This window comes from Aquila chrysaetos, chromosome 8, assembly GCF_900496995.4.
Source record: "Aquila chrysaetos chrysaetos chromosome 8, bAquChr1.4, whole genome shotgun sequence".
NCBI classification, from domain to species: domain Eukaryota; kingdom Metazoa; phylum Chordata; class Aves; order Accipitriformes; family Accipitridae; genus Aquila; species Aquila chrysaetos.
This window is the reverse complement of record NC_044011.1, coordinates 7006574-7067521: the sequence shown is the minus strand read 5'-3', so window position 1 is coordinate 7067521 and position 60948 is coordinate 7006574. Positions and strand designations below refer to the sequence as shown.

The 60948-nt window shown below is 42.7% G+C and overlaps 2 protein-coding genes and 1 pseudogene across 6 annotated transcripts; 1 reads left to right on the top strand and 2 right to left on the bottom strand.

Moving 5' to 3' along the window:
* Window positions 1-1207: 1207 nt before the first annotated feature.
* On the bottom strand, window positions 1208-7273 carry LOC115344799 (olfactory receptor 14I1-like). The gene is made up of 2 exons (XM_030022729.1): window positions 6378-7273; window positions 1208-1265 (listed from the first exon to the last, which is right to left on the bottom strand). Exons 1-2 carry the CDS (start codon window positions 7271-7273, stop codon window positions 1208-1210), a joined length of 954 nt encoding a protein of 317 aa, XP_029878589.1.
* A 9323-nt stretch (window positions 7274-16596) lies between these two features.
* On the bottom strand, window positions 16597-47819 carry PLA2G4C (phospholipase A2 group IVC). Of its 5 annotated transcripts, none has more exons than XM_041125612.1 (16): window positions 47613-47818; window positions 38640-38680; window positions 37499-37615; window positions 36161-36303; window positions 34409-34607; window positions 34019-34136; window positions 32383-32523; window positions 31278-31331; window positions 27526-27591; window positions 25107-25229; window positions 24859-24987; window positions 24632-24694; window positions 22960-23055; window positions 21825-21979; window positions 17489-17657; window positions 16597-16851 (listed from the first exon to the last, which is right to left on the bottom strand). In XM_041125612.1, the coding sequence occupies exons 2-16, from the start codon at window positions 38649-38651 to the stop codon at window positions 16682-16684; spliced, it is 1755 nt and encodes a 584-aa protein (XP_040981546.1). In that variant the 5' UTR covers window positions 38652-38680; window positions 47613-47818; the 3' UTR covers window positions 16597-16681. The 5 variants fall into 5 exon arrangements, with proteins under 5 accessions (XP_040981546.1, XP_040981544.1, XP_029877063.1 ...); XM_041125610.1 differs by lacking the exon at window positions 16597-16851 and adding an exon at window positions 39639-39731 and having other exon boundaries at window positions 16952-17657; window positions 47613-47819; XM_030021203.2 differs by lacking the exon at window positions 16597-16851 and having other exon boundaries at window positions 16952-17657; window positions 47613-47819.
* Window positions 47820-52542: 4723 nt separating this feature from the next.
* Window positions 52543-53936, top strand: LOC115344798 (annotated as a pseudogene).
* Window positions 53937-60948: the final 7012 nt, after the last annotated feature.

Genomic DNA, 60948 nt, shown 5'->3' with positions numbered 1-60948 from the left:
ATGGATGTCTAGTGCCATTTATGATCTTATAGGACTTTCAAGTGTATTGGGTTTACATGGCAAGGTTTTGGTAGTGGGGATGCTGCAGGGGTGACCTCTGTGGGAGAAGATTGCCCCATGCCAGTTATAGATGGTTCCAAAACAGACCCTCTGCTGGCCAAAGCTGAGCCAATCAGCAAAGCTGGTGCCGTCCCTGTAGAAACAAATTTAACAAAAGGTAAAAAATGCCACACAGGCAGAGCAGGAGGGAAAAAAAGAGTGAGAACAGCAGTGCAAACACCAAGGTAAGAGGGGGAGGAGGAGGTATTTCCCTGCAGCCCATGGTAGAGCAGATATTCATGCTGCAGCCCATGGAGAGGACCCATGCTGGAGCATAAGAAAAGGGTGAGGAAGAAGGAGTGCCAGAGAGAAACTGTTATGTACTGATCATAGCCCCCTATCTTCCATCGCCCCTGTACAGATGGTGGGGGCGGGGTATAGAGGAAGAGTCAGGAGTGATGGAGTGAAGTTGAATCTGGGAATAAGGGGACGGCGGGGGGGGGGGGGTGTTTTAGTTTTTGTCTTTGTTTCTTGCCATCCTACTCTATTTAAAATTGTCAATAAATTATATCAATCTTCCCCAAGCCGAGCCTGTTTTGCCTGTGATGGTAACTGCTAAGCAATCTCCCTGTCTTTTTCTTAACCCATGAGCTCTTTCATTTATTTTTCTCCCCCTGTTGCATTGAGGAAGAGGAGTGAGAGAGCAGCTGTGTGGGTATCTGTCAGCTAGCCAAGGTCAAACCCTAAGAAAAATTCATCATATTTTAACAGTGGTTGCTTTTCTACATCTACAGTTTTTATGGTGATTTTTGGGGCAGTTGAATCTCACACAAGATTAGATCAAATTTACCCCATATGCAAGGATGGTTACAGCATCCAGAAGTTCCCCATAATATTAACACAGAGTTGATTTTCTACCCCAGAACCTCTTAATGGCTTCCTGGACCTCCTTGTTGCCCAAGCTGTATATGAGGGGATTTACCATTGGGATCACAATTGTATAGCGGGTGGAGAACACTTTATTCCAATTTAGGGAATTACTGGCAGGTGGTAGTACATACATGATAGCAAGGATCCCATAGAAAGTAGTGATCACAATGAGTGGAGCTGAACGAGTAGAAATGGCTTTCTGGAGCCGCATTGGGGCCACTGAAAGTCAAATTCAGCGTCAATACAATGGGGAACAAGGTGACTGCAAAGCCAGTAATTCAGAAAAGAGCTGCCAGCTCTGGAAGAATATTCTGGTTCATTATAGCTGTATAATGAAGAGGATTACAGACAGCTAAATAGAGATCTCGTGGCATCACGGCTAGTAGAAGATGTTCAGTTCCTCCCAAGGAGCCAAACATACAACTGTGCAGTACAGTCCCTGAAAGAGAGAATTTTCTCTGTGAGGAAATTGGTTAGCATCCTAGGACCCACATGGGTTGCATAGCAGACCTCAAGGAAGGAAACATTGGCCAAGAAAAAACAAATGGGGGTGTGGAAGCTTCCGTCCGCACATATGGTAAGAAGGAGAAGAGTGTTCCCAGAAACCACAAGATAAAAGAGCCTATCGAGCCACAGTTCAGTACTCTCAGAGGACTGTGGTTGAGGCAGGGAACCAAACTGCACCTGAGGACACCATGGTTGAGATAGAGACCCAAACAACAACAACTACAGTAATTGCCCCAGTAGTGAAAAAGAAACAGTGGACAAGGAGATCAATGGGTCCATATCATCAATTAGTAAGGGAGGAGGAGGAAGAAGAGGAAAGGTTTGATGAAGAAGCCAGTCCTTCGACAAAGAAATTGGAGGAAGGAGTGAGAGAACTCGGACAGGAAGAGGGAAACTACCCGGTCCCTGACCTCATCAGAACTTTGATACATGTGGAAGGATTACAGCCACCAGCCAGGTGAGTGGATTGCTGCCTGGCTGCTCCAATGCTGGGGTAATGGGGCTGACAGTCAGCAATTGGAAGGTAAGGAAGCCCAACAGCTGGGATCCCTTGCTAGAAACCAGGGAACTGAGAGGGAAATTGGAAAAGACGCAGCAGCTTGCAGTCTCTGGAGACAGTTCCTCTCAAGTGTGAGGGCCAGATATCCATTCAAGGAAGATCTGGTGAACTCCCCAGGAAAGTCGACTGCAGATGAAGGCATCTGGTACCTGAGAGAATTAGTGGTGCTGGCAGTCATCTACAGTGATCTAGACGATGATGAGGTCTCCAGAGATCCAGAGGATGGCCTGTGCACACAGGCCATGTGGAGGAAGGTGATTCAAAGTGCCCCAGCATCATATTCTAAAAGCTTGGCAGCGATGTATTGCCAAGATATGGATACACCAACTGTGGAGAGAGTGTCTTCTTGGTTCCAGAACTTTGAATAAAATCTCTGTATCTCCTCACCCCTACGGGACAGTGCCTTGGCTGCTAGGGGCGCCCCAAGAAATCAATCCTCTCCTGCCCCAGTCAGAGGGAAAGGGAGCCCCAAGCGTATGCCGTGTGGTGCACTCTGGTTCGTCCTGTGTGACCAAGGGGAGGACGTGAGGAAGTGGGATGGTGAACCCACCTTTAAGCTGGAAGCCCATGTACGCAAACTGAGAGGGAAGACAGCTGTTAAGAGGGGGGTCATCCAAGAAGGCTGTCAGTATAGTTGCTGTAGAGAGACAAGGTGGCAATCAGTGATCTCCCAGACATAGAAGAACTGAAATCATCTCCCTTGATTCAGGTGAGGAGAATTCTGGTCTGGCACTGCAAGGGTCAGACAGTGAAAACTCTGATGAGGAACAGCAATAGAGGGTGCCTGCCTTTGGCCAGGAGGAGGAAAGGGATGACCGGGTATACTGGACTGTGTGGATTTGATTGCCTGGCACATCAGACCCACAGAAGTGTAAGGCTTTGGTAGACGGGTGTGCAATGTACGTTGGTGCCATCAGGGTATAGGGGCACAGAGCCCATCTGGATCTCTGGAGTGACAGGGGGATGCCAAGAATTGTCTGTATTGGAGGCTGAGGTGAGCTTAACAGGGGACAAGTGGGAAAAGCACCCCATTGTGACCGTCCCAGAGGGCCCTTGTGTCCTCAGTAAGGACTACCTCAGGAGAGGGTACTTCAAGGATACAAAGGGGTACTGATGGGCTTTTGGTGTAGCCACTGTGGACACAGAGAAGATCAAACAGCTGTCTACGCTGCCTGGCCTCTCAGAAGATCTCTTCATTGTGGGATTGCTGCAAGTTGAAGAACAGCAAGTGCCAACTGCTACCAGGATGGCACACGTGCCCACAGAATAAAGACCCTCTTACTGTAAAATAGTTGAAGGTGGATTTTATGAAGGAAATAAGACAGGCTGCAGTGATCAGGGGCAGGGCTTAATCAGACAAATGTACCAAGCAAGCAGCCCCTGCTTGCCTGTGAATGGACCCTTTTATTCCCTTATGCATCTATTTCCCATACTTGTTGCTCCCCAAGTCACTAAATCCCTCCCTTTTCCCACCTTTGGTTCCTCCCCTAAACATCCCACAATAAATCCTGTCTAATCCCCAAATGCTCTTCCCATGTTGGGGGGGGGGGGAGTGCCCTTCCCCCATAATGTGTTCCACACCCCTATGCTTCAACCCCCCTTAGTCACAGAGGTGATCTGGAGAGCTCCTCCTGGTGACCCATCTTGATGGGTTTCATGCCTGGACAATGGGGTTGATGACTCTTCTGGGACAGGCCTGGGAGGAACCTGGACAAGGTGTTTAATTCTCAGGAGTCTGTTTGAGTTCCCCTGCCTGCCAGTGCTCTTTTGGGTTTGTGGAGACGGGCCCTTGATGGGCTGGTGGCTCTCTTGTAATGGGCCTGGGAGCAGTCAGGGCAGGTTATTAATCAAATTACTCCTCCTGACACTGTTTTTCTGTGCCTTCTTTGTGTGTGCAGATGAGCTGCTTATCACTTAACTTAGACATCAGCTTCTGAGACAGAATCCTGAAATTACTTTCTTTGTTCAAGGAAAGCAGTAGGCATTTGAGAGGGAAACACATCTCACTCACCTTTCATATCTGAAATGGAATGATATGCGCTGCACTCTGGAAATTCCTGTTTCCTTCTGTTGATTGTAAAGTAGACCTAGGGAACAGCCTTTAGAAATGCATATCTAAGTACAGTTCATTTCGGCTAACTTCAGTCTTCTGCAAGGTAGACGTTTGCACCTGAACTTGTCATAGAATTGTAGAATTATTGAATATCCTGAGCTGGAAGGGAGCCACGAGGACCATCGAGTCCAACTGCTGACTCCACACAGGGCAACCTAAAAGTTATGCCATGTATCCAAGAGCATTGTCCAAGTGCTTCTTGAACACTGACAGGCTTGGGGCCATGACCACTTCCCTGGGGAGCTTGTCTCAGTGCTTGGACACCCCCTCAGTGAAGAACTTTTTTCTAATACCCAATTCGAACTTCCCCTGATGCATCTTTAAGCCATTCCCTCATGTCCAGCACCACCCTCTCCAGTCCTCCTCATGAGGAAGTTGTAGACAGCAATGAGGTCACCCCTCAGTCACCTCTTCTCTAAGCTGAACAAACCTAGTATCCTCAGCATCTCCTTGTAAGTCCTGCCCTCTAGTCATTTCACCATCTTTGTTTCCCTCCTTTGGACATATTCTAACATATTTATATCCTTCATATATTGTGGAGCCCAAAACTGCACATAGTACTTGAGTTTCTTCTAACAGAAATAGTGTCAGCAACAGGACCAGGGAAGTGATTGTCCCCCTGTACTCGGCACTGGTGACACGACAACTCGAATACTGTGTTCAGTTTGGGTCCCTCACTACAAGAAAGATATTGAGGTGCTGGAGCATGTCCAAAGAAGAGCAACAAAGCTGGTGAAGGGTCTAGAGAACAAGTCTTATGAGGAGCAGCTGAGGGAACTGGGTTTGTTTAGTCTGGAGAAGAGGAGGCTGAGGGGAGACCTTATCACTCTCTACAACTACCTGAAAGGAGGTTGTGGTCAGGTGGGTACTGGTCTCTTCTATCAAGTAACTAGTGATAGGACGAGAGGAAATGGCCTCAAGTTGCGGCAGGGGAGGTTTCGATTGGATATTAGGAAAAATTTCTTCACTGAAAGGGTTGTCAAGCATTGGAACAGACTGCCCAGGGAAGTGGTTGAAGCACCATCCCTGGAGGTACTTAAAGGACCTGTAGATGTGGCACTTAGGGACATGGTTTAGGGGTGGACTTGGCAGTGCTAGGTTAACGGTTGGACTCAATGATCTTAGAGGTCTTTTCCAACCTAAACAATTCTATGATTTTATGAGGTGAGGCTTCCCCAAATGAGCTGAGTAGAGTCAAGTCACTCCTGCACCTGTGAGGGACTAGAACATAACAGAAAGCCAACGAGAGCCACACTCTTCAGAAATAGCAACTGCAAGCCTAGTACGGCACCCTGCAGAGTCTAAAACATAGCTGTTTTAGTCACTTGAATCATTCCTCCACACTCCCTGCATAGTCAAAGATGATAAAAAGGTATTTCTTCTCATGGGGTTATCTGACCTGAAGCAAAAATATGATTCAGTGTTTAGAAACACACACAAAACTTTGGGGATTTCCAACAAATGAAAATGATGATTCAGCTGCTCAAAATTAGGCTACAGTGATTCCATTCTGTGAGGGTTTGGGGGTGAGGGTGGGAGGAGATGGAAGGGAGTGATAATTTACTTTGAGAAAGGAAGATGTGCAATTATACAGGCAGTTTAGATGAGTTACAGAGCAGATCTTGTGAACAGTCATTTATTTAGATTTAAAGTGATGATAAAAAAGATGCACATCTTGCACTCTAGTCACAATAGTACTTGATGTACCTGACACAATAAAGAAACAACAAACATTCCAGTGGTGACATAACCAAATGGACACCACCAAAAACACCTCTCTGGGTTTCTCATCATGTTTGCAAGTAAATGCCCTGACCTCTTGGGCAGTCTCTCTCACACACACACTTAGATGGATCCTTTTTCCACAACAGCCTGATTATAAACTCCATAAGCATATATTAAAAAAAAAAAAGCAGAGGGCAGGTGAGATATAGACATAGGCAAGCAGGCATACATGAAGTGTTTGCGAGCATTACCCTAGATTTATTCCATTACTGAGATATCATTCTGCAAAAGTTGCTGCCATCAGCAAGTCAAAATTACATGTATAATGAAAACTTAAAAAAAATCTTCCTGAAAAAAAAGGTCAATATTTTCCTCTGATCCCAGTGATATAAACCGTCTGTTACCGGAAAATGAAGTGCTCATTACCAAGAACACAGAGGGAGTCTAATGAAGAAAGACGGATTATTTATTCTGCGTAATAATCTATGGTCAGTTAATTTTCGCATGGCAGCTTTGATGTCATTGTTCCTCATGGTGTAGATGACTGGATTTATCACTGGTGGCAACACAGAGTAGAGAAGAGAAGCTGTGAGATCCAGAGCTGATGAGGAGCTGGAGACAGGCTTAAGATAGGCGAAAGAACCAGTGCTGACAAACATGGAGACCACAATGAGATGAGGGATGCAGGTGGAAAAAGCTTTACGCTGTTTTTCCTTGACAGGAGTTCTCAAGACCACAGTGAAAATCTGAATATAGGACATACTTATAAAAGCAAAACAGATGATGACTAAAAGGAAACTAAATGTAAGAACCCCAACTTCACTAAAGTGTGAATCAGAGCAGGAAAGCTTGAGAAGCTGTGGAACTTCACAAAAGAACTGGTCAATGATGTTGGACTTGCAGAAGGATAAACGAAAGATGTTCCCAGTGTGGAGAGCAGAGTAAGGGATGCAGCTGAGCCATGCACTGGCTGCCATGCAGATGCAAGTAGTCCTCTTCATGATTGTCTTGTAGTAAAGAGGTTTGCAGATAGCAATGTAACGGTCATATGCCATGACCGTGAGTAAAGCAAGATCAGCAGCACCAAAGACATGGAAGAAAAAAACTTGGGCGGCACAGCCAGAATAGGAGATGACTGTGGTATTCAACAGAAAATTGGCCATGGACTTAGGGAGGGTGACAGAGATGGTTGAAAGGTCTAAGATGGACAAATTCATCAAGAAGAAGTACATGGGGGTGTGAAGGTGATTACTGACAGCTATGACCACAATGATAAGAAAGTTTCCCGCCATGGCAGCCAGATAAATCCCCAGAAATACCATAAAGTGGAATATCTGCAGTTCTCGAGTGTCAGAGAATCCCAGGAGAAGAAACTCTGTCACAGTACTTTGGTTGGACATTTTCTTTCCAGCAAGTTGGTGAAAGCTGTGAAGGGAAAGTCAAGGATTTTGGTTGAGACTTGATGATCTGCTCCACAGTCTCTCCACTGTCTGAATTTCACAGCTGCCCTAAACACCTTTTGCTCACTGAAGACAAAATGCATGAATTTCACATGGTGGACCAAAATATGACTCAGAAACAAATCCCCCAGTAATTATAGTTCCATATATAAAATACATGTATAAGTACATGTATAGATAATATACATAGGTATGTATAGATATATAATATATACAGCCATAGTCTGCATATGTTTTATAGATGCATATTGTGTATATTATAAATATTACATGCTTATATATATGTTTATATGTTTATATAAACACTGTCCATGTTTTTTATCATTATTTCAACAGATATTTGTGTTCATATTTATACATTCATACCTACTTATATATATGCATGAGGTCCCATAATCTCCATTATGAAAACCCAGTGTAACATATTTTTTCCCCCAGAAATATGTCCAGATAGAAACATGAGTCCCAACAGGTCTGCAGTGGTTCAACATGGAGCTTTCAGAGTATTTCTCCTAACCCCAGTTAGAGCTGCTAATATTATCTTTTATGGTGTGTGACTCACCAGCCTTCGGTAGTGGGATCCTGGTGCCCAAATGGAGTCAGAAAGTGCCGACTGAGATGTCCTGGTATTTCACTGCCTGGACTCCACTTTTCAGAAAGTGGCAGGTAACCTACAGTCTCAAGCAAATGTATCAGTAACCTTAGGACATCTCAAAACACACTAAACACACATTTAAGCATCTCCCTCCCACTATAGGGTGTTTTTAGCAAGAGGCAATCTCCCTTGATTAGTGGAGAGGAAACACCACAACGGATTTCTGTGACCTCTTGTAAATGTCCTGCCTTAGGATGGACTGCAAAACCCTCTCTCATTGCCCAACCTCTCCTCTACTAATAAAAGGAGGGCAATATGATTAGTCTGGATCTAAATGAGCAATTTTATATGTCAAAGTTAAGTTAGCTAGGTCCATACTTAGATCTTCTAGCTCCCTGCTTTTCTTCTCAGTCAGCGATTCACCCACCTCTGCAAGATGATTCATCCTGGTCCTGTGGTGCACACCCAGTCTCAGAGAGAGAAACAATTTATTGTCTCTCATTATTTTTTCCAAAATGCTGAAAGTGCTTGCAAAATTAACTTTTTAATTCAATGTTTTGTAGTAGGAGTAAATGCAGGGCAAAATGCTCAAACTTTACTGAATTCATATAATATTTCTTCTGTTTTACATTAACGGCATTACTGTTATTACCTTGAATTAAAATAGCCGACCTAACATGTTGCTCCTTTCAGATGTAAAGCCTCTGTTGCTCTCAAACGGAGCTTCTTTGTGAATGACACAGTAAAGAATCATTTGAAACACTAGAAATGCTGCTGTGCTGTCTAGGTATGAAAGGTGCAGTCACCGCAGTCTCCTTATACCTTAATGTCAGGAGGAACTTAAAGAAGTAGATACAAACCAATTTACCTTAGAAAGAGCTGTGTACACCTGCCTCACAGCTCCACTCTGGGGATATGATCAATGCTGTGAGAAAACAGTCTGTCAATGTCTCTCTCCAGACTTGTGAGAGTAGCACCCTGGAGGCCTGCACAGAAGCTCAGAAGCACAGATGCAAAGCTAATCTGTGGTGCATTCTTCAACTGGAAAATCAAAATGGACAACTTGTTAATGGAATGCTTTTCATATAATGGAAATCCAGCTATAGTGTCAGATAGAAATCTAGATGTACCTGCACACATAATGGGATGTGGATTCACAGTACACCGGCTGGCAACCAGAGCTGACTGTCTTGTCATTGTAAGAAAGGGAAGAATTGCTTCTTGACATATTAATGTTATCAACTCATGGGTAAATTGTAAAGAAATTCTTGGGGAGTTGCTTTGGGTTTGTTTTGGGGTGGTTTTTTAAATTTTTTGTGTGTCTTAGACCACTGAATTTATATTTTTTTCTGTTTGTTTTCAAAATTCTGTCTGATGCTGGATCATAAAGAACTGTCTGGCATTTACTGCAATGCCCTAGTGTGACTTACATGTTAAAGCAGAATTGGTAGACATAGCAAAGGATGCCTGGGATCTTGTCCCTCCCTGGGGAAAGCGTTTGGATGTGCAAGCTCTTTGACATGTCTTGATATGCTAGGTACTTTTGTTAAGCAACAGAATATCATGTTTACTTCCAGTCAGCTCTATAGCTCTCAAAGATCCCTTCACTGGCAAACAGGGGAGATCAGACATCTAGGTCCCTCGTAACTGCATACACTGTAGACAATTGAGTGAAGGTATCCAACGGTGAGACTAAACCTTTGTTCTCTTTCCTTTCCCCTCATCCCCAACAGCCCTCCACTCCCTCCCTTTGGCTCAATAGACTTACCATGCTTGTCTTTGCTTGCAGATTTTCCTCATTAGTTTATGCGGCACTTCTGATTCTACACTTGTAACTGTTTATCACATTGACTCAATTCTTTTCCTCTTTGTTCACTAGGAATCAAAGTGACAGACCTCTGTAATCTGTTGCTCTCCTGAGCTGCTTAGTATTAAGTTAAACCAACAGCTGCTTACATAAACTGGTTCCCACCTACTCTGTGTTTAGCTGGCTTGGAAATTCTGAGGCATGACAAGGCCAAAGCATTGAGGTGTGGATTTATGCCTGACTCCTCCCAAGAAGGATCTCTCAAGGATCTGGTGGGATCTGTCCCTGGAGCCCTGCACAGCTCAGAACCAGAGACATCGTACCAAGAGTTTCAAGCTGCTTTGTTGGCAAAGATAAAGGGGCCATTGTGGCAACCTGGTGCGACTCCCTAAATCAAAGGCATTGCAGATTTTTTTTCCTAGGGGGGCTATATTTCTACCACATAATCTGAGTTGTGCATAGTCCAAAGAGACAGAGGTATTTAGGAACCTAAGGATGTGGCCAGACATCTGAGGGAGAGTCAGCCCCAGATTCAGAACACTGCAGCACAGTTCAGCTCAAGATTAAGACACCTAAACCGATGCATCTAAGTGTAGGGAACAATCCAGTAGCTGCAATAAGTAGATCTGATGCCTCTGGAGTTGCACTAGAGTCTTTCAGAAATGTACAAATGTATGACAAAAAGGACAGAGACCATATGGAACACTCATGTCATTTTCAGAGAAGTCTCTGAAAGACATATCCATAGGCACTAGATCCATTTTGCATGATGGTGCTCTCCTGAATTCAATGGCAGGTTAGTTCATACCCCAAGCTCCCACTTATGTCAAATTCAAGTATTTTATTCTAGAAATGAGACCCAGACCTAAATACAGGAAACATATCTGTCTTTGGCCCTTCTTTGGGAAAAAGGGGCGACTGCTTTTCTTGATTGGAATCATTGCTCCAGCACAGTCCATCTATCCCAGTTTTGTTTGAAAGGAACTTCTGGAGAGCAGCTGGTCCCATATTTTACCTAACACAGAGTCAAGTCCAAAGTTACATTAAGTTGCTCAATGCCTACTAGTCCCTTTCAGCTGCATTATTTTTTTCTCTCCAGCTGATCTTCCTGCATTTTGAACCTGCTGTCTTGGTATAAGCTAGTTATTTCAGGTACCAGGATCAGGCAACCAACTTCACCCAAACGAGCTCAGCTCCATCGTGGCTCATCCTGTCTCTTCTACTCTCTATGTTCATCTTTCATGACACACTTCTCAAGTTTCCACTACTGTCTGTTATGACCAGTCCTATCCCTTCCTTACAACATCACTTCTTCTAGCCTTTCTGTGCTGTCATCACCTTACTTTGAATTTCCCTGCCAATTACCGCCATTCATCTGACTTTCCCCTGGACCCACTCCTCCACAGACCCATAGCCTAGATGGCTCTCTTTGATGCAGACATCATAATGCAGTTGTATAAATGTGGGGAAACTGATCCAACTGAAGTGTTTTGTTATAAAGGAATGAAAAAGTGAAAATGGGACTTGATTAAGGCTATGAAAACAATACTATTCACATAGAATACATTACTGTGCAGAAAAAGAGTAAATCTACCGCGTAAGCAGACCATTGTATTGATTCTGACTGGGAGACCCTTGCACATTTAGGAGTTAGTGATCCACACAACAGTTAACCCGAGGAGGCTCTGTGCTGTGCTGTGCTGTGTTGTGGTGGCTTTCAGGTCTGTGTTGTGCTGCACAAATCCCTTGCCCGCACGATAAACTCAGGAGCTCATTGCAGCAGAGCAGCCTGCAGGCAGCTCCCCTTGGCAGTGGCCATTGTGCCAACTGCGCATCCTTGCCTGTATCTGACAGAGTAGCAAGAAGGTCTCATGTGAACATCCCTTAGGAACAGAGCTGTTTTCTTCTGGGGAAATGATATAATAACTCAAATGACCAAAAGGGAGAGCTTTTCTCTATGGATGGGATCTGCTCTGTGCAGCGCATTGTGGGAAAATCCATCCAAGCTCGCCTGATGCTGCATGAAGGCAGGTGCCCAGCTTCTGAAGGGATGTCAGATTTACTCATTATCTATATTCCTCTTCTTACTTTGCCTTATTAAAGCAGTTATCCTACTAGGCCATTTCTTGTTGGGCCTTTCTTACTGAGATCCAGAAAGAGCCCTGCACCATTTCTCTCTCTTTCTCACTCACCTCTCCCTTACCACCCCCCCCCGCCAGTGCAGAACAGCCATACAGGCCCCAAAGGTGACATTTATATCAGCTTTGTGATCTGTTTAGCAAACAGCTGCTGTGTATTTACCAACTTATTCACCATGACATGTACCTAAGTTGCTCTTAAGCATTTTGTGATACCATCACACCCACTCCGGATACTACATGGAACAAAGAAGTGTTAAGACTAGCCTACACCAACACTACCAAGGATAACAAGGCATTCCTGACACAAGAGAATGGGATGGCTGATTTCATGAAACTCCTTGCAGCTCCTACACATTGACATCATTCTGCCAGCATACCAACTCCTTCTTGTGAGGCTTAGGGCAAAAGGGAACTAAGGTGATCTAATATAAAGTGGAACCACGGATTTGTTCATGTAAAACAAGTTAGTAAGAGTCTACTGATAAGAAATTCTTTTCAAGTAGTCTGAAACTGTAGCAATGAAGGATAATTTCTAGAACTGAGCAATTTTTCTTTCCTTTTCCAGTCAAGTCATGTCTGGGTTTCCATTCATGGAAGAGCTGTCGGACCTTCAGCAGCCACTTCCAGCATCTTTTTTCCTTAGAAGCTACTACTGACAGTAGACAACTCCATTTGAACAGTTGTATCGTGTCTTGGACATCAGTCTTACCATAAAATAAGTCTCTTCCTGAAGGTGCCATTTTTCCGTAGTGATTCAAGGGAACTAGCTTAGTTTTAGATTATGGCCATGCTGTCCTGTTAGCTTGTGGCTTATGCTCAGACTGAAATCCCTTACTCATTCTTCCAATCTGCATGTTGTGTCACATGTCCTTTCACATGATGACCCCTCTTAAAGCAAAGATAGACAATCTTCAGCCCAAATACTCACATTTAAATTGTTCTATGATTCTCTGCTTTTGTGATTCTAAGTGCCTCCCAAGTGAGAAAACAGAGGCCAGTGTTTTATAGTTTGATAACAGTCTCACACTTGAACTCTCCCACAGTAAGTTGCATGGAAAAACTGAGCTCACATAGTTTAGAGGAAAGAACAAACTTGATCAAAACTTCCAAAGGCAAACATAAATGCTAGTTTATGACAACTGTATTTTAGGCAGGTAAACGAAATTAAATCGGTCCTATCCAAAAGGCAAAGCACATAGGAGCCTGAGTCTGGCACATCTTGCAAGATGCCCACACCACGAGGACAAAGAGCGCATCTTTGAAAAAGATGGGAAGAGGTATTTAAATGCCCAGAGGAAATGTAACCCTTGATGAATGGATGTGTGATTATGGTAATTATCAAATGCAAAAGGATTTGCAAAATGTTTCTACCTTGCTGGGGCAAGCAGCACGGCTCTGCAGTCTGTGTGTGTAATGAGAGCTCTTTGTCAAGAAAATATTTTTTTCATGGTGCTTTGGCACTCCACACCACAGATATGGCAAACATGCTAGAGCCAGGGTCCACGAAATAGTAGCTTCAGCACATCCACTGCCCACAACCAAGGTCCCTGAATTCCAGCTCGAATTCCAACATGAGTATCAGCATTCAAAAGGCATTATTCTGGGTTTAAGGAAATAGCATTTTCCACATATGTGCAATTTGGTAGCAGATAACCACACAGAATCATTGAGGGTTGAAGGGACCTCTTGTGATCATCTAGTCGAACCTCCCCTGCTCAAGCAGGGTGTTGTGAGTTAACCCCGACAGGCAGCTAAGCACCACACAGCTGCTCACTGACTTCCCCCTCAGTGGGATGGGGGAGACAATCAGAAGGGTAAAGGTGCAAAAACCTGGGGGTTGAGATAAAGACAGTTTAATAGGTAAAGCAAAAGCTACATGCACAAGCAAAGCAAAATAAGGAATTCTTTCACTACTTCCCATTGGCAGGCAGATGTTTAGACCTTTCCAGGAAAATAGGGCTTCATTACGCGTAACAGTTACTTGGGAAGACAAACACTCCAAAAACTCCAACCATCCTCCCCTTCCTCCTTCTTTCCCCCAGCTTTTATTGCTGAGCAAGACATTATATGGTATGGAATATCCATTTGGTCAGTTGGGGTCAGCTGTACTGGCTGTATCCCCTCCTAGCTTCTTGTGCACCCCCCAGCCTACTCACTGGCAGGGCAGTGTGAGAAGCAGAAAAGGTTTTGATGGTGTGGAAACACTGTTCAGCAATAGCTAAAACGTCAGTGTGTTGTCAACACTGTTTTGGTCACAAAAGGCGGCACCATATGAACTGCTATGAAAAAAATTAACTCCATCCCAGCCAGACCGACTACAGTCTCCACCCCTTATTCCATATCATTTACGTCATGCTCAGGACCCGCATTATCCAATACACCCTCATTAATCACCACCCCCTTTCCTGTCCTTTGATTTATACATAGATATAATTCCCTTAGTCTGTGGGCCACCCCTGTAAAATGTGCATAACATGTCCACATATTGGCCACTGACTTCATTTAGTCCACCACTTGGGTTCTGTCTGCTATGACAGTCGCTCAGGTCAGGAGCGTTGGACTGTTGTGCGGAGTTATTAGGCACCAAAGCCAGCTCAGGTCGTGTCACTGCTGCACTTGCACTGCTTCTTGTGAGGCTCGTCATCTGTTGGTTTGGGTGGTTCCTGTTATAGTACTTCTATAACATGCCACTCAAATCATGGGTTACAAATTAAAGGTATATCCATTACAATCTCCACCCCTGCTCCCTTTGGACCAGGCCACAGGGTTGAACATTGCAATGAACGCCTCCCCTTGCCCCTGCTTTGGCATGGGCTTATCCATACAATGCAGTTCCATAGGGGTGTACCTTCTCCAGTGTGGCCTTTTACATGGGCCACAATCTCTTCAGGGGCGCACCTGCTGCGGCTAGGACTTATCCACAGCCCCAGATGCTTCAAGGTATACTTGCTCCAGCGTGGACTTACCCACAGGTCACAGTCCCTTTGACTCGAGTTCACACTGGAGTTCCAGGCTGTCCAGTACAGCAGCACAGTAACAGCAGCAATGCCCTGGCTATCTGCCATCCCAGGCACATGGCCATTGCTGTTAGCAAAATGTTCCCAGGCACAGCAGAGTAAGATGATAAGCAGTACAGCAAACAGCAAAAGAACCCACTAAGAAGCACTAGACTCTAATATACATTAAGGCAAGCAAGCTCTGTGGCAAGCACTGGAGCTTGCCAATCAATAACTGAACAGCTGTAGTAGCTATCAATTCAGTCTAACACACTCCAATCAAATCCAATGTTATCTTGAACCCTTTGAGCTCAATGCTGGGCACCAGAAAGGATTGTTGTGGGTTAACCCCGATAGGCAGCTAAGCACTACACAGCGCTCACTCACTTTCCCCCAGTGGAATGGGGGAGACAATGAGAAGGGTAAAACTGCAGAAACTCCTGAGTTGAGAGAAAGACAGTTTCATAGGTAAAACAAAAGCTGGGCGCACAAGCAAAGCAAAATAAGTAATTCTTGACACTGAACAAGCACTGTTCAGCGATAGTTAAAACTTTGTTGTGTTATCAACACTGTGTTGGTCACAAATCCACAACAGCACCATGCAAGCTACTATGAAGAAAATTAGCTCTCTCCTAGACAAAAGCAGTACACAGGGTCAGCTCAAACAGGTTGCCCAGGACCTTGCCCAAGTGGGATTGTATATATCCACAGATGGAGACTCCACAGCTTCTCTGGGTGACCTGTTCTAGTGTCCAACCACTGTCGCATTAAAAACAGAAAGGGTTTTCCTGTGTTTACATTGAATTTCTTGGGGTTTAGTTCAGTCTGAACACAAGAAAACATGAGAAAACACTTGCAAGTTAAAGATTTCCAGGACAGCTCAGAGGAGGCTGTTTTGTGGGGTTTTTTTAATATCACGGATATACTTGTTCAATGTCAAGTTATGACAAACACATTCTTTGACTGGGATTCTGCAGTACACTGCAGGACAAAGCCAAATATGTCTGCCATTAGGACCAAGCTATAGCTCATATATTTAATAAACAATTAGGTTTAAATATGATACACAGAAAGAGCAGAAAAATGAACAAGCAAGAAATACAGAAAAAGAAAGAAGTTAGAAAAGCCAATATCATGAGCAAGCCAGAGCCTAGCACTAGTTCACATTTGGTTCATATAGACAGACATCCTCACCTCGTGCAGAGACAGTCCAGTTTTACCAGCATTGTTTGTAAGTCTCTGATCATTGGACTTTTGTCTCTTTCATGGTTTCTCTTTTATTCATCTTCCATTGTCAAAAGCAAAAATTATAGCGGTTCTTTTTTTCCCTTTTAATGTGTTTATTTAGTACTTTTCTGTCTAATTGTTTATCATCTGTCATGCTGCATGCTTAGCTATTCTTCTGTGGAAAGCCTCTCTCTTTCTCCTTCATCCCTTATTCTTCCTCTTTGTTATTTTTAGATTTCTGGGTTTTTTTATAATTTCTTTGCAAACACCAATGCCTCCATCTCAGCCAATTTTAAAGGGAGCCTCTTCAGCCCTTCAGAAACTCAGACCATGTTATCCTCACAAATATGTTTAAAATGTGCCAAATGATTCATTCCCTAAGAGCATCTTTTTTGATTCTTTTGACTGTAGAGGAACTTAGAGAGGTAGCTGAGAGGAAATATCTACACTACAGTTGTCCAGAGCACAGTATGAAGACTAATACCAAATGGCCAAAATGAAAAGTGCAGTGGGGTAAAGTATACTATTTAAGGCAACTCATAAATTTGTTATCTTGTACTAAAGAAAAAAAACCCCTCGTATTCAGAATTCCTTTGTATGAGAGGAAGACACAAGCCGTTTTATCTCATCCAGAATCTTCCCACTATTGTTGGATACATTCAATCCTGCTTTCTCAAGGAGTTCTTTGATGTCTCCCTCAGGGAAGGACAAGGAAAAGGTAGGAAACCGTTTTCTGTATTCTTCTATTTTATCTAGAAAAAAAGTAGACAAAATATTTAAGTAAATGCCAAACAGAAAACTACAAGATCATTCAAGAAAAGCATGGACATGAGGAAAACATTAATCCCTGAAGATCTGCAAGTTTCACATACAAGTCCTATATCACATTAAGATCCTGCTGTAGCCAGTGAAGAGAGAGGAGGAGATCAGTCAGAGTCTGGAAGTGCCTCTTTCATCACCTGCTTCATCAGTTGTCTGAGAGAGGGGGATAAATCTCACTCTGGACCTGCCTGTTCTTCACCAATAACTGTAAAGGGAAGCAGTGGTAAATATCCCAGACTTGGCTACTCTGGCTTCTAAATGTAATGCCTCCCCAACTCCTCTTTAGTAGAATGACCACAGTTTAATTACACTGATTTACAGAACAAACCAAGAAGTGTGTAAAATCCTTATAGCTCAGGACATACATCGCCTATCTGAGAGGGTGAGTACATTAATGCTCATGCAAGCTTCTATCCATTATACAGAGAGGCTGCCCTGTTCCTTTTCTTCTGTGTCCATTCGTGGCAGCAGCACTGAGTAAAGAAGGAGTCTGAAATGCATGGCACTGGGGGTGGAGAATATGAAATGTAAATATACAGAGATGAAGTTGCATAGAGTATGTGTTACCAGAACAATTCCTGTTGTTGAAGAGTGGAAAGTGCATGACTGTAGGGCATGACTTGTCTCCTCGGAAGATATAACATTCAGAAGGGTTTTTCTCATCCATTTCCTGATCCTCTATCTTGGGAAACGGGATACCATTTTTCTGGCAGTATGTAGCTGTTTTCTTGATAGTCTGAGACACAGAGAAATTGTACTCATTTTTTAGTTTGTTTGCTTGTTTCTGAACTTCTAGAATAAATCAATCTTATGTCCAGTAATAAAATTAATTGCTACAGAACAATGGTGGTTAGTTTCTTAGACTTTACTTAATTGTAACGTATAATATATTTAGAAGTCTAAGTTTTCCTCAAGCATTCTCTGAGGAACAGACTAAGTCTAGAATACAAATGAAAATCAAGCACTCACTTCTAGGGTCACTTCTAGCAAGAATCTTTGTTTAACAAATTACAGCTACACCCACAAAGGCAATGTGGCTGACGCTAAAAGATGTCAAAATTAAAGGGATTTGGCATCTATAAAACAGTCTGAAGACATCACCAGGTCCACAGACTTTCAAAACAAATTTTACTTTCCAAAGCTACCCCTCCTGTTGCTCTACCACTCTGACAAAATTCAACACTTGCTGTGTGTCACTTATGTGGATCTGACCATCAAAGGGAGACAATAACCCACCTGATTCAAGACACACATTAACTTTAATGTTGGCTTGATTTCCCATGAAAGCATTGACTGGGGTAGGTGTGTTGGGAGCTTGCACAAACTGAGATTTTCTGTGGTGTCCCTGAGAAATATTACTCCCAACTGTTTAGGAGTTGAGGAGAAGGAACAACCTTTGAGTCCTTTTCACTCTCTGAATGGGTTTGCAATATTCTGCTCTAGATGGCACAAGGGTGGTGAACAATAGCCACTTTATGTAAGCTTCCCAGAGTAAAAGGCATCTTATGCAATTCATTCCAACAACCCCTCCACAAAGAAAGCACTTCACAACTAAAGATCGGGCCTTAGGCACTAAGAACACTACTGGACTCTCCCATAGACAGGCACTTACTGCCACCTTGGTATTTCTGTCACAACACCAAATTGTCTCGGGTGTTAAACTCTACAGATTTATCACTTGTCCTTAACCACTATTGGGAAAAGGCGGAGTTGTAGCTAAAGACATGATGACTCTTGTAGTCACAAAAGACAATCAAACTTCTCACAGCATCTTCCTGGAATGATACCAAATAGTAATAACATTTTGAAAGCCTAACAAGTTCTTTTTTAACTCAAGCCCCCCAGATTCATCCCCTAGGCTTATATGTTTAAACAGAAGCAATTACAGAAACAGTATTGTACATTTATACTTGTTTGTAATGAAATTTGTTTATAAAAGGAGAAAGGAAATTGAGTATATTAGGAAGAAAAAGACTACGCAAAGGGAAACTGAGCAAAATTCTTACAGATACTGGTACCAGATCTACTCAAAGGCAAAAGATCTGTTTTGCGGTAAATACTGTCAAAAAGTATTCTGCATTTGATAGGGCCTTCTCTTATCTCTAATAAGGGTTTCTGCTCTTCTTCCTTGGAGAACTACGTTTTCCAAACCCCTTTTCCTTCATTCTTGTTGAGGTGTGAGTTGGTAAGGACCAGATCCTTCCCATGGGCCCATGAGCTCCATTTAATCTCAGGCCTTGGTCTTCAACCCCTACATGAGTTATGTCCTAGGTGCACTGGTCTCCTGCTTAGCCACAGCGCGCTGGTTTTGGCTGGGATAGAGTTAATTTTCTTCACAGTAGCTAGTATGGGGCTACGGTCTGGATTTGTGTTGGAAACAGTGTTGATAATTCAGAGATGTTTTCGTTATTGCTGAGCAGTGCTTACACCGAGTCAAGGCCTTTTCTGCTTCTCACACACCACCCCACCAGTGAGGAGGCTGGGAGTGCAAGTAGTTGGGAGGGGACACAGCTGGTACAGCTGACACCAACTGACCAAAGGAATATTCCATACCATATGACGTCATGCTCAGTATACAAAGCTGGGGGAAAAGGAAGGAAGGGAGGGACGTTCGGAGTTCTAGTGTTTGTCTTCCCAAGTAACCATTACACGTGATGGAGCCCTGCTTTCCTGGAGATGGCTGAACACCTGCCTGCTGGTGGGAAGTAGTGAATAAATTCCTTGTTTGCTTTGCTTGCACAGGGCTTTTGCTTTACCTATTAAGCTGGCTTTACCTCAACCCATGAGTTTTCTCACTGTTACTCTTCCAATTCTCTCCCCTATCCCACCGCAGGAGAGTGAGCAAGCGGCTGTGTAGTGCTTAGTTGCCAGCTGGGGTTAATCTATGATACACAGTCATGCCTGTGCCTTAGCCTTCTTGATCTGGGCCCTGTCCCAAAGGCTGACTTTCCAGCTTGAACTTGGAATGGTGTCATCACTACGGACCTGCCCAGTGATCACTGGACTGGTTACCCTCAGCAGACCTGATCCTTGCTGCCACCAACCCTCCTCCATATTGACTTCCGGAATTGACCTTGGACCTGCCTCATCGCAGCAAACTTGCTTGATGATTCCAACCCTTGTCTGAACCTGACTGCCATCTCCAAGCATGCCCTGTTTGACTCACTTGGACCCTGTGAAACTGAGCATTGGCTGGCAAGGCCCTGCCCTGTCTGCTCTGTTATCATGCCTGGCTCCCTTTCCCTCAGGAGCAGCTGGCCTTGCCAGTTAGCTCAGGCCTTCCTGCGTCCTGTGCCAAGCACCATGGGGCCTGGATGACACCTGTGCAGGACCTTGCCACTATGACTCCTCTTGAGGGCTGATCCTGGCCCTGGGCTCTGATATCCTCATGCTGACAACCACCTACCCATTCCCAGGCTCCTGAGCAATGTCCTTCCTCAAGCCTGCCAACCCTCCAAGGCTTGCCAGGGGCAGCTCAGAGGGCCCCCCTGCCCTACCCTCTTCACTCTCAATCCAGCCTGGACCCTGGCCTGAACACTCCTACCCAACACCAAATCTCTCGTGCCGTGTTCCCTTCCCAATTACTAGTCCCTGCCCTGGCTCTGTGTCCTCTGAAACAGCTCACTGACAACTACAGCGACGAAATCACTCTACAGCAAGGCCCTTCTGAACCCAGACCTCCCAAGCATGAGGAAACACTTTACTGGGATGGAAGGCTACTGCCAGGGTCCTGAATGAGCTAATAGGCCTTAATGGTCCTGGGGCTTCCACCCGTACCCTTCCCATTGGTCCAGGGTCTTCACTGATGTTGTACAAGTAGCAGTGTTCAGCTCAGGCACAGATGTGCCTATCCATGGACTCCACTGATCCACACCCTGACCCATGGACTGACTTCCCAGCTTGACCCTGGACCTGCCTTTTCACCATGGCATTGCCTGATAATCTGGAGTCCTGATTGACCCCGTCTGCCATCCTCAGACCTGCCCTGATTGTCTCTCCCAGGCGCTGCAGGGCTGGACCCTGGCTGGTGAGGCTCCTGCCCTGCTTGTCATGTTATTGAGCTTGGCTCCCTGTGCCTTAGGGATGAGCTGGCTCTTGCTGCTCCCTGACAATCTTATTTGTAGTCAAATGGAAATTGGCACTTGAAGAGATCAGTTAATCTGTTTTCAAATCCTACTGTAAGAAGCCCAAAGGAGCCAGAGACTCCAGATGCAGCTGCCTCCATTCTCCCTAAAGTGACCACTCTGAAAATACCCAGAGAAGCAGCAATATGAGATATACCAGCACATTTTAAATTCTTATGAGGCACTTAACTTCATCAACTTGGAATTTCTTTTGGAGGTTGATTCAAATCAAACACTATGTTTGGAAGGAAATACAGCAAAGAAGGGTGATAGTTTTGTATAGTTTTGTATAGTGTCCTTCCCCCACCTAATTCCCCCAACAATATGGAAGAATTTAACGTCAACACCTTGTTTCCTCATCCTGGTCAGCAGGATGAGGTTCTCTTTGATGGATGTTATCAACTGCCCTTAAGGAAGAAGTAGTATCACTTACAGGCAGAAAAATTCTAGTCAGCCCTAAGGCAAAAAGGGAGGATAAGAAATTTGTGAGCTTTCCCCTTAATGCACCCTTGATAGCCTGACAGCTTGATAATCTTTGTAGGTTACCATACAACACCGGTGAGCAAGACAGACAAAATGGCTCATGTTCTAAAAGTATCTGTTTCTGCCAACCACCTAGAAAAGAAGCCCGAACAATGTGATGGTCAGTGTACCAACCTGTCAGAATCTGTTCAGACACTTCTTTGAAAAGTGCTTTGACAATGATTGTAATGCATTTCTGCAGTCCCCAGCCCACTGACCCCAAAGGAGGGTCTCCAAAGCCATAGCCACATATGTACCTCAAAAGGATCTCCAGAGCTGAAATCAAAGGAAATTATCAGATCTGTTCGCCGCTCTGCTCGAAGGACCAGAGGATAGGCAGAATTTATTGCCAGGCCAGCATCAATCAAAGAGATGAGTTTGGTTTTGACCAGGTAAGAGGACTGAAAGTTAGCTAATCAAATGAAAAAAAGCAATGAGATCTCATAAAGACATGTATGAATAAATATATACATGACCAGCCCCAAAAGAGTACATTGGTCTTCACTGATGATACACCCCAAAAATGTACTGAAATCTACCTCTCCTTGCCTCTCCTGCCCAACCAGATGTCCAGCTGTATTCTGACAAGAGGAATCCACATTCATCTGACCTACCTCTCTCTCTGGCTAAGGTCAGTTGCAGACCAGAATTCCTGATGGGCTTTTTGAAGGTCAAGAAATCACACCCCTAGGACTATGCACCCATAGTTTTAAGATTAGAAGATCTTTGAGAGGAGAATGAATGCATAAGCCAGCTAGATATCATGACACCTAACTGCAGTTGTCTAAATGCAGGTTTCTACTTATGTGCTAGGTGCCAAAGCTTCCGTTATTGTAAGTGAACATCCAGCTGGTGCAGGCAATGGAATCTAGAGACCAATGTTACTGCTCATGCATCAGGAGCATAACTCAATTTCATAAACTTAGCTGTCCAGTTCCAACTCCTTAATTTACTTCTTGTGTCCTCCAGGTTCTCCTCCAAAAGGGCACAGGGGTCCTATGGGTCTTCCAACTTAATGCTGTTGTCCCTTGTACGCAGGGCAGTTTGTGGGACATTAGATGCCTGTATTCACATGACAGAAGTGAGCTTATATACCTGCAATGATGTTGCAGATCTGGATTCCCGTAGTGTGAAATAATTCTGTTTATGACTAGTTTATTTGCTGCCTATAATGGGATGATGTTAAGAGAGGGTGGATCCTGGAAAGGAAAGCTATCTAACTCACCATTTTAAGATGGTAAATGGCAAAGACAGGTTTCTTGGTTTAACATCACACAAACACAGCATAAAAGCTCTGCTAAACCCCATGCATCCCATAGATCTAGCTGGATAGCATAGCCACTCTGTATTTTCTGAATATAAACAAACCATGATTTCATTGGATTTTCTTACGGCAGTTGTAAAGGAAGTTATTCGTCGTTCCCCATTTCCAGGTCAATGCACATCGGATCGTTTTCAACACCATCTCACTGATATCCTGCACTGAGCCTGGGAAGAGAAAATAAATTCAAAACATAATTGAATCTAGAGAACTTCACTTTTCAACTGGTGCAACAAAATCTGGGGGAGATGAGTGGTGTTAGAAGAACATATGTGCAGATAGTGTATAGACAGCCTGAGGGCCAAGGCCTGAGTGCTTCAGAAGAGGAAGAACTATGCTTTGCACTAGTTCAAATAACAAACATTAAGCAATGGAATCTTAGTACAGCTGAAACAGATTTGAATAAGCCACTCAAGACACAAACTATACAGGCCTTGGGCCCTATGCCAGCTGGCACATTCACTGTGCTTGAGGCTTGCAGGCTCTGGAGTGGACTGGTTACCTCAGTGCTGTACAAGAGTGAGGCCTGATCTTTTCTGGGCCTCCTACAGCATTCTTGTGGTTCAGAGGGATTGTTATTCCTCTTCATCTTCTTTCCAGCTGACAGTACCCTGAATAAAGCGAGAGCCATGCTACAGCCCAGTAGAATGACCTGTACAAGGTGGGGGATATTAGTGGAGAGCCATAAGGGCATCAAGAGATCATGTGAGAGAACGTGAGAAGATCAGCCCAGTGAAAGAGTTTGGAGAACGGTATTGCGCACACACAGACAATCCAGGCTTTACCTGTGAACACACTCCTTGCAACAGGCATTGGAGAGAAAAAAGACCCATCTGCAATGTCCAGATTTAATCTCGGAGTACCAGTCAGTTCACTCCAGAAGGAACTGACCAAAAACTGCCCATACACTGTGGCTGATGGAACTAGCAGAGCCCTGGATCTAAACAGGTAATGTACCAGCTAAACAGTGCGAACGTATTTGAGGAGTTTCAGCGTGAAATTTACTCTGCAACTTATTTGTGTCTTGCTTAGACCTCTTCCTGCTCTCTTTGAGACAAATCCAAACAATCCTCATTTCACCCACAACTGAGTCTATTAAATATTGCAGATATAAGCTAAATGAGTCCAGTTTGTTCTAAACAAGCTTCAGTTTAGGTAAAGGGGCAGAAATGCTGATCAGCTGCCAAAAAAAAAACCCCACGGGAAGAATGGAGTTGTCTGTTAATGAAAACCCAGTTTTGCTTTAGGATGTCTTAGTTCATGACTTTTTATTTCAGAATTCCTCTAGTGATGGAAGTTCCAAATGATGCTTGAGAAATGAGGCACCCTAGGGGTCCAACAGCTATCTACTCAGTAATCCACTACCTGCAGCTGCCAAGATCTTATACTTCATCAGTTTGGGATGTCTGAGAGGTCTTGCTGACAACACAACTCAGTCAGGAGCAAAGATAGGTGAGAAATGGTGACTGTTCAGGATTAGGCCTCTTATTCTATTTGCTTAGGTAGGCAGATTCTAAATGCTTTCATGAGACCTGAAAGCTTTGTGAATACTGGAAACTAGTCCCTGGATGAGAATATCACTGGCAAGTATTCTGCAATATGGTTTTCACCAGATCTTCCTACAGTGGCTGCACCCAAGATTTTACACTGGAATTCAAGTTCACAAAACTCCAAAGCTGGATTTTTTCAAAGCACATACAATACAAAGAGTAATAAAAGATACTAAAAATGAGATAAACTTGCCTAGGAGGATTTCACGGTATGGTAGTAACACTCCTCCTAGAGTACCTTCTTCTCCAAGAAACGCTGAGGAGGTCAAGTGGAAAAAAAAGCACAAAAAACAGTCACGTTGAAGAAACAGATACATGGCAACCTACAGGGCAACTTTTTACTACAAATGCAGGTAGGCATTTCTACCTGGGATGGAGAGGGCATCATCCTTATGATAAGCATTAGTGTACAGTACTTGCCTCCAAATTCCTTTTCTATCTCTTTGGCCAGTTCAGCACAGCTTTCCATTCTTTCTTCCTTTTTTTTCATTGCCCAGGTATTACGCATTTCAATGCACAGTTGGTAGGATGCACTTTTTTCCTTGTCTTCTTAGAAAGGGAGAAAGAAGAAAATGAAAATATGAGAATGCACAACAAAGGAATTGCCATTTGTAAAACCAGATTACTGAGAACACAAGAGCTTGGAAATCTTAGCATCATTCACTTGCCTGACCATATATTCAACAATTTCTTGAAGACTTCTGTAGGATCGCTCCCACTTACAGCACACAACTGAAGGTCTAGTAGAAGAAGAGCAGCCTCATAAACAGTGAAGATACCTAAATTGCTCCCTAAGAAAGATAAGATGAAAGTTACATCTTACCGAATTTATCTTACTGAACACCTGATTAGCCAGTAACTGACACGTGAATTAGTGAAGATGTAGTCCCTGCATTCAGCGGAATCTGTAGAAAGACTAACCTCATTCCTCTTATGCTAAAGAAGTTTAAGCTGGTGAGAGGAACCATGTGCCAAAGTGAGTATTTCTCTCTGTTGACAGTAAAAACAACTAACCCTGAGAATTCACATCTGGGCAGCTGCACAACCATACCAGGATTGAGATGGCCTTTGTGTTCATCTTGGAAGAAAAGTTCCATGAAACAAAGTAGCAGGAGGAGGAGCACAAATATAGTTTGGAGTAAATGGGAATTTTCTAATATGCTTCAAATACTTCACTCCCATTTTGAATTTTAAAATAAATACATACATACATACATGAAGGAATAAGAAATATAATGATGATTTGAGTGAAGCCTGGTGTGCTTTCTTCCAGTATTACCAAGAATACTGTGGGAATGTGTAGTGGTTTAACCCCAGCCAGCAACTAAGCACCACGCAGCCACTCACTCACTCCCCCCCCCCCCAGTGGGATGGGGGAGAAAATCGGGAAAAGAAGTAAAACTCATGGGTTGAGATAAGAATGGTTTAATAGAACAGAAAAGAAGAAACTAATAATGATAATGATAACACTAATAAAATGACAACAGCAATAATAAAAGGATTGGAATGTACAAATGATGCGCAGTGCAATTGCTCACCACCCACTGATCCACAGCCAGCTAGTCCCCGAGCAGCGATCCCCCCCCCCCACTCCCCCCAGTTTATACACTAGATGGGACGTCCCATGGTACGGAATATCCCATTGGCCAGTTTGGGTCAGCTGCCCTGGCTGTGTCCTGTGCCAACTTCTTGTGCCCCTCCAGCTTTCTTGCTGGCTGGGCATGAGAAGCTGAAAAATTCTTGACTTTAGTCTAAACACTACTTAGCAACAACTGAAAACATCAGTGTTATCAACATTCTTCCCATACTGAACTCAAAACATGGCACCGTACCAGCTACTAGGAAGACAGTTAACTCTATCCCAGCTGAAACTAGGACAGAATGCATTTTGTATTTCACAGTCCTTAAAATCTACATTTTCCATGTGAACATTTCACAGAATCATAGAATCATGGAATATCTCAAGTTGGAAGGGACCCATAAGGATCATCAAGTCCAATCTCCTGCTCCTCGCAGGACTACCTAAAACTAAACCATATGACTAAGAGTGTTGTCCAGACACTCCTTCAACTCTGACAGGCTTGGTGCAGTGACCACTTTTCTGCAGAGCCTGTTCCACTGACCGACCACCCTCTCAGTGAAGAACCTTTTCTTAATGTCCAATCTGAACTTCCCCTGACACAGCTTCATTTCATTTCCTCATGTCCTATTGCTGGTCACCAGCTAGTCACCAACATGAAACAACACATTATCTGGTATTTTATGCTCTCTGTGTGTGCCTGTACAAACGTGTCAGTATGGAAGAAAAACAAAAAAAACCAACAAAACAAAAAAATTCTGTGGGAAATTTGTATTTTACAAAAGGAGAAAGAGAACAGAATAACAGCTCCATGAAAGGTCATATTATAATTCACTTTCTTTTTCTTGAAGTCTATAATTTATCTTCTGCTAAATTTATGTTTGGAATAACGTAAGTGCTGACTTGCACTTATTTCAGGAACTGGAGCTGAGCCATTCCTGTTCTGGAATTTTGTGTCTAAATTTTAGGTCTAAGTTCTCACACCAAAAGGGCCACAGACACTGGTGTACAGACTGCCTGTAGCAGCAGACATGAGAGTGAGCCAGATCTGCTTTTAACCTCTCTGCCAACCCTGCTGTCCCTGAGTTTCCCAGGTGGAAAGATCAGCTGGCATATTACAATCTAGAGCCAGCGCTAACTCACAGGCAGTGTGGACAGGCAGGAAGTTTGGACCTGAATGTGAGTGTGAGCCTTGAATCTGCATGGTGCAGGCTTCACTTGTATTCCCTGCCCACAGCAGCTACACAAGAGTACGGTTACACCACTTTCCAGAAGCCCATTAGTAAAGCACATCTGACACAAGTGAATCCCTCCAAATGTCAGGGCGGTTATTTCAGTTACATGTTCAACATCTCACAAATCGTTACGTATGAGAGACAAGGAGGCCTGGATTTCTTTGTGCCTGGCTGACACTCCTGTCAGTCCCCTAAGGAAAACATGGGGCAAGCAGAAAAGAATGCTAAATTTAAAAAAATAATTAAAAAACCCTAAGAAACACAATAACCCACCAAGTCTGTATGAGAACATACCTTCTTGTGAGTAAACTCTTCTTTGTGGGAACAAGGCAAGACTGTCTTGGAAGAAATAAAAGGATAATTAAAATAAGAATACCCTTTGCAATAAAATAGTCATTGTGTGCCAGTGAAAGACATCAGGAAAGCTAGCCATGCACCTAAACATAGATGTACAGTGCTATTTCAAATTCCTTGGAGGATCTCACCTGCCTTGTGGCTAACACTCCAGAAGAGTACTAATCTCCTGCTGGTTCTGTTCATCACTCATAGCTCTGCGTTTGATGCCTCAGATACCTGATGGCATCTCAGTCACCTCTATTATTCCCCCAACTCCCTCCTACCTCAGAGTTTAAGATATCATCTCTGATGCTTCCACATCACAAAGAATCTGATGTGAAGATCAGTCCACATTCACTGACATGATATTTACACTTTCCTCTGTGGTACTGGCAGAGGTTTACCCAACCAAAATTGGACTTCTACAGTCCACGCTCATGCTGCCATAGATTTATACTCAATGGAGAGGCATTTCTAGACAAAGTTTCATCACATCTTTATGCAGGTAACTAAATGTATCTGTGAAGAGCACCTGTGAATTTCTTCTTTCTCACTCATGACGACACCTTAAGGTGAGTAACTCAAATGCTCGTAACAATGATGTAAATGTCTAAAATGATGTGCAAGAAGCAGTGTTTTATTTTGGTCGTTTTCAAAGAAATTCAGCTGAGGTTGGAAGGGACCTCTGGACATCACCTAGTCCACCTCCTCTGCTCAAAGCAGGGTCAGATACAGCAGATTGCTCAGGTCCATATCCAGCTGGGTTTTCAAATTGTTCCAAGAATGCAGACTCCACAGTCTCTTTGGGAAACCTGTTCCAGTGTTCAACCATCCTCACAGTAAAAATGGTTTTTCTTATGTTTAAATTGAATTTCTTGCATTTGAATTTATGTTCATTGCCTCTTGTCCTTTCACTAGATATTACTGAGAAGAGTCTGATGCCATCTTCTCTGAATCTCACATCAGGTATTTATACAAATTGACAGGATCCCTCTGAGCCTTCTCTTCTGCAGCTCTATTAGTCTCTCCTCGTATGAAAGATGCTCCAATCCCTGAATCATCTTTGTGGCCCCTTCCTGGACTCCCTCGAGTATGTCCACAGCTTTCTCGTACTGGGGAACCAGGCACAGTACTCCAGGTGTGGCATCACCAGTGCTGAGTAAAAGGGAAGGATCGCTTCCCTTGAACTGCTGGTGGTGCTCTTCCTAATGCAGCCCAGGATACCATTAGCTTTCTTTGCCACAAAAGAACACTGCCAGCTTGCATTCAACTTGGTGTTCACCAGAACACCCAGGTCTTGACTGAAAAGCTGCTTTCCAGCTGGCCGGTCCCCAGCCGGTCCTGGTGCCTGGGGTTATTCTTCTCGATGTGCAGGACTTTGCATTTCCCTTTGTTGAACTTCATGAGGTTCCTGTTGGTCCGTTTCTCCAACCTGTCAAGACTCCCCTGGATTACCAACCAGTCCTCCCAGTTCCGTATTATCTGCAAACTTGCTGAGGGTGCACTTTGTCCCATCATCTGAGTCATTAATGATGAGGATAAAAGCATCAGACCTAGAATTCAGTCCTGTAATACACCACTAGTGCCTGGCCTCCAACTGAACTTCATGCCACTGAACACAATTCTCTGGGCCCACAAGTTCAGGCAGTTTTTAATCCACCCCACTGTCCACTTAGTTAGACCGTAATTCCTCAGTTTGTCCACGAGGATGTGATGGGAGACAGTGTCAAAAACCTTACTAAGAGGACAGTAAACAGCATCTGCTGCTCTCTGTTCATCTACCAAGACAGTCATCTCGTCATAGAAGGCTTTCATGTAGTCTAAGCATGATTTCCCTTCATAAATCTATGCTGACTAGTCCTCACTCACTTCTTATCCTTAATGTGTTTGGAAAGGTCCTCCGGGAGGATTTGCTCAATCGCCTTCCCAGGGACTGAGGTGTGGGTCGCTGACCTGAGACTTCCCAGATTCTCCTTCCTGCTCTTTCTGAAGACAGGAATGGCATCATTCTTCCAGTCTTCAGAAACCTGCCTCTATTGCCATGACCTTTCAAAAACGATTGAGAGTGGCCTTGCAATGACATCAGCCAGCTCCACCAGCAATTATGGGCATACCCCATCAGGTCCCATGGACTTGCATATGTCCAATTTGTTTGTATGCTCCTTGATCTGATGCAATTTGTTTACATGTTCCCAAGGATAAGAAAATTCCTTGCTCCAGACTTCCCCACTGGTGTCAGGGACCAGGGGTTCCTGAAGGCCAGTCGAAACAGTAAAGAGTGAGGCAAAGGTGGCAGTGAGTACCTCAGCTTTTCCCATGTCCCTTGTCACCAGGACTCCTGCTCCATTCAGCAGCAGGACCACATTTTTCCTAGTCTTCCTTTTGCTGCTCATGTACCTATGGATGCCCTTCTTGTTGCCCTTCACATCCCTCCCCAAATGTAGTCATGCTTGACACTTCAGGTCTCACTTGGCAGTATCCTTGGTGCCCACGTGGAGGAGCAGTGAGGGGTGATAACCCGAGGGCCACACAAGCAACAGCTATCTTTCCACAAGGTCTCCCACATCCAAGCCCCCCATAAGCAGCAAGCCTCCCTAGACAAGAAACCAGATCTGCAGATGGGGGCTGTCTGTCCACTGCAGCACGGAGCTTCTCACTCCTATAATTCATCACTTCCTTCTATTGGTCGTCAGGCTCCCCTGGCTCTCATGCTTCATTTGACAGAGCTCAGTCCCTCATGCTTGCAGTCTCTCATCTTTCCTGAGCATACTAAATGTATTCCATAATTGGAAATCTTCAGGTGGGGCAGGAGCCTTCCTCCTGGTGTCAGAAGTCACCAGCTTCCAGCTTTTGCCATCGTGACACTGTCCACTTCCCTCTGATATGCACAGAGCACTTCTCCTTTGATACAGTTGGAATTTTGGCTCTTCAAGCTGCACAGTCTTCGACAAGATCTGGACAATCTCTGCCTTATCATCTCAGATGCTGTGAAGTCTGCTGACGTCCTCCTACAGATCCTCTACTTTGAGACACAGATCCTCAACAAGCACAATTCTGCAAGCTGCAAGACCACCTTCTGCTTCCCCAGCCTCAGCAAGAGGCCACAGGAACTCCCTGCAGCCTGAGACCTGCAGAGCTGCAGCCTTCTTTTGTAGCTCCATTTTGACGGAGGCCTCTGACATTACAGGGAACATTACTCCAACAGCTGCTGGAGACCATACCCTGTAATGTGGAACCATAATTGCTGAGGGAGTGGATGCTGTCCTCAGCAGAGCTGCTGGCCCCCTTCTGTGTGAGCTGCTGTGCAAACTGCTGCATCTGTAGCCTGCCACTGTTAGTTGTGTTCTCGGAAGAGTTCACATGGGGAAATACACACTAGGCTGAATGATTCTCATGTTTTATCTTAACCCTGTTCTTTAAACTGATGAGTATTTCAATCTTTCATCACAGAATCTTCTTTCATTCTTGCCACTCTCCACAAATGTATTTCAAACCACCATCAGCAAACTTTCTTGGCATTCTGCTGAATGCTGGAAGAAGGACAATTAGAGTACCAGTAGAGCTTCTGTAAGGCATAGCTGTATATCTGTTTGGAACTAGAGGACTGCAGGGATTACTTGAGGGTAATGTGAAGTATGCGCTCAATTTCAGCAGGTACAACAACTGATTTGACAGAAAAAATGTAGTACCTCGTATAAACCTTAGAATTTCTTCTATGCTTCCAAGTGCACTCCCCCATAAGCCTGAAACAAAAAAAGAAAATGTGCTTGAAGTGATTGCTTTATAACAGTCTCACTAAGAATTCAATCCAACTTTGCCTTTCAGTAGTACACTTCTCTTAACTTTCAAAATCTGTAAGACAGATGTCTAAATCAAAACTCCTTGCCTAGTCTTCCCTTACTGTCTACTGAAAGGATTATACACCTCCTGAGATTATTTACTCCCTCTTCCTCCTACTGGGTCTACATATTTTTGTGGACCAGCTTTTTAAGTTACTTAAGGCCTGAGTCCCCTGGAAAACATCAGGTACTCTCACACATCAGAACTCTTGGTCAAGCACTTCCCTGGGCGAGGCTCACACATGAGCCTGAAGGCATAAGTAGTCTTCATGGATGTCTAGTGTTTATTTATTTATTTTTTTTCCTTCTGAGTGAATTAAATAGTGAGAGCTAGAGTGCTTTTTTTTTTTTTTTTTTCCTCTCCTGTTTCCACACCCCCCACCCCCACCATGATGCCAAGGGTGTGTTTTGAGGAGACTGGGGCATGAAGTCATTAAATGCAAGATGTGTTTAAGGATACCAGATACATTTAGTTGTGTCACAGACAAGCGAGATGAGATTTGCAGCTATACCACTTAGGTAGGGAATGAAAAAACTTTGGACCTGGACTGAAACAGAGTGAAGCAAATCAGCAAAATAGGAGCTACCAGTCCTTACAGTAGGATGTATCTAATTTGGGAAGCATCTCTCCCTGTAAAGTGAACATGCTGGGATTACAGAATATTTAGACATCCAGGCTGGGATGAAATATAATTATATTAACTTCAGTAATCTACAGTGTAGGTCTCTAACTAACCATAACAACCACAGAAAATGGTCAATGTAGACAGTGGGGTGTAGACAAGCATTCAGATGTTCCAGTTTGAGCGTTCAAAGTGACACAAACTGCTCTCCAGAATTCATATACTATTATGCATGCATTCATGCAATAATAGATGTATTCCTGTTACTTACAGAAAGATACAGAATAGCTAACCATGTCTTTTTTCTACAAAGCAGAATTAGGAATATTCACCTTGCATGTAACAGATGTGTTTCTTCTTCCCTCTTTTCTTCAGCTTACCCTTCTCAAATTCACTTCCAAAGTGTTTGGTACTCACAAAAGCACCCAAGGCACTATATCCAACCTCATGTGGAGTGAATTCAAACCAGGTCCCTGAGAAAAATCAAACAGCTTTGTCACTCAATATTTGGAAGCATAGATGACCTCACTGTCCCAAAGTAGCATTTTGGCTGTTTTTCTCTTCCTTTCTGAAATCCCCTGATATTAGCTGACAAGCATGAATCGTCATATGGGGAACAAAGTAAGTTGTAAGCATGCTACCATCTCCTCTTTGATACGCTCTTGGTGTCCTTCCCACCCTAGCCTCCAGCTGCCACACCAGAAAGGTCTTGGTTTGTCACAGATCATCTGTCATATTGTACAGCTCTGTGCAGACCTCACAGATGTGTTAGATATCTCAAGGGCCTCCAGATGCTTATGCATAGGCGACAAAGTAATCCTGTTCACACAACCTAAAGCTGCCCTAAAATTCTTCAGAGTCAATGAAGAGGAAGAGACTGGGCTTGATTCAAGTACCCACAGATATGTAACTCGGAACATGGTACCTAGGGACCTGTGGTGAACTGAGTCATCTGCATGAGGACAACAGTTATGACATGGGACTGAAATAACACTCATAGTCTTTTAGAAAAGTAGATGAAGTAGGCAGAGTATGGTAAGGCATCTCAAATGGAATCACAAGCCTCTGTGTGGACAACTAAATGAAGTCTGTCTGCTCCAGAGAGACATCAATTATTTTAACAGGTATGGAAAATAAAATTTGGTAGCAATGGTGAAACTTTTTGTTGGTTGTGACTATTATCCCACACCCACCAGCCTAAAGTAGAAAGCCACCTACTCTCCAGTTCATAATCCTTTCCTTGATCACCTTTCCTTTCCAAAATGAAGTTCCCAGTCCTCACTCAGGCCTTCCAAGATTATCACAATTCCAGGCCAGTTTGTGCTTTATAAATCAAGTCCTATCACCTTAAATCAAAGCCTACAGTTGCTAAGTGGAAGGAGATGATCTGCCCTCTGTGCACAGAGGGATAGGGGAGACAGTCAGAGTTTTAAATTGCAGTGAGGGAAAAGTCATTTTAGTGGGACTGGGTAAAAGTAGTTGTTTGAAAGTAAACATCTCCATGTGAAGGCCTTCTCCCTAACTACTGAAAAAGGATATAGTTGCCTAGTTCAATTTTAGAAGCACTATGTTATTTTGGAGCTCCACATAGGGCTGGCAGATATTATAGAGCATTTACAAGAGATCTGCACCCTGCTGAATAGTCAGGTGGAGGCCGGGACATCTATGATGGCACTAAATGCCAAAGTTCAGGCTTCTACATTTTGAAGATCTGTTTGATTGACATTTTATTTAATCTGTTCAGCCCATTCTATTGTAGGGATGCCTCACCTTATCCTAACACAAAAGCCGCTTTTACAGAATGTGATTCAGCCCCTGGAAGTGCTTGTATTTCTCCATTATCTATAAACAAAGACATAGGCTGACAAACTGTGATTGGATGTCAGCACAGTTAATGCCTGGCATTAAATTAAAGGAACCTAATGCATGGTATTTAAGATACAGTTAGACTAGGAGCACATATTTTACCTGGAAAGTTTCCACCTTCTTCACTCAGTTTTTCCTTATCCACTGCTGCATAAATTGGGTAAGGGTTTATTCCAGTCTCTGAGGCCTCCCTGTGGTCAGCCAACTCATTCTCATCAAACTGGAAGATAAGTAAGGGCTTCTGAAGGAACATAAAATGCCCCTCCCCTCTGTTATAGCACCGAGGACACCCCCACTTAGGAGACTGTATTAACCAAGGAGTTGGATTAACTGCTTCTACCTTTCCATATCTAGAGATAAGATGTCATGCTCTGAAATATTGCTTCGATTTATACAACTCCTCAAAAAAACCCACCCACCAAGGTCAAATTTAGTTGCAATTACTCTGAGATCTTCAAAACACTCCTGAGGTGTTTGCAGTTAGCTTCTTACCTGCTGCAGTATTTGGTATACAAGACAGGAGGCCCAGAAGTCTGTGAGTGAGTAATGTTCATCTTTTGATGACTCCTTTAAGGATTTTATTGCCTTTATGATATGCCAGGAGAAATTACTGAGGTTTTTGCACAGTTCTTTTTCCAAGTACATCAAGTTTTCTGACCATTTCCCATCTCCATACAGGAGGGACATGCACCTTTTAAAGAGAAAGAAAAGTCCTATCTCTAGCAAGACACTTTGCATCATAGAAAGGTGTCATTATTCCCTGATTACTTACTTCCCAGCTGCATACTGATAATGTCATTTAATTAGTTAGATGACCTGAAGCTGGATTTCAGCTGGCTACATGCCATGTATTAAGGGTAAATTGCTGCAGGAATACAGGTTTTGCAGAAAGCTTTAGTGGGAAAGATGTGAAATCTGCCAAGACACAGATAATCCATCAAAGAACTCAGAACAAACTTAAACCTGTAGAATCATGTCATCATTTTGCACTAGAGACTTGTGACATTTTTCTGTCTGTTATTAGGACCAATAAAGCCGGTACACTTGCAGAGTGACATCATCTCCTGCTAAACTTACAGCTCTCAGCTCATGCTAACTACCTGCAGAGTTGTAAAGGCTCACTCTGTTGCAAGACCAACTCCACAGCCTAGTTCAGGTATAAATTAAGGTGTACAACATTACCTTCTCCATCTAGAGCAGCATGTATCTTGACTCTGTGCAGGGAAGGAGATGTTCTGGATTACTGCAGACACCATATATGGTACCTAACCATAGACAGTGACAGTTGAGGTGGCCTAAAGTGTTCAAGACTTCCACCCTCATTTGACAGACAATAACATAAGGTCTGTGGAACACCTGTGTCCTCTTGAACCAGCTGCTGAAAACCAGACAGGATTTCCTCCTAGGGCATCTGAACTGTCACTGGAAGTCTGCCTTTAGAGAACATAAACCTATCCCCTTAAGTAAAATGGAAGGAGAGGTGTGTATGTCACATACAGATACACGTACTGACATATCTAAACTTAGGAGTGCTAGACACAGACAGAGTTCTATCCTTGCAGGGCAGATGTCTGTATGTGACCTATAAGCTAGACTCCCTTCACAGTCACTTCATTGTAACGAACAATCCTGGCATGTCATTCACATGCTGCACACGGGCCTTAAGGTAAAATGGCTCATGTTCCTGAACGTCATTTCTTTTCATTGCGTAGAAGATAAGACTAAAAAAGTAAAGCCAGCAAAGTAAGTACCTGAAATGGCGCTAGGTATTTACATTTAGGCACCTGACTCATTCCCATACACTTGAGAGATGTAGCTTAGTGGCATGGGCCTTTCTTAAATATACCACAGCCTCTACTTAAAGAAGCCCTTGTGCTTCTGAGTAGGATGCTATGTAGAAGTTTTCAACGCTTTCCTGGCTGCTCCTCATGGCCTGTGAACAGGGAGAATTGTCTCCTCCAGAAGGTGAGACTGAATGGCCAAGTGAGCTCTTTATTTGAATCACCGTTGAAAGACGCTAATTTCTTCTCTGAGGATCGAAGGTCAGTCTTGCTGGACTGTAGTTGATGTCACGAATATTCCTTGTGCCTCCCACCATTATACAGGCAAATATCTCACCCACCACTTGGTTCATCTGTTGTGAGTCCAACACAGAGTTCTGAACAGTGATGGAAGTGTCAAATTGCTATTGAATCTATGGAGCAGGAAAAACATTCATGATCAGACCAGAAAACAGGCACCTACCAAGTGGATCCCGACACCCCACACAGATACATGACAGCATCCAAGAAATTCTGTTTCTTCAGCTCAACCAAGGTTCCTAGCAGGGCTATCATGGCACGCAGGCCCCCGCCTGATCCCAGAACAACGATATTAGGCACATTATTCTGGGGAGTGGAAGACAGAAAACACATTTCTTTAGAGCAAAGGCTTAGCAAACACACAGGGATAAAGGCTATTGTAATTCTCACCTGGCCTGCTTCCTTGCTTTAGGACACATTCCATAATCTGCCTCTTTCCCCCTATTTCTCTTTTCCCTTTACATCACAGTCACAGAATGGGTTCTTCTTTGTATTGCGCTATCACTTGTCTTCCTGGTACTGAAATTTATTGTGGCTATGTTTCTGTGCTTTAGCTTCAAAATATAAATAAACCTTGAGCACTACTCATTGTGTTTCTCTAGATGTCACCTCTATTCCCTTTTTGTCACCAAGGTAGAACTATTACAGCCAACCATGGAAATTTCTCAAGAAACAGGTTGTACTGGATCTGGCTGGAACAGAGCCAACTTCCTTCACAGCAGCCCATATGGTGCTGTGGTTTGGATTTGTGGCTAAAAAGGTATTGATAACACAGCAATGTTCTGACTGTTGCTGAACAGTATTTTCTCCCTGTCCCATGGGAGGGGGGAGTGAACAAGCAGCTGTGTAGGTGTTTGGCTGTTGGCCAGAGTCAACCCACCATGCACACCATGAGGATAAAATGAGCATGGAGTCAAAGAAAGATGTGTGCAGAGTTATACTCTATGCCTGTGTGCAGAACATATGAAAACCCATAGGGGCCAGTGTTCCTGTATCATTGTATGTGATGGTATGCATCTGAGCATGAAAGGGTTCAAAGGTAGAGATGAAAGTGTGCACAAGAATGCACAGAGTGATTAGATAGATGTGTGTGTGTGTGTGTGTGCACGCTTACTAGGATACAAACACATTCAGGTGGTTAACTGTCTGTGTCTGTTTCACATGGTGTATTCATATATACACATATCTGCAGATTTATAAAAATATGCATGTATATAAAAATATGCAAGGGCAAGTAGATTAACTAATTAATTAGCTGATAGATATGAGAATTGCAGCCGGGAATTCCACTGAAAATTCTGTGTCCTGCTCCCTTTTCTCTCCTTGGAAATTCCCAGCCTGAATCCTTTTCCCAGCAGTGGACAGAAAGCCTGCACTGGAAAACTTGTGATGACAGATGATGCTTCCTAGGGACTGGACCTCACCTCAGGTGGCACTCTGTGTGCCATTCACATCACTGGACTGTTATCCTTCTTTCCTTAATAGGACTGTCAGTGCTTACCTGGTCACAATGAATCCCAAGGTTTTTCAGACACATCAGTACTTTTTCTCTTCTCTTCTGAGTGGCTTTTATCTCACCTTCTGAGAGATTGTGAGACAGACGGACTTCATTGTCATCCTGGTATACAAAGGGAAAGGACATACATTCAGGGTAAGAACATTTCTCACTGCAAGAAAATCAATACATGGGATCCATACAGACGACCCAGCTTTCTACAGACTAGCCAATGATTCACTCTGGGTCAATACCTAACAGCATCATAAAGAAGATCAGGGAGCCCATCTTTGTATTACACTTTAAATACAGGATGAAAGAGGCAGTACTTATGAACCTCATACAGAAAGTGAAAAGGAAGGAACACAAACAAAAATTTCAGTTCTTCCAGATTAAAAAAAGCCCTCAAAACTCCTGACTGAACAAAATAGTCCATTTTCTAAAAGGAAACATTGTTTTGCTTCTTAGCATTTTTTCACAATAGTAACCGCAAATCTGAAATATTTTTTCTTGTTGAAGCAATTTATCAAATTCAGTGAAATTCACTAGTTGATATCCTTGAGCCAATGGTGTATTTTTCAGTTAAAAACAAATGTCTAACTTGATCTAATGTTCACACAACCTGAAGAAATACAGCTTTCCTAGGTTTGTATTGTAGATCAAGTATATGCCTGTGGCAGCATTCATCTCATTTATCATTCAACTTCAGTTGAATTTCAGCTGAAATCTGCAGTCCCCTGAGCATTGTTAAACATCAGTGGAGAGCAAGAAGCACTTCTGGAGTACCACTCCTAAACCATATTTCAGACACCCCAGAGGTGCCTGTTTAACTCCACTGTGAAATGTATTCACAACTAGCTCATATGTAGAAATCTATAATGCAGATGTTTAAGGTCAGGTAAGATGAATCCTACCCTTGTTCTGATTCATGTCCTGGAGGATCCTCTTTAGCTATCATCTAGAGAAGAAGTCTCAAAAAATGGAAATTAGTCCTTACAAATAGTTTGTAGAGTAATATTACTATGAAGTGCATAGAACATCCATTTTAAAAAACAATCATGACACAAGTGTCATAGAATGTGGACAATGAAGCAGTCAGAAGAGGGATTAGGAAATAGAGGGGAAACCCAGGGTAGAAAGAGCATACCTTGGTAGCCATTGAGATGTCTGCCTGTGCTTCCTGGAGACCTAGTGAAAAGGCAACACACAGCAATTTCTTAGCTCAGAGTATCTTTCAAACTGCAAAGGAGCTGAATTTATTTTCCTACTACACTCTTCCAGGGTCAGCCAAAAAAACCCAACAAACAAGTGTTTAAAAGGTCTGAGTAATTATCATATTGCATCACAATAGTCATCACCTAGGATTAATGATTCACAGACTGAGGGCTTTGACTGCTCCACCTTGTCAATATTGCCAATATTGCCGCAATTTCCACAGAATGCTAGCATATGAATATGAGATATTTGATGCCAAAAGATTTAATAAATATTGTGTATATCCAAAGGTAATCAAATGACCATCATTAGCTTAAACAGTTACACTACCATTGGCTGTTACTGCTTACTTGACTCAGTCTGATTTGATAACATGTATGAAAAAGCTGTTTCAGGTTTCCAGCATCCTGCTTCCCAAGGGGAGAATGGAAGCTTCCTGATACAGGTTGAATATCCTTTTGGCCCAACACCCAGCTGTTAACAACCTAACCTCAAGAATCAGATAAAGAGTAGTCTTATGAGTGTGTGCTTGTGTATATAAAACAAACGGCAATATTCTAGCTCCCTGGAAGTGCTGAATGCTAAGTGCAATATTCATTATGTGCCTGCCCAGTCCATAATGTCTCCAACAGAATTTAAAAGGCCACTACTGCTATCCAATAGAGGTTTAGTCCCAGTGTGGCCATGTTTCAATATTCATTTTCTTCTTGGTATCATGACTCATTTTCTGAACTGCAAGTATGGGCCCTCCTTAACAACAAACCTCCTGTGCCAACCGGTATATATCATAGCCTATTGATCACAGACAACTGCTGGGATGGCAGCAGTGTAAAACAACATCCACCTAATTCCTCCTTCCACCATTAGAGATGAACTCAGGACACAGGTTAACTGCTTCCCAGTTGTACAGTCTAAAGCACTAGACAGTTATGCAGGTGTCTCCTGATTTATGCCCACAGTCTCAGAAAACACCTATGCAGACTGAATCCTGAGTGCCCAGCACAGTGCTCAGCATAGTCAATAACTATAATAAGTGGAAAACAACAGATGCATAATTCAGATAAAGTGAGTTTTCCTTTACAAGATCTTAAATAAAAACATGCTTGTACCTCTTCTTTGATTATGTAAGGAACATAAATATCACAATGAATCTATGTGAACAAAATAATATTCTTGGGGTCAGGCACTTAATGAAAAAGTAACCAAAATGGAGATATAGGAAGGACAATTAGATAACAGAGTCAATGGTTATGTGAATTTGTGCTTTCTTGGTGTGTACTAAAACTTGTCCCTAAGAGGAAGTCTACTTCATCTTTACTATTCCTTCAATCTTTGCCAAGCTTTAAATGTTGTGATACAAAATTTAAATGTTGTGATGAAAATCACCCTCTTTCTCAGTCAGATTCATGTTGGTTTTCAAAGTTTTTCACTATTTCCAGAATCTACAATGGTGAGAGATAGGTCACATGGACAACACAGATAATTTTCCAGTAGGAGGTGGGAGACTATCCTACAGCTAGCTAAGAACACAAATACGTGGTATTACCTCTCCTGGCTTTTGTCCACATTCTAGGATGTGGGAAATAATATTTATGCCACCTCAACAGAGTGCCCTTGATGCCCTTAATTGATTGCATGGATTTCAAAGTATGTTGGCTGAATTAGCTAATGAGATTCCCTTGGAACTGTCCCTGTTGAGCTGGAAGGAAAGAAATTGAACAGTTATATAGCATTGCTTTTTCCATGATATCACGTATTAAACAGATTTTCCTCATTAACATGTATATGCATAGCACACTATTAACAGAGAGCTGGTGAACAGAGATGTATAGCCTACATTTAAGTAATTTATTGCTAATTCTTCCACACTGGAGCAGTAATAATTCAACAGAAGGGCTGGTGAGTACTTCAAACTTCGGGGTGGGGTGGGGGGGTCCTGGCTACATGAGTTTCTTCAACAAAGTATCTTGCATCTCACAGGAAAAAATTTTCCTCAAAAATCACTCTGAACATTTCCAAAACAGTATTACTGAACAAGGCCTCAGATGTCAGTTGTAAAAAAAGGTGATGTGTCCACTTGTCTATTTCACAAAATTAGATTCTACCAAATAACACAAACCATTTGCACCACTCTAAGGTGGACCTTGGACCTTATGTCAGTTTGTACCAGTTGGGATCTGGTCAGGAAGAGAAGCCCTACTTCTACCAGGCCATGGAATGGACAGTGCCTGAAGCAAAATCTCTGGCCAATGAGGATTATAACCAGAGAACATCATGTTCAACCTGCCTGCCTTTCAGTAATTCAGTGAGACATCGGTGTGGGGGCTGAATGACCCCAGGATTTCTCTAGGTCTACCTGGAAGAGGAAGAAACTTTCTTAAGAAGCTCACCCCAATTCCCTCAGCAAGTGATAAGGTGCTTATCTCCCTCCATTGAATACTTATTAACCTACCACTCCCAAGCAAGCTGGTGTAATTGTATCGGACAACCATGTTGCACAGAGGTACTAACTAGGTGGGCCTTATAATCAAGAAAGATACCTCACCGAGACTACTCAAGGACCAGTAGAGAAGAACAAGAATATGGCTTGCACTGAAACATAAACATAAATGATGATACATTGAGGTACTGTTGCTCTTAAATTAAGTAGTTAAGAGAGAACAATTATAAACTTATTGCAGAAAACATACGGAAACTCATCTGGAAAACACAACAAAAAACCAGAGAAGTCACCACATATCAATTAATACAAAGCTCCCGCCCAGTCTCATTTTTACTTTTGTTAATGAAGAGCAACATCATGACATTGAGTTGAGTTGCTACCATTTTATTCATAAGTGACAGCAGCCCTCTGGTGGGTGCCCATTTTTATTATTAGCTGCAAAGCAAGTGAGACTGCAATGCAGAGGACTGTGAATTGCCAGAGGAGAATGGGGCAAAAGAATCCTAACCCCAATGCCCTCACGACATTATCCTGCCATGGCTTGTTGAGCCAGGACTCCTTCCTCACTTCATGTGTCCTCCAAGCAGATATCTGGACAAGAGCTGGAAAGGCTCCCCTCCTAGTCAACGGAGAGATTTAGGCATTTTAGTGTAATTAATTGGACCTAATTCCAGTTTCGCCTGAGAGTAACCATTCTGCCACTGCAGTGCTCTTGGAACAACAGGCTTCCAGCTGCAATGCCCGAGAGGAGTGTATTTCATCTATGGCATGTGTCAGCCACACGTGAATGGCTCAGATACCTTAGAGTTCTCAGAAGGACACCGTACACTTGACACGCACCATTAACATTCAGCCAGAAGAACCTCAACATTTTTGCAAGCATCAATAAAATAAGTGAGAAACAACTGCTTTTGTTTGCATTGCCAGGGAGATGTTTTAAATGCAGGTATTTTTCATATGCACTCATTTGCTCACTGTCACTTGTAGGTTCATTACCCGCAAGCCAAACAAAACCACATTCAAATAAAGAAAGTCATGCCTTCCTAAGATCAGCAGGGGTTGATTTTTGTAGCTCTTACAAAGGCATGAGCTTTTTCCTCTCTTCCATAAGCTTCTGTCTTTTTTCTTATGTGTTAATCTTTCATGCATTCCTCTGAGCAGCACACATTTAATAGATAATATTTTTTGTCTGTTTTCAGCTATTTCATGCACAAAATTATGAAAAAAAGGTATATGTATTCACAAAGGAAAGAAAAATACTCATTCAGTGAAGGATGTTAAATGAGAGAAATTGTGGAGAGAGAAGGTAGGCTGATAAGCTATGGCAGGCTGTGGAATGATTGCTGGACGTGACTTATTGATATGTCCCCCTCTTAAGGGAAGGTAAACCTCCAGGGTGGAATGCAGTGCCTATACACAAAATCTGTTCCATAATTCCCTAAGCAACATAACCTGCAACCTTAGATGTTAGCAACACCAGAGGAGTCTGGTATGCTAACTCTAAGAGAAACAACACGGAGGGTGGAGCGGAGTGGAGACACCGCGGCCAGGCTCTGTGATATCACTGCAGGGATAGGGAACTGGAACTGCTGGAACAGGAATGGAAGGTCCCTGCACTGAATCCACTGAAGCAAGGAGGTGAAATAATGGGGGTTCTGTCAATGCTGTTGTTTTACTTCTGATTTATATCATAAGTGCCCAGTTCTGGAGTAGTGACATGCTAAATCATGTTCTCTGGGTGAACTTTGCTCATTATAATCTCATTATAATAACAAAACACACCTCCATCCCCCAAACTACCCACCTCCGAGGTGTGACCACCACTCACTGAGCATGTACTCTGAATATTCTCTAGCATATACTTTTAAAAGCAAAGCAAGAGAACTTTATAGCAATCAAAGTAAAGGTGCGTATGACTGGAGTCACTCAAGCTCCACCTAAAAAATAAGAAAATATAAAAGGGCTCAAGAAAGGAGGAATGTTAGGGAAGACACCATCATAGACAAGTTGGGAGGACATAGCTGACTTCTGGGATCAGTCAATGGACTGAACTTCTCTTCCCCCTATAGGGACACCTTTTGGGTGAGATTCAAACCCTCGGTTATACCCAGTGCTTCCGCAGGAAACTGAGAAATCTCTGTAAAGTTTTTTCCAAAATTTAATGTGCTTGTAATCAACTGTATTATTATTTGCATGTGCTTTGCAGACAGTGTATTTATCACCGGCAATCCAAAAGGACCTGTACTGTTGCTTTAATAAACTGCACTGCTCATTAATCTAGCTGTGATAGTTTGCTAACACAACCAAACTCCCTAAGTCTGGTAATTCTAGTGCGCTGAACACAGCTAAGCTGAGAGTGCAGTATGCTATTAGTGCATCCCGCATCATGATAGTTCAACATATTGAACGCGACTGGACTTATAGCATTGAATTGGACATCACTCAGAATTTAAACCTAGCTGCCCCCAGCCCCTCTGACATTTGAGGATAAGCTGGAATGCAAGGAGGTTTATTTTCTGCCAAACTTCTTTACCCTTTAACGCAACACAGGTGGACACTAAATTTATTTGCCTAACGTTTAAAATAGTCACTATAAAGTTTCTTCTCTAGACAGCACAGATTTTATTTTTATATATATATATATATATATATGCGCTAACTGCAGGAGGAGGTGCAACTCTGGATCTATCTATTCCTCTCCACTGCCTGTAAAAGAAGCCCTGCAGGCAAGGTTCATCTCATTGTTTTAGTTACCAGGTTAACATCCCTGGACTTCTTTCCAGCCAACATTTCTATGACTGTAACAATCTCAAATATAGAGAAATAATTTCTGAATGCTGAAGTTGTGAGAAGGCAAATGCCAGAGTAAGTACTTTTTATGATTTTTATCCTAGACTCAGCCTTAGCTTTTAAAATTTGCTAACAGCTTGGAGGTGCTGCAAATTTACACTTCAGTGATCCACAGAATCTTATGTGGTCCATCCATTCTTTAGTCCCACCTTCTGCCTTCGTGAAGGGTCAAGTATGATGATCCCTGCAAGGCAGTTATTTGGCTACTCATGTAAACCTTTTTGAAGTAGATTCCTCATCATCCTTTGACAACCCCTTTTTTCCTCCCTTCATCACCACACTGCAGAATTCCTCCAACTGGAAGGATTTCCTTTCTGTCTCTTGCATTGAGAACTCAATTTTATTGTATCATTCCATCAGAGAACATATAAAGGAATTGATGACCATTTTATTTATCTCTCCATGTATAAAAAGATTGGTGCAGGTATGATATTCTCTCCTCTTCTTTTTTGTGGCCACAATCTTATAGACTAAAACGTTCATTCTTCTAATGCTCAATCAGATGGGGTTTCTTGCCTCTTCTTCCTCTCAAAATCTGCAATATATTGCTTTCTACAGCTGTACTTTACAAGTGAAACTGAGGAACATGTCTCAGGAACACCAACGGCTTTTCCAAAGGCTTAGAAATCCCAATATGTTCTTGCTGTGACATTTTATTTTACTGTCTGATTGTAGAAACTTAGCAAGATGATAGAGAAAGGCTCATGATGGCAAGTTACGCTTAAAGATAGAGGCATTTGGCTAGGTGCCTGTCATTTACACTTCAGGGATGGTAATCCCCTTACCTTCCAGATGGACAATGATGCATTAATGCATTCTTTGCACCTAATCAGAGGAATCCCCTTGAATAAAAATGTCGTCTGTATATTAGTATACTATCACCCCTGGTTCCAGTGGGATTTGTTCTAATTCCTGAGCTAAATCCTGATTTGATAATGCAGGGCTATGTCTGAATCTTTGAGGTAATTAGGTAAAAGTGTATCGAATTCCACCCCAAGCAAATTGCTCTTGCCCCTCAGGTTTTAAGGGGACCATGAAAATCATATCTTTTACATCCACAGTAGCCATCCAAGGATGGGCTGTTTGCTCTGTAGTGAAAACAAGATATGTGATAAATGAGATGGCAGCGTGTAGGGGTCCACTATTTTTATTCAATTTACCATCAAACACCAGGTGCCATTAGGTTTATGAACAGGCCACACAGGAGAACTATATGGGGAATGAGTTTTCTGAATAATGCCCCATCATTCTAAACCCTGAATAAAAGTAATTATGCCTAATGTGTCTTTAGGGCTAATACAATATTGTCATACATGAATCAAGGAACTTTGGGGTAATTTAGGTGTGGCCTATAACAGGCGGTAGACGCCTCATTTTGTATTTTACCTATAGAGACTGCGGAGTTTTGAATCCAAGAGTTTGGCACTCAATGCCTAATGCAGTACAAATGGTCTGGAATTGTAATATATCCATACCTAATGTATTTAAGGTCCCTACTGTCACGCTTTCTTACATTTGGCAGGGTCAACTTTATCATAGCTACTGGGAGCTTTTGTCTTTCCCAGCAATCCATGCTATATAAACACTTTCTTGAGTTATCTGGATCAATTCAGGGGTGTCTCTAGCTTTAATGATGGGTATTGAGGCTCCTGTGTCCATGAGAAAAGGGACAGAATATTTATCATTTACCACTAAAGCTATACATGGATGTTTACTAATATTAATTCAAAAAATTCAGTCACTTCAGACAGGTCATCAAAACTCCCTGGGCTGGGAGTTGGGAGTTCCTCCATTACTTTCCCAAAGGTGGCGATGGAGCAGCAGATGCAGCAATTTCCTCTAGCACCTTCCCACATTCAGTCTCCAGGTACAGTCCCTCTCACAATTACCCTATAGTTTCTGTAAAGTGGGTATGGGGAATCTCTCTAACTAGCCTGTCATAAACCCTATTCCTTGGAGGGAGGCCCATAAAAGTCTTGGTTCTGGATCTCACTCCTGACTGTCAGGGTGTCTTTTTGGGTGTGATTGATTCCTTTTAATAGGGGTCGGAATATTTTGTCTCCATTCTTACTATTCTGACCTCTCTTTGACATTTGGACTATCCTTACTTGGACTTCCTTTTGACATACCACCTTCTCAGGGGTTCCCATAAAGGCTGTCCAATTCTGCAGCCTTTGAGCCTTCATGGTGTTCCAGTCATGTGTTTCACTGTGTAACATTAAGGCCAGGCTTTTTGGTCCCCCAGTTGCAGCATTTTGCAATAGTTTTGACTTCCCTCCTGCTGTTGCTATCATGGACATCATATTCTGGGGTATAGCACCTTGCTCATTAAGGACATCCTGGGCAGCCAGCATCAGTATCCACTTACCTAGTCTGTCAGCAGTATTCTAAGGAGGGGGAGGGTTATAACCTTGTGGTCCCTGCAGTTGCCTAAGATCATGTATTATTGAAGATAATAGAGAAAAGGTGTTCTGTTCGGCCCCTGCCCTGGGGTTTTGAAGAAATATCCATCCTCCCAAGAATATTTGACTGGCTTCATTCTGATCAAGAATGATGGCTACAGAAGGCCCCTGCCACCCATCCTACCCAATCCTCAATCAGCTTCTTCCCACACTGTGAGGATGTGTGCCTTAGCTTCTTCTGCACTGTATGACACAGTGGTTGTAGTAGCCTGAGGTGGGGTTGGGGGGGTTCCTCCTGTGGCTCTGGCAGGGTCTGGAGGTTGTACTGTGTCAGTTTTAATAATAGGGTACAAGAGGGCCACTGGGGTGGCACCTGTTACCTCATATGAATCAGACTCAGGTAACTGTGTGGCTGAGGTGGGGGCAAAAGGCCCGTTGTCATAATCAATATCAGAATCATCCTCCTCTTCATCAGCTCCCAGTGCACAGATCTTTTGAATAATCTCACTCCCTGAGACTGCACAGGTATACTCTCTCTCTAGATTTGCAAAACCAGAGGTATAAGATTAGTTTCTAACCATTGAAGCTGTTGGCTCTTTCTATGACTAAGAGATTCAAAGCTCATGCCTCTGCATCCTTAGCTCACTTTTCAGCATCTTGAACTCACTGCTCAGCACCTTTTAGAAAAATACCTGTGTCCATTAATGTCTCTGGGAGAAGACCAGTGAGGGGTCCCTTGCCTTCCTTTGCTTTATGTTTGGAAGTTTCCTGCCACTTCTGAAATTCTGTTCACAGCATCCCCCAGTCAAGACAATTTTCAATGATCCATTTCCTGTCTCACCACGGTGTTTTCCATCCCCTATTCTCTTGCATTTTAGCTGTTCGCCTACAGCCTTCTCCATGACCTGTGTATTTACAGAATCCCACTTCTGAAATCAGTTAATGTCACGGTCACAACCCGTGAGGGTTACCTGACCTGTGGGGATGTAAAGTTTGCGACCATCAATTCATAGGATTCCGTAATACACAAGGACATGGAAGCTTTGTTTCCATTAATTACTTTATTACAAATTACTACTAGTAAAGCAAGTATATATTGTAAGTTACTACAAAATTACCGCTAGTAAAGCAAGTATAAACTTATGATCATTTACCTATATGCACACCTATATATATATATTGTTTGAGGTGTTACTGGTATGGCACTCACCAAACAACTCCCAGGAGTAGAGCCAATCAAGGACAGAAAAGTCTCACTTCAAAAATGACCTGTGACACAGAGTCCAAAGTCAGCCAGGCATCCAAGATGAGGGTCTGGTCTGTCTGGAAGATCTCATTTAGAGAAGCTCACATTAGGTAGTGAGTTACTTTTATATCTTTGGTGTAGATACATAAGTGGGACACCAGCTCCTGGAACAGTTGTTGCTGACTTCTGCTTTCCTAGAAGGTCAGTTTGTTATTGTGGTTTCTTGGTTCTGTGCTTATCTCGGGCTCCGAGGTGTGCACATCAAGGATGTCCTTGCCTCCCAGTCAAGCAGATACCCTTTTCTGTCAGTATTTTTCCATTATCACTGGATTGCCTTTATGGCTGCTGCACCACTGTCAGTCCTAAGGAAAGAAGGCTCAAGAGGACCTTACTGCTTTCTACAAGGACCTAACAGAGGAGTATGAAGAAAGTAGAACCAAGTCTCGTTAAAACCAGGATAAGATACAGTAATGTAAGTTACTGCTTCAAGAGCGCTTCCAATCAGTTATCACTGTAAGCTGAAATGACTCCTGGCGCGGATTCCACATCCTTAAACTTGCCTCTTTTATTCTCTTTTCTCTTTCACCCTGCATTGCTGAGCACTCAGACCAGCAATTATATTACTTCTTATTGCTATTGCAATTATCATCTTGATTGTTTTTCTTTTTTTTTTCTTTTTGGTTTGTCATATCGATCATGCCACAGACCCAGAAATGTCATTAGAACCCTATGTTTAGTCAAGCGAATCCAGCATAAGAACACCAATGACATAACAGGACCTTCAACACCTATCCTACACATAGGCACCAACATATGGGTCCTGACGTGCTTCCCTTAACCTACAAACTGATTTTTTTCTCCAGTCTGTACTTCATTCTATCACATAGATCAGTTTAGCAGTCCAAAGCTAGCAGATACGATCATGGAATTGCCATGACTGGAGATAATCAAAGCTTGCTTGGACTAGGCCTTAAGCATTCTGATCTAAGTTGGCCCTGCTCCAAGTGGGAGTGAATCAGAGAAAATCAGAGGTCCTGTTCAGTCTGACTTGTCATACATAGGACATCCAGAAGAACCACATCCTTCTGGAGCAGCAGCTGAAAGCCAAAGGATACATTATAGGTCATCTAAAAGGCACCGGGCAGTCAAGGTACATAAGTTCCTCCCCAAGGTAAAGAGTCAATGGAGTCTAGAAAGTTACTGAAATGACCATATACAGACTTTCCTGGGGTGATTCCTTGCCTTTACATGCCGTTATCTTCCTATGTACAACCATAAAAACAATCCTCTTGTAGCAGATTATTCACTGTGATCATACGCACTGTTAACATGATGGATCTCACTTTGTCTCTTATGCAGATTTAATAAAATCTCTCTCAAAGCAAAGGAGTTCTCAGAACTTGCCTGAACTGCCAATTGTTTTGTTTGAGGGCACTGCTCCTCTGTTCGTCTGCACTGTTATATTGGTTTTGGCTGGGATAGAGTTAATTTTCTTCATAATGGCTCATATGGTGCTCTGTTTTGGATTTGTGACCAAAATAGTGTTGATAACACAGTGATGTTTTATTTATTGCTGAGCAGTGCTTACACAGCATCAAGGCCTTTTCTGCTTCTCACACTGCCCTGCCAGCAAGTAGGCTGGGGGTGCACAAGGAGCTGTGAGGGGAGAGGGCCAGGACAGCTGACCCCAGCTGACCAAAGAGATATTCCAGACCATATGACATCTTGCTCAGCAATAAAAGTTGGGGGAAAGAAGAAGGAAGTGGGGGATGTTTGGAGTTAAGGTGTTTGTCTTCCCAAGTAACCATTATGTGTGGTGAAGCCCTGCTTTCCTGGAAATGGCTAAACACCTGCCTGCCAATGGGCAGTAGTGAATGAATTCTTTATTTTGCTTTACTTGCACAGGAAGCTTTGGCTTTACCTATTAAACTGTCTTTATCTCAACCCATGAGTTTTCTCACTTTTACCTTCCAATTCTCTCCTTCATTCTTCTGAGCCAGGGAAGCGAATGAGCAGCTGTCTGGTGCTTAGCTGCTTATTCACTTTAGCTGTCTAGATGCTATTTCTAACTTGGTTTTCCATTTGCAGAGAGCTAAATAGCTGCCACTTAAGGAAACACTTACGTGAAGAAGAGAACAGTTTACTCTCTAATCCTTAACAGTACAGGTTGGATGGGTTTGAGCCATTCTGGACCAGAAAGTGTGGCCTGTTTCCATGTGAGGATCACAAAGAAACCATAGGTTTTCTTCTTGTTTAGTTTTGTTGGGTTTGGGAGTTTGGGTTTTTTTGGGGGGTTTTGTTTGTTTTGGGTTTTTTTTTTTTTCATTTCAAAACAAAATGGCTAATTTAAGAAATTCCAAAGTGTTTTCTCAGCAAAGTAGGCTACTCAGGCATGATTTTCCCTTGAGTGATCCATGGTGGCTGTTCCCAATCACTTTCTTGTCATTTCTGTGCCTGGATAGGGCTTCCAGGAAGATTTTCTCCATAGTCTTGCTGGAGAATGAATGAGGTAGTTTCCTATATTCTCCTTCTTGCCCATCTGGAAAAAGGGTGCAATTTTTTTCTTTTTCCAGTCATTTGGGAATTCTGCTCATTGCCACTGTCCTTCAAAGATGATATTATCCTTGCAAAGACATCACTCAACACCCTTGAAAAGAGGGATGAGGGTACTGTGGTTTTCTTACAAGCCTATTTTTCTTCGTGATAGTGAGGTCATTGGACTTTGCTGCTGTCACCTTCCCCCAAGACAGGATGTTGTCCCTGGCTAGTAGTGTAAGTGTTGAGTGTAAACAAAGCATGACTGCATAGAACCATTGCTCTTCCCTAGCTGAGTGGTTCAGAACATCCCTAATGCTCCTGAGGGAAAGAAACTCTAACATTCCCAAACTTGTGCCAAGACCATGTCCTTTGCCTGTCTAGACTACAAAACTAAGAAAGAGTAAGGGAGGATGATAATGTGCAGTCATGATTCCCCCTGACATTCCTCCCTATAGCCTTCCATTTACTGCTCTTCCTTTTCTCTTCTCCACCTCTCCTTACCTTCTGTTTCCTGCTCTATCTCATGGGAGGTCAAATCCTTCTGCTTGTTCTATGGTAGCATGTCTTTACAGGAAGGGTTTGTTAGTCAGGTAATCACCACATTCAGTGAGGTTCCAAGTAGCTGTCTGGACCTAGAGAACAGGCTCATCCTCATTTTATCTGTCTTGTGTGGAGTTTTTCTGTTCCTGCAAGAACAGCTTATGCTGACCATGATGACCTGAACCACTCCTCAAGAAGCCTGAAGGAGAGTTCTTAGAGCTTCATGTACCAGCATAGATATCCATAATATACAGAAAATAGGTAACATGAAGCATTTTCTATGGAGGTAAATCACACACTGAGACATCTACTTTGATTAGTGCCTATAGGATATGTTTGTATGCCAGTTCAGTCAGTCAAGAAACTGACTCCTATATTGTGACTCTGTTGCCTATAAATAGGATCTAGATAAGTAGAGAAAGTTTCATTTTCCTAACAAAGACATCTATTGCCAGTTTAGACACTTTATGACATCTGGGACGTTTGAACAGCTTTGGTGGATAAGACACAGGACCTATATGAGATGCTCACCATTCTGGAATGGCAAATAAGTGACAAAAAAAAGGAAGTTAGATGTGTTTTCTCTCCTTAATATTCTACTCTCAGGATAATTCTTTGGCCTTATACAACTTTCTTATTGTCAAAAAAAACCCCAATACTCTTAAGATCCTCCCACAACCGCAATTTTAAATGCCTCTAGGAAAAGTGCTAAGGGAGTTATCATGCAAATGATTAAGAGCAGCTAGATGAAGGGAGATAACAGTTTTTTCCTAAGAGAAATTACATGAAACGTGGGACAATCTAGAGCTTTTCAGGTGTAGTCAGGTCTGTTTACAGAGAAGGTGGAAACACAAGAACAAGGGATGTATAAAAGATGAACAGGGAAATTCTCATACAATTTCATAAAAGTCTTTGAGTATGACACATTGAAAGTCTGGTGATGTTCTATGCTAGCTACACTCATCCACCAAGAAATGGTAAATGAATTAACATGTTAAGTTCTGTCAAGACCAAAAATGAATGAGGAAAAGCTGTGTTATGTTTTTCTTGGAAAATAGATAGGAGTGTGAAATGTCATTTTACATTTCTGCTTTTACAACATTTCTCTACATATTTTTTGCCTTTTCCTAGTTTCCTTCTTTATGAAAACATTGTTTTAAAACATAAAAACATGTTTCATTTTCAACTGTCTTATGAAAAGAAAAAAATATCTAATTTTAGTTTTTCCCCTTCTCTTATACAACTTATGAGAAAGAAAAAAAAAGGGTAAAAAGACATTAGAAACCATTTACAAGTAACTGAAAAGCCTTTTCTTTCTTCCTTTAAAAATAAGTATAAAAAAATTTTTTAAAAATCCAGTCAAGTTTAATGACAGTGGAAATTTAGAAGAGGTAACATTATTTTGATGCTAATAAAATGTTGGTGGAAAAAAAAAATTGCAGTAAAGATTAGCATATCCTCACCATGTGGCTTAAATCAAGGTGTCTTGCAAATACCGGCAGTGGAGATCTCCATCTCTCTGTCTTTCCTCCTCAACCTCATAGCTCAAAATATCCTTTGATTTCATGGTGTGGTTCAGAACTTTATCTGAAAAACATTATTCAAAACTGGCAGCTTCAGCATAACAGAAGATTGGGTGTTGTTTTGTGCTAAAAGTAAAGTGGAAGCAAAAGACAATTTAGAGATATTCTTTCCATATCCTGTATAGATTGCAACCAAGCTATCTTCATTAGGACTACTTAAGGGGAAAGCTATTGCCCATGCTGAGCAATAGTATAGCTTTGGTTGTTCCTATAGGTATGAACATGAAGGGGTTATGTATTTGCTTCTGCAGCTCTCGAGAGTGAGTGTGTTGATGCACCTCTAGGTGTAAGCATCAGGGGGATGGAAGGGAGAGTGGGGATTCTGCATCCAGATGCATAAACACACCTGTGTTTCTGTGTGACTGCATGTGTGTACATATAACTGCATGCCTGTATCTCGGAGTGATTGTTTATGTGAGTGGTTTAAATGGAAGGGTATTTGGGTGTGTGCTTCTGAATACGTGTATGTGTCAGGTTGTAGATGAATATCTAGACCTTCAAATTGAAAAATACTGGTATTTCCCTAAGTCTGTTCAGGTGGCTTATAAAGCTATTTGAACTACAATCAGCCCATCTTATTTTATCATTCCATTGTCAATTTCTGAAGATACTTACCTGCAACATCATGACAGTGGAATAAACTGCTGGATTTATTTTTTCTTCAGATAGAGAATGAGGAAGATCTGAATTTGGGAAACATCACAAGAGTAACTCACTTCCTCCTGCTGGGTTTCACTCATCTTGCCCAACTCCAGCTCTTACTCTTTGTGGTAGCTCTCTTGGTCTTCACAGTCACTATGATGGGAAACATTTTCATTGTACTCATTACAACTGTTGACCTTGCCCTTCATACAACGATGTACTATTTTCTTAAGAATTAGTCTTTGACTGAGATCTGCTACAGCTAAGATATTGTGCCAAAAATGCTGATAAATTTGTTGTCAGAAAGGAAGACCTCTTCTTTCGCAGGCTGTGCTTTGCAATTGAACTTGATCATACTCTTTATCACATCTGAGTGTTTCCTGTTAGCAATCATGGCTTATGACCTATATGTAGCAATTTACCACCCATTACACTATGCTATCATCATGACCAAAGAGTCATGCAGGCAAATTTCAGCAGTAGCTTGGCTTTCTAGATTCCGTGTAGCAGTTGGGCTCACTGGTTGGCTATTCAGGATGCCTTTCTGTAAGTCAAAGTCAACCATTTCTTCTGTGACATCTCACCTGTACTGAAATTGTTGTGCTCAAATACCTACATATTCTATCTTCTGGTGTACATTGCCACTCTGCTTATCATGTTGCTGCCATTTATCCTAATCACTATCTCCTACATCTACATCACCTACACCATTGTGCAGATACCCATGGCTGAAAGCAGGCAAAGGGTGTTCTCCACATGTGCTGCTCATCTTGTGGCTGTTACTCTCTGTTACTGTATAACATGTTTAATTCATTTACATCCCAAGTCATGACTCTTACCAAATAACAAAAAACTTGTGTCTCTTTCCTACATAGACATTATACTGATGCTCAGTCCCATCATCTACAGCCTCAGGAAAAGTGACATAAGGGAAGCACTAAGGAGAGCTTTTGGCAGAAATTTGTGTATCTACACCATTTCCTAAGTGGGCACAAGTGGTGTAGATACATAAGTGGGACACCAGCTCCTGGAACAGTTGTTGCTGACTTCTGCTTTCCTAGAAGGTCAGTTTGTTATTGTGGTTTCTTGGTTCTGTGCTTATCTCGGGCTCCGAGGTGTGCACATCAAGGATGTCCTTGCCTCCCAGTCAAGCAGATACCCTTTTCTGTCAGTATTTTTCCATTATCACTGGATTGCCTTTATGGCTGCTGCACCACTGTCAGTCCTGAGGAAAGAAGGCTCAAGAGGACCTTACTGCTTTCTACAAGGACCTAACAGAGGAGTATGAAGAAAGTAGAACCAAGTCTTTCGTTAAAACCAGGATAAGATACAGTAATGTAAGTTACTGCTTCAAGAGCGCTTCCAATCAGTTATCACTGTAAGCTGAAATGACTCCTGGCGCGGATTCCACATCCTTAAACTTGCCTCTTTTATTCTCTTTTCTCTTTCACCCTGCATTGCTGAGCACTCAGACCAGCAATTATATTACTTCTTATTGCTATTGCAATTATCATCTTGATTGTTTTTCTTTTTTTTTCTTTTTGGTTTGTCATATCGATCATGCTACAGACCCAGAAATGTCATTAGAACCCTATGTTTAGTCAAGCGAATCCAGCATAAGAACACCAATGACATAACAGGACCTTCAACACCTATCCTACACATAGGCACCAACATATGGGTCCTGACGTGCTTCCCTTAACCTACAAACTGATTTTTTTCTCCAGTCTGTACTTCATTCTATCACATAGATCAGTTTAGCAGTCCAAAGCTAGCAGATACGATCATGGAATTGCCATGACTGGAGATAATCAAAGCTTGCTTGGACTAGGCCTTAAGCATTCTGATCTAAGTTGGCCCTGCTCCAAGTGGGAGTGAATCAGAGAAAATCAGAGGTCCTGTTCAGTCTGACTTGTCATACATAGGACATCCAGAAGAACCACATCCTTCTGGAGCAGCAGCTGAAAGCCAAAGGATACATTATAGGTCATCTAAAAGGCACCGGGCAGTCAAGGTACATAAGTTCCTCCCCAAGGTAAAGAGTCAATGGAGTCTAGAAAGTTACTGAAATGACCATATACAGACTTTCCTGGGGTGATTCCTTGCCTTTACATGCCGTTATCTTCCTATGTACAACCATAAAAACAATCCTCTTGTAGCAGATTATTCACTGTGATCATACGCACTGTTAACATGATGGATCTCACTCTGTGTCTTATCTTGTGAATCATTAAGTGAAACTGAAATATCAGCCTTATGAAAACTGAACCTAAGGTAGTCTTTTTCCCTGGAAAGGTGACAAAGTTGCCAACAACCTGAGAGTCTCATGTAAATGAGTGCCCCAGCTGCTGGGCTGTTAGGGCAATTTCTTTCCTTGGACTAATTAATGTCTAAGCATTTCTACAAAAAGCAACATCCTTATAGGAAAGAAATAGCATGGGTGTCTCCAATATTTGTGTGCTTGCCAAGTTTTTGGATTTATATCCACATCCAAGCTCTCTGGTTTTCAGGACTGCTTTCAAGATGGCTCATTGTCTGGCCTAGAAGCAGGAAAAATGATCTAAAAGTGAGAAGAGGGTTGCAAACACATTTAGGTCTGCCCCTACCAACAATACAGGCCCTGCTTGCAAATACAGAAGGTATAAACATAATCTCCACTGATCAGTTACACGCAATGGCACAGAACCTATGAGGTACGTGCCTTTTTGCACCAGCAGACGAGATGGGTTTCTGTAGAGCACCTCAACTGCAAAACATGCCTGTCAGAGGGCAAATGATTTGATTGCCCCAAACTGAGATTCCAAAACATGCACTGATGTTGTTTTGCGTGCACTTGTTTCTAGGCTTTTATTACAGTTGTGACAAGAGCTAAGGAAATGTAGTTGTGTGGTGAATGGATGAAATTCAAGTTTGTCCTTTAGTTATAACTGTGGTATAGCTTTGTGCAAACCCATTCTACTTAGTCATTATTTTCCTGGGTGGTCCAGGAACTGCCCTGCTAATCTTAGCATAGATGAGACAATGGCCTGACCTGGGATGTGGTGCTAAACCTAGACTAACTGATAGGCTCTATTTGTATATTTCAATGTATTGGTTCACATCCTGGATTGAGAATCATTCTGTCCCAGAGACTTCTCCCAGCAGTTCCTACCAAAGAATAGATGGGTTTCTACATAGATAAGACATCTGGAAATCACAGAGGAAGGAATGGTCCCAAAGTACAGACATTTGAACATAGGATAGGAAATGTTTTGTGCACAGTTAACATGAAAAATAGCAGTGGATCATGTACATGCTGGAGTGGTCAAAGAGGGCCACAGACCAACCTGATAGAAGAATTCAGCAGAAAAACATTTTGGGGAGTTTCATCCTATCCACCTGAAGATGCTGCTGCAAAGACTCTTGCAACAGAAAGTCCCATCACCATCTGGACAGGGACCAAGCATCCTTTCTGGGAGATTTCGATCCACCTTCTGAGCATTACCCTTTACAAAGATGCCAGTAAATTATTATTACTTTTTAATAAACACTCTGTGACCATCTGTGTGCAACATAGTCAAAGGAGGGTGTCCTGGGTCTGGCTGGCATGGAGTTAACTTTCTTCAGAGCAGCCCATATAGTGCTGTGCTTTGTACTGTGGCTAAGACAGTGTTGATAGCTGAGTATTAGATTTATGTGGCAAGGCTGGGGGCAGGGGATAGGTGAGGCTGCAGGATTGGCCTCTGTGAGAAGAGGACAGGACTCCGTGCTGTGCCCATGCTGGACGCAGACAGTTCCAGCCAGTTCCAAAAGAGACCCATGGCAAAGCACAGCTAAGCCCATCAGCCAAGCTGGCAGTGCCCCTGGGAAAACACATGTAAGAAAGAAAACCTCACACAGGCAGAGGAGGAGGGGGAAAAAGAGAGTGAGAAACAACCCTGTGAACACCATAGCCAGAGGAAAAGGAGAGGTAGGAGCATGTATTTCTCTGCATCCCATGGAAGACCACATGCCAGAGCAGTGTGATGTTTCCTGAAGGAATTGCAGGCCATGGGAAGGACCCCACTGGAGAAGGGAAAAGCTGAGGAGGAAGGAGCAGCAGAGAAGAACTGTTAGGTATTGACTGTAACACCTCCAACCTCCACACCCCCTGCACTGCTTGGAGCAGTGGTCAGAGCAGGGTATAGGAGCCAGGAGTAATGGAGTGAAGTTGAGCCTGGAAAATGGGGAGAGGGAACGTGCTGTTCTAATTTTTGTCTTTGTTTCTGACTACCCAAATCCATTTTAAATGGCAGAAAATGAAATTAATTTTTCCCAAGTGAAGCCTGTTTTGCCCATGACGGTATTAAGGTAAGTGATGTCCCTGACTACCTTGACTCATGAGCTTTTTCACTCCATTTTCTCCCCTTGTGCTGTTCAGGAGGGGGAATGAGAGAGAAACTGGGTGGAAGTTTGACCCTTAGTCAACGTTAATGCACCACAAGAATACACCAACATTTTGGCTCTTACTGAACAGCACTTGCACAGCATCAAGGCTTTCACTCTTCCCCCCCACTCCCATGCACACACAGAGAGTCAGCTGGAGGTGGGCAATAAGCTGGGAGGGCACATAGCCAGGAAAGCTGACCCAAACTGACCAAAGGGATATTCTGTGCTATATGACATCATGCTCAGCAATAAAAGTTCAGGGAAAGGAGGAGGAAGGGGGAACATTTTGAGTTATGGCGTTCGTGTTCCCAAGCAACTGTTACATGTGCTGATACCCTGTTTTCCAGGCATTGGCTGGACATCTGCCTGTTGATGTGAGGTAATAAATGAATTTTGCTTTGCTTGCACACACAGCTTGTGGGTTTCCTATTAAACTGTCATTATCTCAACCCATGAATCCTCTCTCCATTTTCTCACCATCCCACAGGAGAAGGGAGTGAGAGAAGGCTGTGTGGGTATTTGTTGGCCGAGTCAACCCCCACAGAGCATTAACTCCAGTGGAGTCTGGACAGTAAACCAGCTCGCTCAGAAGTGAACCCTCACTTGGTCAGCTGAGATGATCTTTATAAACAGCTGAATGTATTGACTAACGGCTAAATTCCGTTACCCACATGTACATATTTGTTGCCACCTGATACATCCTAGGATGTCTCCTCTTGTGTCCAACTGTACCTCCAGAAGGGAACAGGTCTACCTCTATACACTTTCCATCATCACAGGCAAGAAATGGACTCTTCTAGAACATGTTGACAATGAGGTAAAGACATTTAGTTGCTAGATCTGTGCATCAACAGAAGTCTTCAAATCTATAAAATGACATTTCAGCAAAACAAGTCAAATTTCCCAAGCCTTCATTCCTTTAGCATAAAAACATAAATGGGGTGGAGAGAGAAGCAAGCTAGAGAGAGAGAGATTATTTTGATTTATGTCAGGTATGAAGATTTTAAAAAGCCCCCAAAGAAAGCCCTGGAAAAAATACCAATTTTATAGACAGAACTATACGAGCTTGTAGAAGAGGACAGTTTTCCTCCATGTATTTGTCTGTTGAGATTAGTTCGAGAGATGCAGAGATTAAACAGGAGCTGTCCACGTCTTCCTCTTGGAAGACACGTTCAACAGGACCCTGAAGGCACAGTGATGCTCTAATTGTCCTCATTAGTGTCATCTGGGATCTCCACCCATGCACCCTCTGTCCATAGGTCTGCCAGCTCCAAATAAGCTCAGGCCTGCACATCTCCCAACTGCCACATACACACACACTTGCCTGAGCTGTGTCATACGTAAGCCTATGCTCAGGCCTGTCCCCTGCTGTTCCTGGCTTTTTTCAAGGCCTTCTGAAAGGAGGAAGCTACATGACAGCAACCATGCAATCACCTTATTATACATAATAATATCCACTGAGATACCTCTGATTATAAAACTTCTCCAGCAAAGTTTCTACATAAAGATTCATTGCATTCCAAATATGTGCTTTATGCTCTTCACAGAAAGTTTCTAAAAATTCTGTTCAGTACCTATAATCAAAGAGCATGAGATCCTGAGTAAGTGTGGATTAATCTTTCCAGCCCTGCTTTTGAGACTAAAAGTTTCCTACACAGTAGAAGTCATTTATTTTGATACAAATACTTAGTTAAGGAATTACTTTGATTTTTTTTTCCACTGTGGGAAAAATTCATAGAAGCTAGTGACATGCTGGTGGTGAAGCCATTAATGGCAAAGCCATTAATGTTAATGAAAGCACAGTTGGTTAAGAGGTTTTCTGAAAGGCAGCTCCTACTTTACACAGTAGAAAGGTTTGTTGCCTTTCTGGACAACAAGATAATTTCCTTGCAATTCTGCCATAAAACTTTGTTTCATTTTCCATCAAAAATGGAGAATTGTGTCATGTGCGGCACAGAAGATGAAGTCTTTCAGATGGCTTGTGGTGGTGTTGCTATGTGTCGTGGTTTCAGCCCAGCCGGTAACAAAGGACCACGCAGCCACTCACTCACTCCTCCCGCGCCCCTCCGGTGGGATGCGGAGTAGAATGAGAAAGGAGAAAGGAAAAAAAAAAACAAACGGAACCTTGAGGATTGAGATAAGGACAGTTTACTGGGACAACACAAAAAGAGAAATTACAACAACAACAGTACTAATAAAAGAATATACAAAATGAGTGATGCACAGTGCAACTGCTCACCACCCGGAACCCGACTCTCCACCACTTCCCCCACCGAAAGCTGAGAGGCCCCCCCAGCCCGCTCCCCAGTTATATACTGAGCATGATGTCACATGGTATGGAATAGCTCCTTGGCTAGTTCACGTCAGCTGTCCTAGCTGTGCCCCCTCCCAGGTTCCTGTAAAAATTAACTCTATCCCAGCTGATCCCGGGACACTGTGCTTCCGAAGTTAATATACTTACTACTGTATCTCTTAGTTAACAAAGGTAGCAGGTTCTCAGCTCTTGCTTGGTAGTACCATCTTGCCATGGCTTGTCTATTCCTGAATTCCCTCAGGAACAAAGATTTCAAAAAAGCACTTCTTGCTTAACTCCATCAAAGTCTTACTAGTTTGGGAATATGTGTGTCTTCACATGAATATTGGGTGTATACTGAGAAACAATACTGACTGTACTTTACACTCTTGACCATCATTTAACGTAGAAAGGAATTTAGGCAACATTATCCATGAAGTTTCAGTTTTTCACTCTTTTTTGTTTGGTTAAGATTGTAATAAATAATAAATAAATGAATGCATAAATAAATAGTGGATGAAAGTTTCTAATATTTCCAGTGTGCTGTACTATACAGGAAAATTGTCTTTTAGAAGTGGTTCAGAGATCAGATGCATATAGGTCCTGCATTTCTGACATTTCCATGCCATGGCTAATGAGGAGGGGAGATTTTTTTTTCCTGAAATGGAAGCACATGCCTAGGGGTTCTGCAGACCTCTGTCCTTGGGCTGAGTCTGCTATGACCTTGCTGACCTAGGAGATAGGTTTGACTCTTTACAGATGGCCTCATATTGACTGGAGAAGGTCTGCAAGTGAGCTGAAGGGCAAGACCAGATCTGAAAATGACCTTGGCAAATTGGAGGAAAGCAGACTTATTTGTTCCTCATGAACACTGTGAGGAAGAGATAAGAGATGATCTCAAATGGCAGCTAGCAGGATAGACATGAGAACAACATTTCTGAGAAGGATAGTGAATCACTGGCACAGACTCTTCTGCTCTTCCAGGCACTGCAGTGTTTCATTGTATGGTTCAGCTTCCTAACATGATCCCTCCCAATGTAGCATAGCCTGCCTGGAGAATAATGGCCTGCATGGAAGCTCTAAAATCTCTCTCTAAGCAGATGATTAATGCAAGCTGCAAAGGGAAAGTGGTGCCTTTTCTTCAAAGTGGTGCCACCTTTTTCCAAGATGTAAGCATGATCTACCAGATCCTCATGGGATCCCATGCTGGAGCGGGGAAAAGTATGAGGACAAAGAAGCAGCAGAGACAAAGTGTTATGAACAGACCACAGCCCCCATTCCCCATCCCCCTGTGCCT

Excerpts from the sequence above, each read along its gene's own strand:
- PLA2G4C (XM_041125610.1), bottom strand. Across the intron at positions 34,608-36,160 it reads GGGGTGTCGGGATCCACTTG|GTGCATGTCCCTCCTGTATG; the intron begins GTAGGTGCCTGT and ends TCTCTTTAAAAG. Across the intron at positions 21,980-22,959 it reads TAACTTCCTTTACAACTGCC|CTAACTTTCAGTCCTCTTAC; the intron begins GTAAGAAAATCC and ends TCATTTGATTAG.
- LOC115344799 (XM_030022729.1), bottom strand. The coding sequence starts at position 7,273 with ATGTCCAACCAAAGTACTGTGACAGAGTTTCTTCTCCTGGGATTCTCT. Across the intron at positions 1,266-6,377 it reads AATGACATCAAAGCTGCCAT|CTGGCAGCTCTTTTCTGAAT; the intron begins GCGAAAATTAAC and ends ATTCTTCCAGAG.